We start from the raw sequence: 72,089 nt of genomic DNA, 5'->3' as shown, positions 1-72,089 counted from the left end.
TTTCATTCCGTTTGGACGCCGTTTGATATTCCGTTTCTTCGAAACACTGAAATAGGCAAAAAAACAGCAATTCTGGGCTGGGCCTCCGGTTAATAGGTTAGTCCCAAAAATAATATAAAAGTGGAAAATAAAGCCCAATATAGTCCAAAATAGTAGATAATATAGCATGGAGCAATCAAAAATTATAGATACGTTGGAGACGTATCAGTGGTGGGGGACCCCGTGGAGGGCTGGTTGAACAGTAGTCGGTGGAGGGCTGGATGAACAGTAGTCCGTGGAGGGGTGGTTGAACAGGACCCCGTGGAGAGGGCTGGTTGAGCAGTAGCCGGTGGAGGAGTAGGGGAGGATAGATGAACAGGAGCCCGTGGATGAACAGTCGCAGGTGGAGGCTGGAGGAGGTCGTCGGTGGATGAACAGTAGCCCGTGGAGGCTGGAGGAGGTCGATGGTGGAGATGAACAGTAGCCCGTGGAGTCCCGTTTTGCGGTACGCCACACCCCCTGATGAACAGGACCCCCGTTTCGACCTTAGCACTCCAACACAAGTCTGTTTCCTCCGTTTTGCGGTACGCCACACCACTCCCGATCAACAGGACCCCGTTTAGACCGTAGGCACTCGAACACAAGTCTGTTTCCTCCATTTTGTGGTACGCTGGACCCCTCCCAATGAACAATATCCCGTTTCAACTGTCGCCGGTCGAACAGAGGGCCGTTTCCTCTGTTCTGCGGTACGCCAGGCCTCATTTCGATCGGCTGTTCCGTCCAAGCCGGTTGGCTCCCGATGAACACGACGATGCAATTTCTCCATTCCAACCCAGCCGGTTGGCTGCCGATGAACAGGACGCCATTGCTGCCTCTCCATGTACACGAGCCTTGGCCGTACGTATGCCCAAGTAGGCGTTCGAGACCCCGCCCATATGTACGTATGTGGCTGTATTTACTTTCTCGCACCCTGGTTGTACGTACATGTACACGATATTAACGGGACTACGTGACATGCTACATGCGCGCCTCTACTACGACACATGTGCGCCTATACTACGACATGTGCCCTTCCTTACTCAGCCACGGTTCATCGTTGTAGTCTACATATAGACCGATCGTATGTACGTACACGTTCGCGACCAGAATGACAACACTATGTATGCTTCGACCAGGTGGGTCCAGACTGTCAGGGAGGATAAGGAGGCAGTTCCTTGCGTGCGAAGATGTAGATGGTGCGTCCGAGCAGTTAGGGGGGAAACGTTTTTTTCGCGACATACGATGGCTTGTCCGGTGGGTCCCTGCTGTCAGGTGGATGAATCATTATTTTTCGCGTAATAAGGAGGCACTTCCTTGCTGCAGCCATGGACCCAGCTATCAGCCTCTCCACATACAGTACTCTTCTGATGGAAGTCGTTCCTTGACCACATTGACAACACCGCGCCGAGAGCACCAAGGCGGTGGACGACGGCGAGGCCTAGGAAGGGGACGACGTGGAGCCGGGGAAGACACGACAGTGGATGCCCATGCGGAGAGGAGTACAAGGGTTCTCTGGTTCGACTGTGGTGTGAGGCTGCCGTCGCCGCAGAATAACAGGGGGTGTGGGTGAGTAGAGGGATGGCCTGACCAGCGGTGGGAGTAGTAGGGGGCGGTGAGGCCTCCGCGGTAGCACAGCCGGCCACGGGAGGCAAGAGCACGCGGCACGACCGACGCTGGTTTGGGTGGCTGGAGCAAGAAGACCAGAGGTTGAAGAAGCACTACGGCCGTTGGATGGACATCGTATGGTCACTGGAGCTAGAATTGTTCAAATTGACTAAGTTGACAAAGCCCTCTGTCCTCATCAACTTAGTAGGCCCACAAGTCAGCCTCCCACTATGGTGGGTCCCAGCTAGCAGGGGGAGTATTCATTTTTTGTGCATAATAAGGAGGCACTTCCTTGCGTGCAAAGATATAGCTGGTGGGTCCGAGCTGACAGCAGGGGAAACATTTGTTTCATGAAATACAGAGGCCCTTCCGGTGGGTCCTAGATGTCAGGTGGAGGAATCATTATTTTGCACGTAATAAGGAGGCATTTCCTTGCGTGCGGCTATAGACCCAGCTGTCAGCCTCTCCATGTACAGTCCACTTCCGTTGGATGTCATTCGTTGACCAGGTTGACCACGCCGCGTCGAGAGCACCAGGGCGGTGGATGATGGCGAGGCCTAGAAAGGGAACGACACGGAGCCAGGGAAGACTCGGCAGCTGTTTCCCACTCGGAGGGGAGTACAAGGGTTTACTGGTTTGTCTGTCATTGCCGGAGAATAACAACAGGTGTGGGTGAGTAGAAGGATGGCTAGGCGAGCGATGGGTGTATGGTGGGACGGTGAGGCCTCCGCGGCAGCACAATCGGCCGCGGGAGGAGGGAGCAGGCAGTCCCGCCGGCGCTTGTTTGAGCGGCTGGAGCAGGAAGAGCAGAGATTGAAGAAGCAGGACGGCCGTTGGATGGACATCCAACGGTCACTGCTCTCATGTGTTGACTAAGTTGACACGGCATTGCATGTGTGTCAACCTTTTTTAGGAAAGTGTATGCGTCAACCTATAGTAGGTGCACAAGTCAGCCTCAAATGTGTGGAAAACATCATACAACCCATCTGCCATTATTTCTAATAATTTACAGCCGATTTGCTAATTCTTATGGATTTTTTGGAGCACATCTTCTTTTTGTTAGCATTACATCCCATATTGTGGCCATAGTTAAAAATTATACGAAATTTTGCATATTTCAGTGCGGTCAACTGTTTTTAATCCCGAAATTTTGAGTCACATTCAAAATAATTTGAAAAATAAATTCATATCAATATAAAATCCAAATAATTGTCCACACATAAAAATCAATGGAATTTAAAATCTCGAAATGAAAAATAATAATTTTGAAACTAATTGCCGGTTTGATTTGTTTTAAAAATGTATAGCCCATTTCTCATTACTGATAGCCCATTTTCTCGTCTTGAAAGATTTGCAGCCCAGCAGGGCTGACAAAGCATGTAGGCCTCGGTTGGGTATTCTGCAAAAGAACAAAAAAACTGGGCTAGCCATTTTCAGAAAGAAAAAAAAACTACCGGGTCGGTCTTGTGGTAAACATAAAAGAAAAGGCTGGCTAGACAGACCAGAGTGGCCCGGACAGCCTAGTTGACACCCTGCTTCCGTCTCAAAAACAAAGATAACTGGGCAAGCTACTTCCCTAAAAAAACTGGGCAAGCTACTGGGTCCCTCGTGTCAGCCGCTTGTTGTGCAATTCTCTCGTTTATTGAGTACGTTGACAATGACATGAGACCCAAATGTCAGAAATCCATTAGGAGGAACCATTTTCGGGCTTGAAATAAGGAGGCACTTGCTTGCGTACTGCCATGACCTAGTGGGTCCCTGTTGTCATCCTCTCCATGTACAATCATCTCCTGATTGTGTACGCTTCAACCTAGTAGGCCCAGAAGTCAGCCTCTAAACCCGTGGCGGACAAATACAACCCATTAAAGAAAATAACAACCCATTCCATACGTTCACACGGAAAGTTGAACATATAGAGCAAAGTAACAGGTTTGACCAGATATAGAGTACCGAACTTCCATGTTGACAACCATCATAGCCAAGTTAACTATCTACTCCCAGTAATACTCTAGTGTACAAATACTGACTTACTCCTAGCTAACTACACGATGTCGGCCGCCATCTGCGGTACACGCTAAATGCCAGCACCGACATCCTCCTCCTTGCCTCGAACTTGCGGGAGGTGCGATAGGGCGCATTGCTCACACGCGTTGGCCCTTTCCATGCTGGCGTGGTCCACCAAAGCTTCGGCTTCTAAGCGGGAAACCCACTTGATGAGCTGGTAGTAAAATTTAGTGCCGCGGACGCGTGCATGCCCAACAGCCTCTAGGGCTATTTTCTGAGCGCCGACCTCCACGTAGTCAGCCCAGTCGCGGGCGCTCTGTTCGCGATTCGAAGCGGCGGTGCGCTGCTGCTCCATGCCCCGCTAGCGGCGCAAATCACCAATACACCACTCCTCCGCGAGGCGGTCGTGCTCCAACAAGTCCTCGTACTCGGCATTGCCATCTAAATACTAATAAAATGCCTCCTCCCTTAGTCTTCCTTCCTGTGAATAACCGAACACTAGCTCCGGCAGTGAGCGCCTCTAGTGTCGCCTATTACAGACAGTCGGGGGGCATGATGGACGTGGCGAGAGCGAGGGCAAGTGGCGAGCAATGTCGGGCCGGTGGGGACTGTGAGGGGAGCCGATAGGGCGAGTTGGGTGACGGTGCTACCGGAGAATGCCGTGAACCAGTAATTATAGTCGGAAGGTAGTTAAAGCAGCATGTCGCGGGAAATGTGACGGTCATCAGAATTCAATGCATAAGCAGGCATGGCTTAGCGCGCCAGCTTACCATGGAAAATTGGAAAAACTGATGTGCTGTCCCGTCCTGTCAGTGGTGCGTCCCGTCCGTGCTGGGTCGCACATCGGCATGATGGTCAAACGAGTGCACTCGAATCATCTAGATGAGCTCCTTGTCAAAAATGATTCCACCACTCATCATCTACCTTGGTTGGTGAGAGTTTTGAATTGAGCCCTGCAAACCAGAAAGGAGGTAGTACGTGCGTGATGCGCTATTTATTCATGTAGGATTGAGTAGGTCGGATAGTGTACATGTAGGATTGAGTAGGTCGGATAGTGTACGCGTAGGATTGCATTAGCTGATGAACTTTCGCTGGGAGATAAGGCATTTGCGAACGTTTTTGCTGGCAGTTTCTTCAGATTCGCTTGGCATTTTCTTCAGAATAGCTTGTCAGTTTCTTCAGAGATAGGCATTTTTATTCAGAAAACTGCCACCTTTGGATCTTGCATCACAGCTAAAACTGCTAGGAACGTATTAGTAGGCTAGCTAGTGATCGATAAGTAACTTGTAAACACCGAGCAAACAGAAATAAGGAACTGCTAGTAACTTGTAAACACTGAGAACACATAAATCAGGATCATGCTGTGCACAGTAGTAAGAGCCAATCCGTTCGAAATGTTCACATGAGACTCACAGGCCTGGCATTGTAATATGTTCACATTAGTAGCCCAAATTCACAACCAACTAGTAACATGTTAATGCATCTCAATGATTCACAGATCATATACAAATATGTAGCTCCAAAAGCAAAGATCTAGAAAAAACATTTGTTCTTCCTACTAACATGGATGCTTCTCTGGGCCAACATTCAGTACAGAGTGAAATACAAATTTGTTTGTGAAGTCTACCATTCCTCTTGCAAACGTAAGTGGTTTCACCAACAGCTGGAACCATGAGAATGAACCACACATGATGGAGGAACATCCACTGCAATATCATTTGGTCTTCTCTCGGTCCCACGGCGAGACTATTTTCGGAATACAAACTTTAACTTAGGAAAAATGATGCCCCTTGTATAATCAGACCAAAGCAATTAAGCACCTAGTGTTGGCCAATAAATAATACACTACCACTTTTGTGCAGTCCATGAAGTGACTATCCACTCTTTCTGTCTCTATTTTCAAATGGCACTGCATGGAGTGACTATACTATTCTTTTGTGCAGTTCCACAAAAATTGCGGTCACTTTGTTTGTTCGGGCAGACATCTATCTGCACAAATATCAACCAGCTAGTAAACATATACCCCACCTTGTATTTTCGGTTTAAACACGCCTCTTCCGCTTAGCATCTGTCATGTTTTGCAATGGACAATTTGATATTGTCATGTTTGGCCCTGGACAATTTCGTACTGAATTGATTTGCTGGTTCAGAGCAAAAATATAGTGCCTATTCTTCATTAGACCAAGGATATCCATGTTTGCAGTGAAGGAAGAGGTTAAATTGATACAATCGAAATTGAGCATCCAATCATTGAATCATGTTCTGCACCTCCAATGTAGGTCCACCCTGCCAATAAATTCACATGCAAACCACTAATATTACTATCTAATGACAGTACAAAAAGGGTAGAAAAATAGTAGCAAACCACGTACTTTCATAATGAATAGCTCATAGTGCCACCAATTGGATATAAAGGGTTGGAATAAAACATGCTCCTAATGTTGAACCATTTGGACTTTTTGTGCAGTTCCACTAAAATCGAGCATTCCTGTTTGCCTAGATATTGAAAGTGTGATTACTATAAAAGTGGCACTAGTTGAAGCATAGACTCACAAATATAAGTGTTCCAATTTCTTAATGGGAAAAGGTAGCAAGACTGTTTCTAACCACCTGTTTGAAGGAATATATAAGGCAACAACGGCTGATGTCAGGAAGACATATATAGTTTTTTCTGAAAAAAGTGAACCATTCCCGACCTTTCCTCTTCTTTTAAGCATATTTTGTGCAGTTCAACTACAATAAAATTCCATCACCACCTTGACAATCCAGTGACACTGTACAAAAATAAATGACTTAACATTACATCATGATGTCAGGTATGTAATCTATAAGCATTAACAATACAAAAATCTGAAGGTAGTAACAAGTTTCATCGTTGGTATACTAGCTCTGCAACAGCATTAGAATGCCTTAGCTAAAAAATCTTTAATACATCCACAATCAACAGCTAACCCTAAAATAATCTAGTGAAATTAAATGGCAATGCTTAAATTTATCGGTGGCATTAGACTGAGTTCGACATTAGTTAAATGTGGCATCACTTTAGCAGTAGCATTGCTTGACTTGACCACTGGCATTATACTAACAGCAAAAAAGTGGCAATAAAAGCATGGGATGCCCATTCAGACAGTGGGTGCACCAGTACGATGTACCTCCACAGACGCATAGAGTGGTGCCCGGAGCAACAAATATCCATGCATCATATGTGGATTACGTCCCATTTTTGTTCTCTTTTGCCACTTTTTCCTATGTGAGGACAACAAACCGATCGACCTGGTCATTCTCTATTGCGTTGTCATGCCTTTCTACCCTTTTCAGCCTTTTTCAACCAAGAGACACGAGACTCATTCCTTAGTTACTGATTTTCCCCTTTTCAACTGTAGCGATCCGACCTCAAACGGTCAAATCTCTGTGCATAAGTGTCATCCCTGGATCGGTAATGCTGACACACACATTACTTGAAGGATTTATAACAGAGTTGCAATCACACACTTATTACATTGAATATCTCATAAGAGAGTATTTGTTACAATAATATGGCTTAAGGCCATCTAAATATGATAACAGCGAAAGGCTTTGAAGATAAAGTGAGTCCATCAACTCCAACGGCATAGCTGAGTGCACAACAACGACCTAGCGCACCTTACTCTTCGTTTGAAAAGTCTGCAACATAATACGTTGCAGCCCGAAAATGGGTTAGCACATGGAATATGCTGGCAATATAACACTGTAGAGCGAGGAATGGGTAAAAACTATAACTATATGCATATGTGGCTGGTGGAGGCTCTACGGTTAATATGTTTTTGCGAAAAGCCAATTTTTCCCTACAACAAAGGAATATATTTTTTTAACTATCATGGTAGTTGATAAACATTGAGAAGGTTCCTCCGACTCAATCCCAATTAAGCAGTATTAATAACCCAACAAATTAATTTAGAGTGATGAGATCAACATGATAATCCAAGAACCAGATACTCAAGATGTCCATAACCGGGGACACGGCTAACCATGATTAGTTTGTACACTCTGCAGAGGTTTGCACACTTTTCCCCACAAGACTCGATCTCCCCCGCTGGTTTTCTCGCACTACATGGTGTTTGAGAAACCGATGACCGAGACACAGTCTTTCAGAAGCATTAACTCTTTACTATGGGTAGACAGTTACACCTACTTTCCCCTACATCTGCTAGCCGACCACTGAAAGAGGTCACGCAACATAGTCAACTATGCCAGAGCCCATAATGGCTTGTGGCTGCACATGGAAGTTTCTAGCATGAATAATCTTATGATCCCTTTGAGCCTGGGCGGTGAACCATAGGATGATCACACGGGTACTCCGGGATATCCTAGGACAACACTGGATTCTCCAGGTGCCCGCAACCAATCCACCCAGATGTGTGTTTAAGTAGCCACCTTAAGTTAACCCTTAATTAACAACTCTCACATCTGTCATGGACTCAACCAATCCACGTCTACGAGCATAACATAGCAGTATAAGCATAACGTAGAAGTAACTCCCTGGGTTTGATAATAAAAGGCAATAGGTTCTACCTCATCATCTACTTCCCAATACCCACATGCTAAGAGATCCTACTCATGCAATGTTTGAGGGTTGAAACTAATGCATAAAACCCGGGTGATAAAGAGGTATGATCAAAGTGTTACTTGCCTTGCTGACGACCTACAAACCCTAGAGTCTCGTAGTAGCACACTTTACACTCCGGAAATTCTATTGCAAACAAACAATAGCATACATAAGCACTCAAGCGTAGATTCAAGGGTAAAACTCAGATAAGAAAGTACAAACTGAAAATTAAACTAAAGAGCTTCGCTTTGCAAAAAGAATCAATCGAATCGGAGCTACGAAACTAAAACTATGATCAAAAGAACTTTGAATTCAAATCTGCTAGAAACCCAATTTTAAATTGTCAAAATCATGTTCAAGTTGATTAACTAGAAAGAGGGCTTCAAGACGAAGATTTTGGCGTTGGTTTCACTTGATTTGGACGAACGGTTAAAAAGTTGCGAGGATTTGAATATCAGGGGCTAACCTGCGATAAAAGTATTCATGGATAGGTCCCTTGCGAAAAATAAAATTAAAAGAAAAATCTATAGGACGAATGTCCGCTAACAGAGACGAACGAATGAATTCGTTCTCTATAAGAACTAATCGAACGAATGTTCACGGAATAGATCTAAACCGAGAAAACCGATCTAATTAAAAAAATGAACTAGATCTAGGGTTTTCCTAAATAAACCGACGAGAACCGGAAAAAACCCGGCAGTGGCGGATCCGAACGGCGGCGGTTTCCGGCGAGGCAGAGGCGTCGATGCAGGGCGACCATGCAGCGAGGTGGCAACGGCAGCGGTGTCGAGCGGTGGCGCGGGCTGCAGCGGCAGGCGGCGACGCGGGCTGCAGTGGCGGCGGCGGTGGGCGGCTGCAGCGGCTCGGGGCTCGGGACAGGGTGGAGAGGGCGGCGGCGGGGCAGCTTATAAAGGCCTCGCGGGGGCCTGCGCGAGGGGGCATGGACGCCCAGGCCGACCCGGACTCCAGCGCGAGTACGGCGCTAGCACGGCTGCGGGAGGCGGTAGCGTTGGTTGGGCTTGGCCTGGCTCGGCTGGGCTGTTGGCCTAGTCGGGAGAAACGTTTTTTTAATAATAATTCCGCTGAAGAAAATCCTAAATAAATATAAAAAATCTAAAAATGCCAAAACAATTTTCGCCATCTAAATAAAATATTTAGAACAAAGTGAACATTTTTCTGGCCTAAAAATGCATATTTTTCTAATTCGAGTAAAATAGCAATAAAATTCTAAATAAAATATCTATTTGATTTTAACATTTTTCCTCCAATATTTCTTTTATTTTGGAGAAGTCCTCTTATCTCCTCTCTGTTATTTTTATATTGGAAATATTTCGGAGAGAAAAAAATTAAAACCAAAATGATCCTCTTTTCAAATTTGAGAAAAATTCAAATATGAAAATAGTGAAATCCCCAACTCTCTCCGTGGGTCCTTGAGTTGCTTAGGATTTCTAGGATCGCAACGAGATGCATATAAAATATGATATGCATATGATGACCTATGTATAACATTCCAAATTGAAAATTTGGGATGTTACATCAACCTAGATGCGGGTTCGATGCCTAGTCTCTGGGACAATACTTTCTCCCTTCCTTTCCTTATTCAACCCAGACATGGATTAGTGTGCATGAAGTAGGGGTTCCTTTCATAGTGCAAATTAAGGTCTTCGTTTGCGTGACCAGCGGAGCAGAGGATAGTAAATTGGGAAGATGGTGGAGTGGAAAAAGATCCACATGCAGCGACGTGGAAGATGGGGGCAATAGAACAAGTGTATGGTTCGAAAAGAGGTAGCATACCTAAGGGTCGACGGGAAGTGGCTTCGCTCATGGTCATCGTCCTCTACACACACTATGGAAGCGAGCTAGGGGATGGAGGCCATCCTGCGCGGGCGCTAGGTCTGAGAGGACGGCCATGTCGTCAGTGCGTGACCTCGCTCACCAACGACGAGTGCGTCAACGCTGCACGTCCTTTTCTTCCCTGGCGGATCTGAAATCACCAGTGAGGAGGGAGAGAGAGGCCCTCTTTTTTAGATCTGGAGAGAGGGTGATAGTGTGAGAAGCAAGTGGGCAACCCTTAGAAAGAAAGTGCTAAAGCTCCAACCCATATATCTTTTTTGATACTAGTACTAGAGGTGGAGTAGTGGTAGAGTAGTTTATATTTTCTATGCATACCGTACCAGTTAGTCGTGCTTCAAAACTGAACGGCACGCCATTAAAAAATAAAGGTCGATAGCTAATGCAGCACCTCGGGCCAACACGGCCAGATCACATTTTGCACGAGAAGTTACACACCATGTTTCGTTGACATGTGGTCCCGTTCCAACATGTTAGTGAGACGATAGCAAGTCCTTTTGTACAATTTCCGAACGGACGTCTATGTAGGCCGGGGCGCCTCTTCGTGTACTGTGCAACCGTCCACCACCTCTTCGCCTTTCCCTCTCGATTTGGAACTGCTGTCACACGCTCTTCCTCCCTCCTCCATTTGCCTTCACCCTTCCTTCTACCATTTTTCGATCATCTTCTCCATGGAGGGAACATGCCGGAAATGACCCCGTTATTCTTGCCTCGATCTGAAAGATGACGTGGTGGAGGAACTCATTAATCGGTGCGACGTCATCACCTCGACTAGCATGGCAGGTTCGTTCAAGAACATTCTCGACTCAACTAATAACATCATTACAAAGAACCCAAGGGTCCAGGAGCGGTTTGATCTCCCCTATCTTCTTCGCCGTGACCCTGATCACTAGCACACGGACGACGGAAGCCTCTCCTTGTGCAAGTTGATGCCGCTTGATAATGATACGTGTGATGTTAAGATGCCATCGCTTGAGGGTAAGGCTTGGGTAGGCGCAAATGGAGATTGGGTTGTTTATATTGGGTACAACTACGAGTGGGAACTTGTAAATGTGTACACTCATCACCGGGTCCACTTCCAAAAATCTCAGACTGCCCAGAGGTTGAGCACACCGGTATTCTACATACGTTCAACTATGATCATGGTCACTGTCATCTACAGAAGATAGCAATTTGTCGAGTTCCCGACCGCTCTTGGGGTTATAGGAATGCTTGTGTTGTCGATATCTTCGACAGCTTGTTGCCGTCCTTCATACTTCGACTCAATGGATATTGCTCAAAAATCAGTTTCTATACACGGATGTGCACTATGATGCAATTCAATACAAGGGTCTTGTGTTTGCTGCCACCACTCATGGCACTATTTTTGCATGGAATCCTGGTGCTTTCGGTACGTTTTTCTTCCACCGTAATTATAATTGTTTCATCCACATGCATGCGGGTGAGCTAGTTTCCCTTTACTAATTAACCTTCTTGTTTCCAAAGTCATGTGAACATTCCACCACCTATACTTGAAAAAATTTATAACCAAGGGGGAGATGACGATGGTAATGATCATGAGCATGAGGACGAGCAGGACCCATATACTCAGTGGCGACTGGCAACTTATTCTGATGGATCACCTCTTCTTGTCTGTATACCGGGCACAACTGATGTTACTAAGGAAGCAGGTGTTGTCTCGCATGCTCGAACTCTCCGGACCTATTCCAACATCCGTTGCAGGGTATTCGGGATGGATACTAGTGTGCTAGCGCCAACACCTTCTCCCTGGTTCACTATTCATAGTCTTGGAGGAAAGTCGCTCTTCCTTGGATAAAACTATCCAATGATGGTGAAAGGCGATCCAGCTGCTGTTGACACAACATTACTACCATTTATGAGAAGCAACTGTATCTATACCTAGGACATTGCTATGGTTCCCTACCGTGGCTATCACAATATGGGTCATGAAATAGGCCGCTTCAGCCTGGATGATCAGTCATGTGTTGGTCTCGATTTTGACAATAGCTGGCCCTTCCCAGAGAATCTCTTCTGGTTCAACGCAAGCGTTTCCAACGCCGAGGATTGGTTGAGCTGAAGTTCATTTCATTGCTTGTTATTTGTTATGTGATGAAAACTTTAGTATTTATAATGTATCCTCGTTGTCGTTGTGGGTTGATGACATGTTGTGTGTAATGCTAAATGATATGCATGTGATAAACTTACTAAATTTATGAATGGCTTTCGAGTCGCTTCTCTGAGTGGGTGCTGTGACGAGGCAAAAAAATATTTTCTGAATACATAATTGTACGTGCATTGCAACAGGTTATTGGATGAGTCCAATCAACAATAGTACTACTATTTGTACTAGCTTCACATGCTTCGCGCGTCGGGCGGGTGTTTTTACTGTAGATGCGAAGCCATCATCCTAGGTCCTCGGATGAGTCCAGTAGAAATTGCATTATGATGTTTGGGTTCAAACTTTCAAAACTGCTGCACTATCTCTACGTCTACGTATACGTAATACAACAGGTTTTAAACTTGAGACCAGCCACCCACCCCCACAAAGAACACTTTTTAACCAAGCATAGACTCCAGGAAATTTGGCCATAGTGTGAGGTGGGCCATATGTTAATGTGTTCGTTGCACGTAACCATCACCTCGAATCCTTAGGGTGGCATGGGCCAGAACAAGCATTCACGTCCAGGAGTATGACACACGCCACCAGCACGACTTCCATCTGACACCATATTTCTTGGAGTCCATGCTACAACTATCTCTTCAACCGCCTCATTTCTCTAACTCAGCCATCGCGCGGCGGGCGAGGTGGGGGTTTGCCGATAGTCGGTTTCCTCAACTGCGGTCCCACTTGTAAGGCCAACTACAACACACGACCCCAAACAGAAGTCCATTTTGCCCGGATTTTGTCCGTTGGGGTAGGGCAATGGGGTCGTGTCCAGGCCATTTCTCGGATGCGGTGGCCGTGCGCCCAACGCACAGACGCATCCCGACCGCGTACATTTTTCTTTGCAAACACATATATTTGTTTCATCATTGATTTTGGTACATCGAAATACATCACCAAATTTTGACTAGAAAAGTAAGACCAAATAAAGCAAGAACCACAAGAATACATTTTAGAAGATATCCAACTTCCATAACTGCTCCTGTAAGTTGGATTAGTGCCTTCTCGATGCATTCATTGTTGATGTGCGAACTGCTCCTGTAAGTGGGATTAGTGCCTTCTCGATGCATTCATTGTTGATCTGCGGAGGCTCGATCTTGCGTGCTTGTTTCTTCTTAGAGTGTAAAGAAGTAGACTTTGCTTCCTCGCATCTAGTCTCATGTCTAGCCTCTATTCTAATAACAAGTGCACTAGTCTCATCTCTAGCCTCTATGCTAGCTAAAATTGCTAGAACATCTACTAAATTGCGCTCTATCAATATATCGATGTACTCTTCTTCCCAATACCAAAACTTGCATCCATTCTACACAATAAAATTTTAAATTAGCACAACTAGTCAAATCCGAGAGCACAACCGAAGCTAAAGTAGCACATACCCCATCGGTTGAGCACTTGATGAACACCCATCCAGGATGTTCCAGCATTCTAGACACGTGGCGCAAGACCTTCTTTGGGTAGTCATCGCACGTAATGAGTGGCAACGGTGCGCCGACAAGCTTTTGGGCCAGCACCGAGCCTGGCTGACCGCCATTCATGTATCTGCTGTGAACCACCGACGGTGTAGATCCGAGCGGCTAGAGGAGTCAGTACCTTCATCAGTCCTTGCGGCCTTGCCGGGGCCCGGCCAGTCCATGGCGTGGAGCAGCCTCCCACAACCGGGCGAGCTCAAGCCCGACAGGATCCGCTCCAAATCCGGCCACTGGGTGCGCAAACCATGTAGCCATGGTTGGGTAGCTCAGGGGCGTCGAGGGAAAGGGGGCTGGGCGAGCACGCGTTCGAGCTACACACACTGGAGTTGGCCTAAGTGAAGATGCAAGACAACACACATTTCCCTAGCGGCGTGGCAGACCAACCATCTGGGGGTGCGAAGTGGCTTCACTCATGTGGGGGATGGAAGCCATCCCGTGCGGTTGCGAGGTCTGACAAGACGGCCTTGTCATCAGTGTGTGACCTCTATGGCAACCGTCTGCTCCCCACTAGCCTCTTCGTTGACATGTGGTCCAGTTCCAACATGTAAGTGAGACGACGGCGAGTCATTTTGTACAATTTCCGAATGAACTTGTTTGTAGGCGGGGGTGCCTCTCCGTGTACCGTGGCAACCGTCCACCGCCTCTTCGCTTTTCCCTCTCGATTTGGAACTGATGTCACACGCTCTTCCTCCCTCCTCCATTTTCCTTCACCCTTCCTTCTACCATTGTTCGATCGTCTTCTCCATCGAGGGAACAGGCCAGAAACAACCCCGTTACTCTTGCCCTGATCTGAAAGATGACGTGGTGGAGGAACTCATTGATCGGTGCGAGGTCATCACCTCGGCTAGCATGGCAGGTTCGTTCAAGAACATCCCCGACTCAACTAATAATATCATTACAAAGAACCCAAGGGTCAGGGAGCGGTTTGATCTCCCCTATCTTCTTTGCCATGACCCTGCTCGCTGGCGCCCGGACGACGAAAGACTCGCCTTGTGCAAGTTGATGCTGCTTGATAATGATACGTGTGATGTTAAGATGCCATCGCTTAAGGATAAGGCCTGGGCAGGTGCAAATGGAGATTGGGTTGTTTATATTGGGCACAACTGCGAGTGGGAACTTGTGAATGTGTACACTCGTCACCGGGTTCCACTTCCAAAAATCTCAGACTGCTCAGAGGTTGAGCACACCGGTATTCTATGTAGGTTCAAATACGATCATGGTGACTGTCATCTACGGAAGATAGCAATTTGTCGAGTTCCCAACAGCTCTCGGGATTACACGAACTATGAAGTTGTTGTTGTCTTCGACAAGCTTGTTGCCGTCCTTACTTCCACGCCTCGATGGATATTGCTCAAAAATCAATTTATGTACACGGATGAGTATTGTGATGCAATTCAATACGAGGGTCTTGTGTTTGCCGCCACCACTTGTGGAACTGTTTTCGCATGGAATTCTGATGCTTTCGGTATGTTTATCTTCCACCATAATATAATTTTTTTCATCCACATGCATGTGGGTTTGCTAGTTTCCTTTTACTAATTAACCTTCTTGTGTTTCCAAGGTCCCGTGAACATTCCACCACGTATACTTGAAAAAATTTATAACCAAGGGGGAGATGACGATGATGATGATCACGAGCATGAGGACCCATATACTCTGTGGCGCCTGGCAAATTATTCAAGTGGATTACCTCTTCTTGTATGTACACAGGGCACTGCTGATGTTACTAAGGAAGCAGGTGTTGTCTCCCATGGTCGCACTCTCGGGACCTATTCCAACATCCGTTGCAGGGTATTCATGATGGATACTACTGTGCTAGCGCCAACACCTACTCCCTGGTTTAGTATTGATACTCTTGGAGGAAACTCGCTCTTCCTTGGACAAATATATCCAATGATGGTGAAAGGCGATCCAGCTGCTGTTGACACAACGTTACTACCATTTATGAGAAGCAACTGTATCTATACCTTGGACATTGCTATGGTTCCCTACCGTTGCTATCACAATATGCATCCTGATGTAGGCCGCTTCAGCCTGGATGATCAGTCCTGCGTTTGTCTCGAGATTGACAATAGCTGGCCCTTCCCATAGGCTTACCCATGGTTCAAAGCAAGCATTTCCAACGCGGAGGATTGGTTGAGCTGAAGTTCATTTCATTGCTTGTTATTTGTTGTGTGATCAAAACTTCAGAATTTACTAGAATGTTTTGTTGGAACTAATCTATAATCGAACATGTATCCTCGTTGTCGTTGTGTGTTGATGACTTGTTGTATGGAATGAATGGTCCATTTTTATATGCATGTCATAAACTCAATTTATGAATGGTTTTTGACTCACTTCTTGGAGTGTTAGTACCGTAGTAGTATGGCGAGCATCCGGTTATATGAAGTTGCCACATCACATAGAGCCAACCAACATTGGAGTATGCTAGAACAATAGTTAGTTCTAGTTAGATCAACTAGAGCTAGGTGTCACACGGAGGCTGAGAAATATGGTGATAGCGTGACTGCGTGAGGTGGGCGTGTATGTAGTATGATGTAGGCACAGGGCTTGTCGTGTTTCCTAGTCCTTTGGTCTAAATGTGGAGAAGATTTGGTCGAGTTCTTCCTCCTTTTGCCAACACGTGGGACATCCAGCATCCAGGTCATGTCATGCAAGAAAATGGAGTGCTAGTTGAAGCCACGTGATGTGTATCATGGGTTAAACTGTAAATAGAATCTTACTCTTGAGTAACTCCAAAAGAGGCCACTGAAGATCTTTATTGGATTTGTTTTTCATCACCAGCACGCCGTGGTGAAAGATGTGCAGGTTCAGTGGGTCCTCTTGCGTTTTCACTGACATGTGGGACTGCATGTGAGCAAACAGACGATGGGCTCTGTGCATCTGCTGGCTGGCCGAGAAGAGAGATAGAGGAGGGCTGAGCACAGACTCTAGGAAATTTGTTCTACATAACCAGCGCCTCGATATAGGCTCGATATAGTGGGGTATAGCATGGCCATAACTAGCATTCACATCTAGCAGGACGACACACTCCACCCACACGAGTCCCATCTGACACCAATTTTCTTGGAGTCTGTGCTACAGCCATATCTTCTCCCTCCTGTTTTCTCAGCCATCGTGCGGTGGGCGGGGTGGGGGTTTGCTGATAGTCAGTTTGCTCAACTGCAGTCCCACCTGTAAGTGAACATGCAACATAACACGCATTCCCCGTTGAGCGGCATACCGGCCCAACCGTTTGGGGGTGCGACATGGACATGGCAGGCTTTTCCTTTTGAACTTGTAACTTGTAAAATTTGGTTCTACTCCATGTCGCGACCGATAGATAGAAATAACAATTTTCCCTAGAGTAATGAGAAGTTTGGTTCTGGCGCGGTTCATGCATGCAGGACTTATGAAAATTATGATGTTGATGCGAAAGGTAAGATAATTACTAGTAGTACCATATACTACTACATGGATTTGATGGAAAGATAAATATACATACGGATCCATCAATGACATCCTCACGCCCTAGTGCGTCGGGTCACCAACCGACATGTGAGGAGCAGCGGCATTGGCGGCGATCTCAACATGCTTCTGAACAATGCCATCCACGGTTTCACTGTGGTCCAAGAAGGCCGGCGACCTATCGTCCTCCTCTGGCACGTAGTAGTCCTTGTGGACGATTTGCGCGTATATGTGGGTGATTATGTCGATGGTGTCTTTCTTCGCCAGGCGCTACGCGGCGAGCGGGAGCTCGAGGTGGACATTCTCCGGCGCGACGGTGTGCAGCTGCAGGGCCACCAGTGCATCGAAGAGGTTGTCACCATAGAGGCCGTTGAGGGTGGCAGGCATCGCAGAGCCTGGGCGCGTGGGCTGGAGGCATATGTCAAGGTCATCCATGAGCTTATTGATGACGGCAAACTTGTCGAGGAAGCGGACGAGGACCTCGTCGAACAAGGATATGAAGCCGTCGTCCAAGCGGCCTCTCGCGCTGGCAACCTCAAGCACGACCTGGAGATGTTCCTCCGTGCCGGGCCGCAGGCCGGCGTCATGGACCATCTGGCATAGCCGGCTGATGCTCGCGCTCATCCTCTCCATGGGTCTATCTTCTAGTCAATTGATCTTGCGATTGGAGTGTTCACTCTTGTCCTTGGTTAGGGTGTGTAGGTGCGTAGGATTTCGTAGACTGGACTGGCGGGGAGCCTTTATATGAGAAGTGCAGATTGCATTGCATTCATGTGTGTGTTGGCCATCTACTCCTCGGCCCTCCCTCTGTGGGACTGAGCTCCGGTGCCTTAACTGCACCTACCTTTGGCTGTATGACAGGTGGGCCAGCCACCTGTTAGGCCCACTTGTCATACACCCAAAGGCAGGTGCAGTAAGTCAATGAAGCTGCGCCCCCTCCGCGCCGGTGCAGTATAGTCATCTCACCGGACCTCTAGTTGGGGCAAAACGAGAGAACTTTGATGTTTACTGGTTTATTGGTCCCCTTTGCATTTTGCGCCAAGTATTGACCTTTGATTTAACTAATAACATGTTAATGCATGTAACCAAACATGTGGTGCTAAGTAGTCCCAAGTCATTGAATGCATACGCACCCCACGTCTCCTATTTTGTGATTTCTTTTATCGTAGCAAAAAACAGGGAACGAGGTGGGTAGTTAATATGCACCGCGCCTAAGAGTTTTAGGATTATTTGGTTTTCGTAACGTGACTAATGCACCAGTGCGGAGGGGGTACAATAGTAGTCTTACCAATTTTTATTGGTAGCTTACCAAGCTGAGCGCTCGGTGAGTACAATAGTAGTCTGATTGACGAGACTTCAGATTTGAGCCATCTATCAGAAGGGAGAGTGTATAATATCATCGGGAACTACATTAAAAACGAATTAAACAATACACCATGTATTAATTTACAGAGGGAGTAGAATATTTTTGTGACATGCATTACTAGATATTGCTAGTCAAATACTAAATCTAGACGGACATGGTAGTACTACTAAATCTAGATGGTGGTGCTAGTACTAGAAGTAGTACTACCAATGTAGTAGTACGTAGTACTGTACTACCTGTTGGTCAAATTATTACCTGTTGCTGCTCACAGTGAAGTGACAAGACCCTACGCCGGAGATGACACCTGAGTGTAGACACCGTGTTCGGCATACCAAAGTTAGCCTCACCATCTGCAGTCACTATCATCATGGCTGTAGAGCTAGCCTGCTTACAACTAGCCATGTTTGACATTATTTCCCATGCATTCCCACGAGTATCAATACTCTTTTCTTACACGGAGTACGAGTAAGATGCTTGTGCATTGCACGGAACACCAAGATTGGGTGTGGATGGCGTCGGCAGCGGCCATCGCGCTAGATTTTTCCACAGCCTTCTAGATGTGGTGGGGAGGAGATAAGGCTGATTGTGAGAGACAAGGAGTTGTTTGTAAATAGGGAACAAGTGCGGGCATCTTTTTGCAAAACTGTAGAAGTTTGCTTTGTATGCGTCAGATCAAGATCCGACGGCTATGGGTGAAAGATGGCAGGCACACCATCATCACCAACTCAGGACCTCTTTGATTCGCGGGATTTTGAAAATGCAGGAATAGGACACAGCAATATTACAAGTTTCAAACTGATATTACAAATGTTAGGAGTAATGCTGCACCTACGAAGAGGGAATTACTAGGAAGTTTACGTAAGAACTTTTGTTACTTTAGGTGGATGCGGCATTATCGTACAAACTAAAATCCACCGCCCTGACAAGTCACTAATGGGCAAATAAATTTTCGAGTCTTTGGGCACTTGATGTTTCAAAAACAAATTCAGCTTCTGCGGAGACTTTGTCATTTAGGCTTATACGCTTACGGTGATCAGCACGCCATTCATTGTTGCGCCAAAGAATGCCAAACCTCATTAACTTGAGCACACTTGACTCCAGAACAAACAACCTGGCCAATTTAGTCTCAGATGTGCTGCCTCAGTAGTCGGCCAGATCAATTTCTGTAAGATGGATATCAAGGCATTCGATGAGATTGTTATAGTGCAACACATTTTTCACTTTAGGGTTTTTTATCTGCAAAAGAAGAGAACACATTAGAGCAGCTGGCTGTATAAGATTTCCGTGTCATCAAGAGGTACCAATATCATTCGCTCATACAATAGGGTTGGCTGGCTAGTGATATTTTTTCACTCACACTCTCTCTTTCTCTTTCCTCTCATTTACCTAGGAGCACGTGAAGAGCTTGGGCATTTTTTGCCTTCCACTATGTGGCCGATGCCATACTTCTCAAAAGTATGCCACATAATATGCATCGATGTCAAATAAAAAGATTTTGGCACCGCTCTCGCGATGTGAGAGAGTTGGCACCGCTGTGCACACAGACCCACATGTATAAACAAATCAATCAAACCAACTACACCAGCCTCTAACTCCCCCAAACAAGTGTTTTTTGTTGCCTCGGTCCTCTCTCTCTCCCAAGCAAGTGTTTTTCATTGCATGAGTTAATTTGGCACCGGAGCAAAGTAGGTGATCCAGATTGGGGCACCAGGTGAGCAATGGAGGGGCATCAATGCCAAATGCATCACAAGTGAATTTGGCATGTGTTTTGGCCTACATAGTGGAGGGCCGTTATAGCCCACTTTTGTACTACCTCGTATTTAGTGTAAAATTTTGACCATAGATTTACCTAAGAAAATGCAATGCATGTCACCAAAAATTATACCATTTGAAATTATGTTCAAATACTAATCCAACAATATAATTTTTAGTAACATGCATTAACATTTTGTCACTTAAATCTATGGTCAAATTTTAATACTACGGAATAGGAAGAGTAAACTAGGACGGAGGTAGTACCTGCTCTTAGGGTAGCCATAGTGTTACTAGTCTAAGTTACTTGCCACTATGACTAGCCTAGGCTACTAGTAGTACAATAAAAAATGATGCAGGTGATCACGTGAGAAAAAAAAATACTAAAAACATTTCTTTCAGTGCAGTGCATAGATGCAGTTCTAAACACTACACTTGTCATCGTAATTTGGGAAAATTACGAAAAAATTGAGCTACATTGTGATTACCGTTTACTAATAGGAAAGATGTTTCACCTCTATGAGTATATTCTCCATGCATGGAAAGCATGTAAGGAATCCAACAACTTGATCCAGATTGGGGCTAATAGATTTTATTGCCAAGATCTTGACTATGCGCATAGACTGGGTCAAGCTTGTGGGAATCATTTTCTGGATGACAGTCGTAAGTACATCAAGAAGAAATTTAAAAATGTGAATTTCAAGAAGACGGAGAAGAAGATGAGTGTTGTACCTGAACGAGTATGGATCCAATAAAGAGTTCGGAGAATTTGGCAGACGAGTACACCAACGTTCTCAATTTTGGTGCACCAATGACCCTGATTTTTGTTGGACTTTCTAGATCAGATACAAGCAATCTCTCAAGGAAAGGTGCATTGACCATAACGTGGAATAGCTGGAGTGATCTCTTCCCAATTGATGTCTTGTTGCGGGGCCAGCAGGACACATAAATCCGTCGGAGATTCGTCGAGGCGATGTGGAGGCCAATGAACCCGTGGATCTGCTGAAGACGAAGGTACTCGAGCACAGTACAACTACGGAGCAGGTGCTCCATAGCCTTCTTCGAGATGCCAACGTTGAAGAGGTCGAGCTTCTTGAGTTGAGGGAGAAGAAGGGCGGGTGTGGCATTAATTTGGGGAAGATAGCAGGAGCTGAAGCTGGCACGGCACGGCGTTGGCGTGAGGCGGAGCACGGACGGCGACAGAGAGCGACATCGTCTAGCTTCAAAGCTGAGCTCCTCAAGCTGATCTAGGGTGGGGGATAAGAACCACTCGTCGAACTTGGCTTGGAGCTTGCAATTGGTACTGAACATGCGGATGTCAAGGCGTCTGGCTGGCGCAGGGTGCGATGAAAGGATCTTGGAGACTGCGGCCATGCGTTTGCAATCCCCGTCGCAGATGCAGCTATCAATGGTGAGGTTGAGAGGGATGCGGCGCCAGAGGGGGCGCCACCACCGGGAGAGTAGGGTGGTCCGCACGGCAGATTTGGTGGGGAGGAGGCCAATGATGGCGAGCAGCATGTCATCGGGGAGGCTGCTGAGGAAGTCCAGGCTCGCGGAATGCGGTTTTGGCTCGAGCCACCTCCGCTTGTTGGCTGCCTCACCGTCCATCTTAGCCGGTGGTGATGCCGATGTACACGTGTGCTAGTGTGTGTTGTGTGTTGGGTGTGTGTGAGTGCGTACTTCTATGCATGCCGCCATGCAGTGGTGAAGTGTGTGAGCGCGTCCTTCACGCGGAAGAAGTGTGCCCTCAATTTACTAGCGTGTGGGGTGCTACCCCGAGTGGTTTCAACTTTGTTTACTTCACCGCGTGTCAGATGGGCCTCTAGTTTACTTATTTTCACCCACTGCCACATGGGCTAGCACACGAAGATAGAGAACACGAGCTGACAAGGCAACATGTGGATTGGTTGACCGGTCAACTGAACAAAATATACGGAGCTATACTTTGACACAATGACTGTATAATCCCTTGGTATAGAGAGTTCGAGTGAGAGGGGAGGCCCGTGAGAGATAGCAGAGAGAGAGAAAGAGCTACTCCCTCCATTCGACTTTTTTCAAAAGTCAAACTTTTGAAACTTTGACCAAGTTTATAAAGAAATTACTTAGATCTACAATACCAAAGATAAATGATAGTATGAAGTAAGTACATGTTGTGATGAATCTAATGATCGTTCCAGATGTAAATGTTTTTCTCCACATATACCTGGTCAAACTTTTCTGAGGTTTGACTTTTCAAAACATCCATATGCTTATGGACATGAGAGAGTACCTAACTAGAGAGAGAGTGTGTGTGTGAAATAGAAAGAGTGATTGAAAAAAGTGTGTGTGTGTGTGTGTGAAAGAGACATGGACAACACACGATAAAAGTAGAGAAAAAGCATGTGTGTCTTATGCAAACATATCACACATGCATCTTCGACAACGGAAGCAAGGTGAGGAGATAGTGTGTGGTTGTTTGCAACCAAGAGAGAAAGACCCCTAGCACATGGCCAAGAGGGGTCTGACAAACAAGGGAGAGAGGTCGAGAGAGATGTACGAAGAAAATGCAGACATGGGGAGGAGAGAGTGTATGTTTGTCATAGAGAGATCCCCTGGAGATCGTGATGGGACTACATGGGTGGGAGATCGAGTGACAAGGTGTGTGCGCGATAGAAGATACCCCGAGAGATATCGAGATAGACGTATGGATGGAAGGAGACAATACGTGTGTTCCTGATGGCTAGTGAGAGATAGTCATACTTAGGGGGGAGTGCGTGCGCCTATGATGGAGTAGGGATTATGGTACTTAGGGGGGTGCGTGTCACATAGAGAGAGAACAAGGGCGGAGAGTGTTAGATGGGTCTATGTAGCGCGAGCGAGACATGTGTATGTGTGAACCAGGGAGATATAAAGTTTGAGAGAGATAGAGGAGCCCGGGTAAGGCTGAGTGGTGCGTCAGATAGCTGAGAGGGGGAAACAGATATTCCACCCGCTCGATAATGCAGTCCATATAATTTTTTTAGAAGTCAAACTTTCGAAACTTTGACCAGGTTTACACAAATATTATTTATATCTACAATACCAAAGATACATCATACAAAACTACATCTCATGATGAATCTAATGGTATATGTTTGCCGTTCTAGATGTAAATGTTTTTCTCCACGTACATGGTCAAACTTTGAGATGTTTGACTTTTCAATAAATATGTATGCTATGGACCGAAGAGAGTGCCTAAGTTGAGAGAGATCTAGTGCGTGTGAAGGAGAATGAGTGAGTGTGCAAAAATAGTATGTGTGTGAAAGAGAAAGGGACAACAAACGATAAATTAGAGAGAGAGAGAGAGAGAGAGAGTTCATTTCTTATGCAAACATATCATGCATGCATCTCCAAGATAGAAAAGCGAGGTGAGGAGATACACGAAGATAGCTAGTGCGTGATTGTTTGCAATGGAGAGAGACACCCCTATAGCACATGTCCAATAGAGGTCTGGCCAACAAGGAACAAAGGTTGAGAGGGATGCATGGAGAAGATGGACACATGGGGAGGGAGAGAGGGTGTGTTTGTGAAGAGAGATCCCCTCGAGATTGTGAGGGGACTATATGGGTGGGAGATCGAGGGACGAGGTGCGTGTGCGATAGAAAGATGCCCCGAGAGAAATCGAGATAGACCATGCACATGTTTGTGATGGAGACTAAGAATTAGCTAGTCATATACATATAGGGGGGACTGCATGTGCCTACATTGAGTGAGAGACCATCATACTTGGCTAGGCATGAGATTGTGCATGTGTGCGTGTGAGATTGAGAGAGAACGAGGGAGAGATAGATTTTTAGATGGGTCTATCGAGTGTGAGTGAGATATGAATGTGTATGTGTGACCCAGGGAGACGGAGAGTTTGAGAGAGAGAGGGAAGAGCTCCGAGACGGCAGAGTGGTGCATGAGAGAGTTACGGGCAACGAGTCAGGAATTTTTGTGCGTACGATGAGTGCACCCAAGATATTTAGCTTGGACTAGAGAATCATACATAGTATGCAAGTGAGACCTATACATGGAGTACATATGCATGCGAACTAGAAAGACCCCCCCCCCACACACACACAAAGAGAGAGAGAGAGAGAGAGAGAGAGAGAGAGAGAGAGAGAGAGAGGGAGAGGGACAAACAAGGTTTGTGTGTTGGATGCGCGCGATAGAATTGAAGATAGTTGGTGAGAGAGAGAGAGAGAGAGCAGGAGTTTCTCCATTTATACCTCGTGGGTGACAACTCACCTTCTCCTCGAAAGCTCCCTTCTCCCCAGCCACGAAATCTCAGCCCCTCCTCCATGGCGCCCCCACCGCACCAAATTCACAGCCGCCTTCCTCCCCAATGCCGGAGACGTTGTCTGTTTGCCGTCATGCACTAGGCCGTGTGCCTCTTACTCCGTGCTGCCGGAGCTACCTCGACGATGGCCATGTGATCTGTACCAGAGCTGATTCACCCCTGCTGTTGTGCACGGCGCCGGAGGGGCTCCAACTTCGGATCCGTCCATGTCCCCAACGCTGCTTCCCCGTAGCCGTTGACCGTCGCAACATCTCTGCTTCCCTGCTGCCGGTAGCCACTGCAACCATGTCGGCCTCACCGACTCAGTAGCTGGAGCTGCCTACTTCACTGGGCCGCAAGATTGGTTGTACTCTCATCTCAAATCACTTTATTTAGGCGTCAGTTGACTGAATTTTTATTCTGGGCCAATCGATTCCCAATGGGAAGCAGCACCCCTCGAGGTGGCGGAGCTCCTAGGCTGACGGTTGGCTGGTGTCTAACATAAGGGTGCGGGGGCGCAAGTTCACCGCGGAAGCAACACTTAGATGGCTATCTTAGAGTTATGTGGGCTGAAGGTACTGCCGCCACCGGATCTGGATGACGGCGAGTCTTTGTGGATTGGCGGAGGGCGCGCAACCACGGCAGTGCAGTGGGGTGGGGAACGGGGTTTTGGTCGGAGCCCTCGCAGCCATGGACGGCAGAGGCAGGCTACTATGCCGGTGTTCGCTAGCTATTCGGGGAAGATTCCGAACAGTGTCAGTCGGGAGGCACATGATGGCCATGAAGCCATCCGGCATAGATCGGACAGTACCAAAAATAAAATAAAATCACGTGACCCCAATTTAGTCTTCAGTCAACAGAAGTGTGACCACTCTCGTACCTTGCTGTTGATCTCTTAGGGTATTTCTTCATATCAGAGATATGTGTCATTCTTAACATTATGTGTTTTCTGCATCTTCAGCCACACCGTCTTCCGAGTCACCACAGCTCCTCCAACACGGGAAGCATACACGAGAAGGGAGCTATAGTCCCCACTCAACAGTTCCCTGCATCGAATGTGCATGCCCGACATGGACAGCCACAACAACTACATGGCCATCGACAAGTCAGCACATGATGCTCACTCCTATGGATGGCGGCCAGATAGGTTGTACCCTCATCTTAATTGTGTGCAACATTTATGGCTTTGTTATTCATGTAAGCATGGAAAATAGATTATCACATTTCACTGTATATTAATGCTGATCTCTTACTGGTCTTGTTCAGGAGTTAACGTTGTTCCATTGTTCAGCTAAGAGACTTGCTCTTTAGGTAACGTTGTTCCATAGTTATCATCCATCAACCAATACTATCCCACAGGATGGTGATTATAGTATTATACCACTTCTAGTATTACCTATGTTGTTCTTTAATACTTTTGTGTGCCGTCTAGTTAATCTCGAGTACAAACAATACATATTATGTAGCTTTCATCTGTGTTCTCCCTTTAGTTTTTGAGACCTATTACAGCTAGTTAACCCGAGTCCTACTATTTATGTCATCTCCTACAGGCACTCATTACATAAATCTTACTACTAGTTGTCTTCCATGCATGTTAGATATAATTGCACACACTGATTTATCCACAAGAACCTCACAGAGCAATGTAATGGCCAACAAACTTGACATCAATGATACCCAATATGATGGAACATGTAAAGGCAGTTCTTCAGAAGACTTGCAGAAAGATGATGAATCCTATTTACCCCACAAGGTCCTTGCTCTAACTTGTCCCGTGATATGGGTACATCATGCATATAATGTCCTGGAGTGCATCTACTCTGTTGCAATGCCTTGTGCTTAGCCTACTTGTCATGCATGTAAATATGTCACGCCTTCTTGTTTTTCAGTACCTATTCCATTCATGATAACATGTGTCAAATTCAGGTACTGTCATTCTACTCTATCGCAATGCCATCTGCTTAGTTTGGACATGATGCTTCTGAATATCTTATGCATTGTTATTCATCAGTATGTACTTCATCTGTCTACCATACCATGTTCTTTTTTTACATTGAAGTGCTGTTCTAGTGGTCTGTTGCAATGCCATCTTAGTTTCCCAATCATACACACATATGTTGCCTTAGTATTTTTCTATATGTATTCCATCTCTGCTGTAGCATGTTTTATAATTGAAGCATCATTCTTCTATATAAGGCATGCAAGGGGAAGACGACTATGTTAGAATCTGAAGGGTTACAAACCAGGTCTTTGCAAAAGATCCAAACGCCAGGAGATAGTAAACCAACTCCAATTTTCATAGATACTGCTCTAGTACAAAGAAACCCAACACCTAATGATATTAAGCAGATTCCACTGGCCAAAGAACTAGTCCGCTCCAGTCTAGCAAAAATATGTCAACTCCATTCTAAGAAGCATGTGCGTATCCTCGCATCATGAAATTTTATAGCATTTTAATCATATTTTCTACATGTTTCTTACCCATCTCTCTTTTAGAAAATAAGGTTAAATGATAGAAGACTTTCTGCACTAGGATCGTATTCAAGGAAAGTATCTTGCGGGAATTCTCTGTGCTCCAATGCTGATGTAAGTTCCTGTTGTATATCACTATATTTTTACAGCAGCATGTATTTTGTTAATCGGTGTGAATCCAACCTTTATCCGATCTAAATTTAGTTGTATCAAAATGTTGATTTTTGTAAGGAAAAATGCCTAGTAGTTTTGCATACTGAACTGCATGAGTGTACTATCTCATATCATGCACATTACTGAATTGTAGTGCTGCTCTGGTTGCCCATTCATTCATTGTGTCAATGTTGCTTTCGTATTACCTTACCCGGCTGATGATAGATGTGCCATATTGTGTTAATTTGGTGTAGGCTGGTGTGGTCTAGTTTCCCAAACATTTGTTGTGTCAATGTTGCTTTCCTATTACCTGACCTGGCTAATGCTAGAAATGCTAGTGTGTTAATTTGGTGCAGGTAATATGGCAATAACTCTTGATTAATATGTTTCGGTGCCCTCCTAATTTATGTTATGATGCAGTGGTCGAGACACTCTCCTCTATCAATAATACAAGCCTGCCAAAATGGCCATATGAATCTATTCAGTTTCCTATCTCAAATGCAACGGAAAAATGTATGTTTGTGAACCAATTAATGGCTGAAGCAATGATGGAAATGGTGGAGGAATCAGAGGTGCACATTCATGCGCAGCAACAACTGATCAATGTTTTCAAAGACAGTGTAGCAAAGCAACAAGAACTTGCCCACATGCTTACGACGTCATTCGTGCTGAGGTTGCAGATTGTGATGTTGTAGATCGTTAGGTTCTGTTCATTTATTTGCACTGGCATCGATCTTTGATTGCCCAGTGGATGTAATTTCCTATAATATATGCTGGATGTGCAACGTTTTTCCCTGTATGCCATACTTTGCTTAGCGCGCCACGCATTCTAGCTAAATGGTTGCTAGGAAGCTAAAAAAGGAGTGAAATTATTAGTTAGCAGGAATAGTCATGGGCCCTATATGAAGGAAGCAACCCACTGGCCTTAATGAGATTCCCTAATGGGCTCGCACGGGCCAAAATTCTCATAGGCCTTTGATTGATTGGTTTTGGTCCTGTGCATAATTGATCGTCATAATGGGCTCAACTTAACTAATTGGGCCTATAGACATGTTCGAATTTTAGTGGGCCCATTAAGTTAATGGGCCATTACTAGGCCAAAAGTTAATGGTCGGCCCTGTTACCTCCCGGGTCGTTAACAGGCCGACATTGAAGCGGGCAACATGTGGGCCCATTTGATTTCATGGGCCGTTAACAGGATGATACTAAGGTCGGGCTACATTTGGCCCAACTATACTATGGGCCTTTAGCAGGCCGAAAGACACATCGGGCTTGTACTGGACCATGAAAAGCATGGGCCGCTAAGAGGCCGAAATTCAGGTCGTACTGTATATGGCCCAACTGTGTTGTGGGCCTTTAGCAGGCCGAAAGAGAAACCGGGTTAGCATTGGACCATGAAGAGCATGGGCCATTAAGAAGCCAAAAATCAGGTCCGACTGCAAATGGCCCAACTCATTTATGGGCCGTCAACAGGTTGAAAGACACACTGGGCCAAAAATTGGCCCAACACTTAAATGGGTTGCTAAAAGGCTGAAAGAAGTACATCCTGAAAATTGGCCCATCCCTTGAATGGGCCATTAACAGGCCGAAACCACATCGGGCCGATATTGAGCCCAAATATATAGCGGGCTGTTAACGGGGCCGAACTAACGATGGGCTGCAATGGTGTAAAATCATTAACGAGCCGTTGATGGGCCGAATTGGCATATCTCATATGGGCCGTGGGCTTAAATGGACCTAACACAAGTAGGCCTTATATGGGCCGGCCTGCTAATTTTTACTGGGCCAGCCTTTTTCACTGGAATGGGCCACTGTTGGGCCATGACATGTGTCGACCTATCATAGGCGCGTCCTGTCCAATGAGTGGATGACATCTGTCCCAACGGTGAGCCAACACGTGTTTCCTCCGACCAATGAGAATTTTACATGTGGAAAGTCCCCATTGGTCCGGGCTATTAACGGGTTATCGGATCTGAAACCGGACCCGAGAGCTTAACAGCGAACCGTTATGGTGGATGCTACGTGTCGGTTACCCTTGACGAAAGCACTTCCGTGACGCACCATTTATCGTCATGGAAGTGGACACTTCCGTGATGATAATTTTGGTAATGTCATGGAACACTTCTACGACAGCACATGTATGACTATCATGATTCTATCATAAAATCGTCATGGATGTACATGCATGACAGAAAATGTGACCTATTGTGACAAACACATCTCATCACGGAAGTGTATTTTTTTGTAGTGTTATTTGGAAAACTTGATTTCTTGAACTCCACATGCATATCTCCTGGTTGAGATAGAGGAGTTTCCTTTTCTTCTTCACTCGAGGATTCCATCCTTTTCAGACCGGCATCTTCTTCGTCATCCATAGTCCATCCATAAGGGTGAACCTCCCCGGAGATCCTATGGTCGACGGTGATGTGTGAAACGTAGCTCTCCCCGTTTGATTCTTGGGACATATTGATCTTGTTCTGCCAGAAAAACACCCAAAACAATAACAGAGGAGAAACTTGCGATATGGTGGTCAAAACATCCAGGAGTATATATAAAGATTTTTTATCTTGCAAATCAAGTATATGAGAAGAAAACGGAGTTGAGAAGGCACACGAGGGACCCACAAGGCAACCGGCACACCCAGGGGGTACGCGCCCTGTTGCCTTGTGACATCCTCGTGTGAACCCTCGGTTGTTTCTTATTTATGTATTTTTCAAATATTCCAAAACGGGCAGAAATATTTTTATGGATTTTTTGGAGTCGATTTACTTACTGTATCACATACCTACTCTTTTCAGGGTTCTGAGCGTTCCAGAAGGTCTCTCTTATGTGCTCTTCCGGTGTCATAGTTTGAATAATATTTGTTTCAACATTAATAGGTGTACCTGAGATATAATGCTTAATTCTTTGTCCATTAACCACTCTTGGATTAGTGCACTTGGCATTATTGATCTTGATAGATCCGGAGCAATAAACTTCTTCGATGATATAGGGTCCTTACCATTTAGAGAGGAGTTTTCCTGTAAAAAATCTGAAATGAGAATTGTATAATAGAACATGCTAGCCAACTTTGAATTCTTGTTTTTGATTCTTTTATCATGCCATATCTTAATTTGTCTTTAAATAACTTAGAATTTTCATAAGCTTGTGTCCTCCATTCATCTAGGGAACTAATATCAAATAACCACTTTTCACCAGCAAGTTTAAAATCATAATTAAGTTCCTTAATTTCCCAATAAGCTTTATATTCTAATTCTAGAGGCAAATGTCATGCTTTTCCATAGACCATTTTATATAGAGACATCCCCATGGGATTTTTTATAACCAGTTCTATAGGCCCATAATGCAGCATCAAGTTTCTTAGACCAATTCTTCCCTGATCTATTAACGGTATTTTCAAAAATTAACTTTATTTCCCTATTACTTAATTCAACTTGACCACTAGACTGAGGATGATAAGGCGATGCAATTCTATGGTTGACATCATATTTACTAAGAAGTTTATGGAAAGCTTCATGAATAAAATGTGAAGCACCATCAGTCATCAAATATCTAGGGACTCCAAACTTCGGGAAAATAACTTCTTTAAGCATTGATAGAAGTGTTGTGATTAGCATTACTAGTTGGGATAGCTTCTACCCACTTAGTAACATAAAATCAATAGCAACTAGAATATGTGTATACCCATTAGAGGAAGGTAATGGTCCCATATAATCAAAGCCCCAAACATCAAATGGTTAAATAACAAGTGAATAATTCACAGGCATTTCCTGACGTTTACCAATATTAACTATTCTTTGACATTCATCACAAGAAAGGACAAACTTACATGCATCTTTGAAGAGAGTAGGCCAATAAAAACCATACTGTAATACCTTATGTGCAGTTCTGTCTCCAGCATGGTGCCTTCCGTGCCTCAGAATGACACTTCTATAGGATTTGTTCCTGCTCATGCTCAGGTACACAACGTCTAATAACACCATCTACCCCTTCTTTATATAGATGTGGGTCATCCCAGAAGTAATGTCTTAAATCAAAGAAGAACTTTTTCTTTTGCTGGTATGTATAACTAGGTGGTATATATTTAGCAATAATGTAATTAGCATAGTCTGCATACCAAGGATTATTGCGAGAAGTAGAAGCAATTATAACAGCTAGTTGTTCATCAAGAAAACTATCATCAATAGGCAGTGGGTCATCAAGAACATTTTCTATCCTAGACAAGTTATCCGCTACGGGGTTCTCAACTCCTTTTCTATTAATAATATGCAAATAAAATTCTTGTAGTAAAAGAACCCACCTAATCAGTCTAGGTTTATCGTCTTTCGTTTCCATAAGGCATTTAATAGCAGCATGATCGGTGTGAACAGTTACTTTAGAGTCAATAATATAAGATCTGAATTTATCACATGCAACACACAACTACTAAAAATTCTTTCTTAGTAGTAGCATAATTTGTTTGAGCACTATCTAGAGTCTTACTAGCACAATGAATAACATTTAATTTCTTATCAACTCTTTGACCCAGAACAGCACCAACAACATAGTCACTAGCCTCACACATTATTTCAAAAGACAGGTTCCAATCAGGTGGTTGAACAATGGGTGCATAAATTAAGGCTTTCTTAAGTATTTCAAAGGCTTCTACACAATCATCACAAAAAACAAATGGAACATCTTTTTGCAAAAGATTAGTAAGAGGCCTAGAAATTTTAGAGAATCTTTAATGAACCTCCTATAAAAACCAACATGACCAAGGAAACTTCTTATAAATTTAATATCTTTAGGGCATGGTATTTTCTCAATTGCATCAACTTTAGCTTTGTCTACTTCAATACCTCTTTCAGAAATTTTATGCCCAAGTACTATACCTTCATTCACCATAAAGTGGCACTTCTCCCAATTCAAGACAAGATTAGTTTCTTCACATCTCTGCAAAACTCAATCAAGGTTGCTTAAGAAATCATCAAAAGAAGTTCAATAAATGGAAAAATAATCCACGAATACCTCAACAATTTTTTCACAAAAATCAGAGAATATAGCAATCATAAATCTTTGAAAGGTAGCAGGTGCATTGCATAAACCGAAAGTCATACGTCTATAAGCATAAATTCCAAAAGGACAAGTAAAGGTAGTTTTCTCTTGATCTTCTTGGGATACAGGTATTTGAGAAAAACCAGAATATCCATCTAAAAAGCAAAAGTGTGTATACTTAGACAATCTTTCTACATTTGATCAATGAAACTCAAAGGGTAATGATGTTTTCTAGTGGCTTTATTTAATTTCCTGAAATCAATTACCATCCTATAACCGGTTATAATTCTTTGCGAAATAAGTTCATTTTTATCATTAGGAACAACAATAATGCCTGCTTTCTTAGGGACACAATGAGCATGACTTACGCACCTACTATCAGCTATAAGATAAATTATACTTGCCTCCAGAAGCTTTAATATTTCAGTTCTTACCACATCCTTTAGCTTAGGTGTGGCACCCCGACTCAGAGCAACTGGTTTATCTTGCATTGCCAGCCCAGAGATCAAGTCTTCTGGCAACACACAACAACTTGGTATAGAAAAGAACTGCTTTATTGATCTCTTGCGGATACAATGGTTCAAATATTGCATAACAAGCGATGCCAAGCGGCACACATGGTGCAGCTGCACTTATGTACATTATTTAGTAGACATCTCAGGGGCCTCGACGATGAGAGAAACTTCTACTCGGTAGTGAAAGAACAAGGTAGTAGAACTCCACTCCACAAGGACATTGCTGGGAGACGGCCTAGAACGCGACGTAATGATCAACATCAACTCCTTGCATGGCTTCTCCTACATCTGGCATGAAATGCCGGGTGAGTACTTTGAATGTACTCACAAGCTCACAGCAAACAAAGCAAACAGGACAAACAATAACAAGGCATCTAACAGATTAATGCATGAGCATGAACATTAAGCTATCATACATGATGTGTACATGGATTATTTTCGTGGTCCCTTGGACCAACTTACCATCTTGGGGTTACCTCGTAACCACCATCGATATCTTACCATCATGATCCTCACTCGATCACAACAATACCAACCATAGCAATGCCATCTTAGTGTTATTAAGTGTGCAGGTTAATTTTTTCTATTGACCCATAGTGTGACCTACTATGAACCGTGTGCATGACCGAGGATGCGGCTATCGATAGAGTATACACTCTGCCGAGTTTAGTACACTATACCCACACTATGGAACTCATGGCCTCATGCTCCCATCCGGGTCGGCCAATGACGTTCTAACAAAACCAATCTATTGAATGACGCTCTCCCAGCCACTCCGACAAACTCCCCTTTGGGCTATCTCATGGGTGGCCCCTATGTCAACTCGTGACATCCGCCACCTGTGTGGCAATCATAGTCGTGGCAAAACTGAAACAAACTCTTCCCAAACGAGGACATCGGTACCATACAAATCGGGCTCACAAGGTTATGACTTCCTGCCGGGCTAGGGTAGAGTGAGCTCATAACCTTTCCTAGTTGGAGGCACTGGAGAGAGGCATGACAATAGATCGAATTAGGGCCTCCCCATCCAGGCATGTGTGGTTGCACTTGTGAGCTTGATTCTATGGCACCATGACTTGATCAACAGTTTGTTCAAGTTTAATTATAGTCAAGTTTAACTTGAATAAAAATGATTCGAGTCATAGTATGCGATATGGTGCACGGGGTCATGATACATGAACATAAGTAAAGAATGCGTCATACTAAATCATAGCATATATCATGAGCTCTACTACCTACAATAGTAATATGAAATGAAATGAATCTAATGCCACAAGTTTATGAAGTAGATCATTTAAAAGTGAAGCATATAATGAATTAAATTCAAGTGAAACCATTGCCATTGCAATGCCATCCTTGCAAATTAATGATGTCGCTTGCCTTAGTTCAGAGGAGTGTCACAATACTCCTGGTCTTCTCCAACACAACTAGGTTCTTCTGAAAATAATTTAAATGCAAAAAGAAAATGTCACATAAAGAATTTTATTTACCAAGAAATTCTGAAAGCAAGGAAAATACTAAAATTGCACCAACAGAAACTTTAGCTCAATACAAAACTATTGCAAAAAGTTTCAACTCATTTGGACTTATAGTTTAGGATTTATAGCTGGTCAAAGTTCTGGTAAATATGAATTTAAATGAAATATACAGAAATTCCATAGGAGGCCATGTCGAAGGCGTATTTTCCAGGGGAGCCTCACTTAGAAAACGCTTCGTGGACGACAGAGAGGCTGGACGGTGGGGCCCCCTATCAGGGTTAAAAGAGAGAGAGAGGGAACATGGCGCAGCGAATCTGTCGCTGGCGGTTCTCCAGTGAGGAGGCCTTGGCGGTCATCGGCGAGGGTTGGGATAGACTCGGGTGACATGGGGAGCACACACGTACCCGAAACGATGATGGATGTGTACGAACGGCGAGGTGAGGGTCTTCTCCAGAGACGGCGAGCGGGAGAGCTCAACGGAGTTGTCGATTCCGGGGATGATTCGAATCGCTGGCTGCACCCACACACTCAGGAGGTCACCACCCTGAAGTAATGGACAAAGAAGTGGATAGCCAGAGCGAATGGACATCCGAGGGGGATCCGCGACCAACTCCGGCAAGGATTAGAGGTAGGAGGCACTCCTGGCCTTCCCCGCTTGCTGGTGGTCAATTTGTGGCTAGTGGAAGCGATTGGGATGGCTACAATGGCTCGGGAGGGGTCTATTTATAGGCGGAGGGGCAATCGAGCTCTGAGCTCCGCCATGGCGTAGCTGCCGGCATTCTGGTGAGGAGAGGGGCTCGGGCACGGCTTGGGAGAGAAGTAAAGGAGCGAGGAGAAGCTTGTAGATGCACGCGGGCACAGTGCAGTGCACTAGGTGGGGCAGGACGTGCACATGCACTCGCTATTCCGCCCAGTTGTGCCATCTCCGTGTCTGGCGTGGCACCTGCTAGCGTCAAAGTGGAATATGGAATGAATAGGTGGACGTAGAGGAGATAGCTTTGAATAGCGAGGACATCTTGTGGTGGCGCGAGGAGGAAGAATGGACGGCGGCCGAGGGCCCCGGTGCCTAGAGCTCTGATACGTCTCCAACGTATCTATAATTTATGAAGTATTCATGCTAATATATTATCATTCTTGGATGTTTTACAATCATTTTATAGCAACTTTATATCACTTTTTGGGACTAACCTATTACCCAGTACCCAGTGCCAGTTGCTGTTTTTTGCTTGTTTTTTACATCGCAGAAAATCAATATCAAACGGAGTCCAAACACCGCGAAACTTTTTGGAGTATTTTTATGCACCAGAACACCCAGGATGGGCCAGAGCAGCACCTGGGGGGTGCCCCGAGGGGGGCACAACCCACCAGGGCATGCCTAGGCCCCCAGGCGCACCCAGGTGGGTTGTGCTCCCACTGTCGGTGTCAAAACCGGCGGATCTCGGGTAGGGGGTCCCGAACTGTGCGTCTAAGGCGGATGGTAACAGGAGGCCGGGGACACAATGTTTACCCAGGTTCGGGCCCTCTCGATGGAGGTAATACCCTATGTCCTGCTTGATTGATCTTGATGATATGAGTATTACAGGAGTTGATCTACCACGAGATCGTAGAGGCCAAACCCTAGAAGCTAGCCTATGATTATGATTGTTGTTGTCCTATGGACTAAACCCTCCGGTTTATATAGACACCAGAGGGGGCTAGGGTTACACAGAGTCGGTTACAAGGGAGGAGATCTACACATCCGAATTGCCAAGCTTGCCTTCCACGCAAAGGAGAGTCCCACCCGGACACGGGACGAAGTCTTCAATCTTGTATCTTCATAATCCCACATTCCGGCCGAAGGATATAGTCCGGCTGTCCGAGGACCCCCTAATCCAGGACTCCCTCAGTAGACCCTGAACCAGGCTTCAATGACGATGAGTCCGGCGCGCAGATTATCTTCGGCATATCCATAGAAAATTTCGAACACCAGGATAGTGTCCGGCTCTGCAAAACAAGTTCCACATACCACCGTACAGAGTATAATATTTCCATAAATATAATCTGCTGAAAACTTTTCATATCGTCACGCCATGGCCCGGTCATTATTCGAACCGTTTTTCTCAACCAGCGACTACACATATTGCGAGGCAGTTTTCTTGGCACGTCTTGTTGAAGCAGAGACCGTGTCCCCTTATCACGGGATTCTCATCAATACGGGTGTGGGTAACCCAACAACGCCATCAATTACGGCGCTTGGGGAATAAGCAAGTTTACCAGGCAAGTGGGGAGGCGCAGAATCCCTGCTGCCTTTATAAGGGGATAAGGACTCCCGTTTGCACCCACGCTTTCTTCTTCCCGATCCATTCCCTTTCGCCCGAGCTCCAGCGCCCGAGCGTTCGTCATTTCCCCCCACAAAGGCCTTCCAAAAATGTTCGGATCTGGAGCAGGAGGCAAGTGGATGGCCTCTACTATCCAGGAGAAGCATATCAAAAAGCTTCGGGAGGCCGGGTATCTGGCCAAAAAAATCGGCCAGACAGATCGTTCCTACTCTAGAACCCCAAGAGAGGGTTGTATTCCTCCCTCATTTTGTCCGCGGTCTAGGGTTTCCCCTCCACCAATTCGTTCGCGGAATCATGTATTATTACGGGATCGATTTTCACGATCTATCCCCCAATTCCTTCCTCAACATCTCGACATTCATCATTGTGTGCGAGGATTTTCTCTGCATCTCGCCACACTTCGGCTTATGGCTGAAGATCTTTAATGTGAAGCCCAAGGTGGTGAGCAGCGAGCACGCCGAGTGCGGGGGCGCCATGGTGAGCAAGATGCCCAACGTCACATGGCCAATAGGTACTTTTAATGATTCTGTCAAAGAGTGGCAACAGCAATGGTTTTACATTACTGAGCCGCGCGACACGGAATGGGCTGCTGCTCCAGAGTTCCGATCCGGAGCACCTCTGCGGCTTACGTCCTGGCCCAAGAAGGGCCTGAACTGGTCTTCGTTCGATGAACTGTCTATGCTCCAGACACACGTTAAATATATGGGAGACAAGAACATCGAACTCGTCAATATAGTCCAGGTGATGTTAGTTCGCCGGATCCTGCCTTGTCATCACCAGACTTGCAATCTATGGGAATTCGATCCGGCCAAGCACCAGACCCCGTGAAAGCTCTATGGCTCCTCGCACGAAGACATCTGGAAGGTGCTTTTCAGGTACGGAAAATCATGGCCAGACTCAGCCGAGGACCGCGGGTATCAACTGTCCCGCCCTGCAAGCTCGGAAAGTTTTTATGCGTTTTACCCGCATAACCCAAGGGAAATGCTTAATGTGTTTTCCTCAACTCCCCTAGGACTGGACGAAGAAGGTGGGGCGGATCCACTGTTCGGCCCCATTGCCTGAAGAACCGGCCGGACCACTTCTGACGAAGATGCTGGCCCCGACGCCGTACAAGGCGCCGAAGAAGAAGACCGAGAGGGAGGCCAAAAAGACCCGGGGCGGTCTTCGTCGCCGCGGCACTTAGGGCACAATATCCGAAGGCTCCAACGTCCGTTCTGCCTCCGAAGAGGACGAGGAGGAGGAGGAAGACGAATCCCCAGCGAGGGGGGAGAAGAGGGCGGCCTCCATACACTTGGAGGTCGAGTCGCCTAAAAGGGGGAAAACTCCTCTTCCGGAAGATTCCACTGCCGCCGCCGATAGCAGCCTGGCGTGGGATCCCAGGGCCCAACCCCTGGTGAACTCGTGAGTATAAAATCCGAACACGTTTATGCGTCTAGACTCATCATGGCATAATATTTTAACCTGAGCTATATTTGTTTTAGTCCGGCGAGGTACCGCATCGAACGATACACATCAGCGGATTCGCTGAGCTCGGACGCTATAGAGAGTGGGATGCCCCGAAGGCCCCTTCCCCCAAATATGTGCATAACACCGAGGCTTCGTCCCAGAAGGACCCCGTCCAAGGAAGGGGGGAAGAGATCATGAAAGCGGCGCCTGGAGGTCAAACTTCGGGGGCCGAAGACATGGGGGAGAAGATTCCCATGGGAGTCGATGGCGGGAGCCATCTCAAATTCGGCTCCCAGCCAGACGCAATTCCGGAGACCAATACGGCTCCAGAATCAAGCAGGCGGCCTCCCTCGGCTGGAGGGGGCGTGCCTATTCCACCGGCGGTCTCTGTCCAGCCAGAGGTGCCGGATGTTTTGTTGGCGGCGCTGAAGAGCGCCTCCATCGTCAATGAACACCGTGCCCTGATGGGTGCGGTGATTAAGGAGATTCAGTCTGCTGAGAGTGGACTGAATGAAGCCTGTATCAGCCTTATAAGAGGCTTTGAGGTATGTTTTATGAGGTTTCGAAGAGTGTCATAGTATGGATAGTAGCCCTTGATACACTGTTCGGTGCAAGAAAGGACTGGACAGAGGATCAATTTTGTGTTCATAGGAAGACTCACTTGATGACATGTATCTCTCTTCTTTTATAAGTAGGCGTCTGCAGCGGCTGCTGCCTCTCATGCTGCGGAGGTCTCCGGACTGAATCAAAGTCGGGAGCGGGCTGAAGAAGAACTTAGCCAGTTGAAAAGGCAGCTGGAAGATAAACAAGGTATGCGCAAGCCTTGTTCGCGTTCAGTGCGAACAAATTCTCAGTATGATAAAATATGTTTCATTATTTGCGCCAGGGGCGATGAACCAAGTCGAGGCTCTGAGGAAGGCTATTGCCGAGGCCGAAGAAAAGGCAGTCGCGGAGCAGGCTCTTTGTGAGAAGCACGAGGCCAGGGTTATTGAAGCTGAGCAGGAGCTTCAAGAGTCCATAAAGAAATGTGAGACCTTGGAGCAGAGTTTAACGGAGAAAAAATCCGAACCCGCCAGGGCTCATCAGGCCGCGCGCGATGCCCAGGAGGAAACCCAAGGCGCCCTGCAGGAGATCCAAGATGCGAGGACGATCACGACGGGTAAGGCTTTTTCCATGTAAAGCAAGTATTTGAGGAGAAAATCATGTTTCTGATTTTGAGTTCGGATTTCTCCAGGGGTATTTGCAGAACTGCCCCGCAGCATATCGGATGCCGGCCAATAATACCGAGCCGAAGAAGGGAACACTGCGGGTAAGCTCTTCTGGTCGCAGTATCTAGCACCGAATTATCCAGTGCCTTTTGCCGACCAACTGAAACAACTGATTGAACTGCATAGGGCGGTCGAACTAGCCATGAAGGATTTGATTATCCGACTGTGGCTTGCTGAGCCGATTCCAGGCAGCTACTTCGGGCTCGTGAAGTAGCTTGTGAGTGCCTGCCCTCGACTTGATGTCATCAAGTGGTCGGTCTGTGTAGAGGGTACATGAATGGCCTTCGCCCGCGCAAAGGTGCACTGGGGGAAGATGGATGCTGAAAAGCTGATGACCGAGGGGCCGCCAGAGGGGAAGGAGCACCGCAAGCCCCAATTATATTATGAAAGTTTCCTGAAAGGATCCCGCCTAATGGCGGAGCAATGCACCATGGACATTATATTTCCATGAATACAATCATGTTGTCCTTTGTAATGTTGAACAAGGTCATTTCTATTATTTATTGCCTGTTATATAAAAGTTTATCCTCCTGCGCGACCGTTTTATATATTAATCCTGAGAGTTGGCCAGTCGTCGGCTTCTCCCCCCACGTAGGAAGTACGGGGGTGTTCGGGATAAACTTGATCACTCTTTATCCCAGTTTTGGGTCCTTCGAAGGAGGTGTTCAGCACAACGACCCAGTCAATCGGACTATAGGGCTTTATCACTCTCACTTAGTCATATGAGCTTTATAAAAGGAAGGTAGGCGCATCCCCTGGTGTTTGGAAGACCGCACGAGGGGCTATATAAGCACCTGATCGGAAGAAAACTGATCCATCACACGCTGCATTGGTTATGGAATTATGCGGGAGAAATCCTTAAAGATTTTACAACCTCTCGAATAGCTGAGCAGCTCTCGCCATATCATACAGTCAGTTTTCGGCTTTCTGTACTAAGGTGCTTGTCCATAAGAACCGGGACACAATCACAGTAGTTCTCCCTGTGCCGCCTTAGCCGATATAGCGGAACGTAAGGCAGCAAATCGTGGGAGCCAGGCAAACCCAACATTTGACCCAAGACATGATTCGGAGTTGATGCATATAATGCTATAAGTTCGGGGTGCTGAACTTCCATGAAGGTGTTTAGACTTTATTGTCGTATTATGGGTAAGACGAAGCCCCTGGCATATTTAAAGCATATCACGGTGTACGGATGCCACTTGACAAAAGAATTTCAATAAGAAATAACAGCAGATAAGCGTTATATAAATCCACATGTTGTATTTGAATAGTACGTCGATGCATGTGAGTACAGGTAATGTGATAAAAAAGGAATATGACTGTGGAACCTGCTGAGACCAGGGGGAAGAAGCTTTGTGCGGATTCGGAGTATAGTCGGATGGTCGTCGCGGGGAATATCTAAGGATTCCCTTGCGCGTTCGAGCTGCTTCCATATCACCAGTCCTGGTCTGCGCACAGTTGAACCTGCAAACAAAATGTAAGAAATGCTTGTATGCCGCAGAGCGGTTGAGCCGTGGTATGTGGCATGTCCTGGCTTTCACCAGAGTGTTTAATTGAGCTCTGGACGAGCCGGACTATCCTGCCGCAAAGTAGTTCGAAGTCCTTTGGCGATGTCCGGAAGTCGGGCCGTCGACTCAAGGTTCAGTTGGAAGGTGCCACTTGTAGCTGCTGCTGTTAAAGCAGCGGTATATCCTTGGTGCCGGGGGAAAGTCCAGCCTTGCCATTAACCATGATGATGTCACGCGGACCGGGCATCTTGAGCTTACGGTAGGCATAATGTGGCACCGTGTTGAATCAAGCGAACGCGGTTCGTCCGAGGTGTGCCTGATAATTACTGCGAAAGGGGATGATATCAAAGATTAACTCCTCGGCACGGTAATTGTCTGGTGATCCAAAGACTACCTCAAGGGCGATGGAGCCTGTACAGCTGGCCTCCACACCTAGTATAATGCCTCTGAAGGTGGTTTTAGTGGGCTTGATCACCGAGTGATCGATGCCCATCAAGCGCACTGTGTCCTGGTAAAGCAGGTTTAGACTGCTACCTCCATCCATAAGGACTTGCGTGAGGTGGAACCCGTCAATTATTGGGTCGAGGACTAGTGCGGCTGGATTTACCTGATAGGTATTGACCGGATGATCCATGCAGTTGAACATGATTGGCCCTAGTTTATATTGTGGGACGACTGGTTCCTTTAGGTCTTCATCCCTAAGGGTGTGCATCCGGTCCGGGTAGGGAGTGTAGGAGCCGCTTACCACGTTCACCATTTGGATTTGCGGGGGAAATTTCTTTTGCCCTCCTGTACTTGGTGATCTGGGCTCCTTTTCACCATCGTCGCTTTGAGACCCCTTATCTTTGTTTTTGGCATGTGACCTGCCGACTTGTTTGAAGACCCATCATTCTCTGTTGGTATGATTGGCTGGTGTTCCTGGGGTGCCATGAATTTGGCATGGGCGGTCGAGTATGCGGTCTAGACTGGATGGACCCGAATTGTCATTTTTGAGTGGCCCATTCCACTTACTGGACTTGGAGCCCCTGAATCCGGCATTGACTGTCGTATCTTCGGTGTTTTCAACGTTTTTGCGGCGCTTGTGTTTGTTGCGTCGGGGTTTGCCATTGCTATCTCTGGCTTCTGATGTGCCCGGGTTGCTTGCTGTGTTGTAGCTACGGGCCAACCAACTATCTTCGTCCGTGCAAAAGCGGGTCATGAGTGTCGTGAGGGCTGCCATGGATTTTGGCTTCTCTTGGTCGAGATGTCGGGCGAGCCACTCGTCATGGATGTTATGTTTAAAGGCCTCTAGGGCTTCGGCATCCGGGCAGTCGACAATTTGGTTCTTTTTAATTAGGAACCGAGTCCAGAATTTCCTGGCTGACTCTCCGGGCTGCTGTGTTATGTGACTTAAATCGTCAGCATCCAGTGTCCGCACATAAGTGCCCTAGAAGTTGTCCAGGAATGCATCTGTGAGGTTCTCCCAGCTTCCGATGGAGTTTGCCGGCAAGCTATTCAGCCAATGCCGAGCCGGCCCCTTGAGTTTTAGCGGGAGATACTTGATGGCGTGTAGATCATCCCCGTGGGCCATGTGAATGTGGAGGAAGAAATCCTCTATCCATACCGTGGGGTCTGTAGTGCCATCATATGATTCAATGTTCACGGGTTTAAACCCTTCTGGGAATTCATGATCCATTATTTCCTCAGTGAAGCATAGGGGGTGTGCGGTGCCTCTGTGCCGGGCTATATCATGACGCAGTTCATACGAGTCTTGTCTGTTGTGTTCGGCCCGGCCGGATTTGCTTTTAGTATATTCGGCGTGATGGTTCTCGTCACGCATTGGGGCGCGCCCCCGTGATCCGTAGACCGATCTTTTATTTCCCGATTTGTACTCTGATACTTCTCGCAGGTCCTGTGTGTTACCCCGGGCCTTGGTGTTTTTGTTTGACTGGCGATGGGGTGCGGGCTGGACTTCGGGCTGATACGCCGCTTTGTTTCGGCCACGAGGTGGCCGGTCAGCCGCATCATACGCTGGTAGTGTAGGCTTTAATGCTTCCTCCTTGAGTTGGGGTAGCAACCTGCGCTTTGGGTAACTTTTGGTTGGGCGCTCGAGTTCGTTTTCCTCGGCTGCAAGTACCTCGGTCCATCTATCTGCTAGCAGATCTTGATCAGCTTGAAGCTGTTGTTGCTTTTTCTTTAGGCTTTTTTGCTGTGCCTATAAGCCGGCGCTTGAAGCGCTCCTGCTCGACGGGATACCCAAGCACGATAAATTCTTCGTCGCCGAGGCTCACCTCGTCATCGGAGAGAGGCATGTAATTGTCATCGCCTGATTCTCCGTCTGCCGCCTGTTCCTTAGGGCTAGATTGCCCATCCTCCCGCTCGAAGCCTGGCTGGAGGGGATTGTCTTCGACACTGTCCGCGATGTTATTGTCTCTTGTGCCGGTATCGCTGCTTTTGCTATGGCGGGGCTTAGAGCGACGCCGATGACGTCGGAGCTTAGATTGCTTCTCGAGGGGATTATCCTCCATTGCCTTATTGCCATCGCTTTCTTTGGGGGTGTCCACCATGTATATATCATATGATGAGGTGGCTGTCCAGCGCCCTGTGGGCGGTGGTTCCTGTTCTTCTCCTGCATCGTTGTCCATACCGTCGATGTCTTCGGAGCTAAAATCAAGCATGTCGGTTAAGTCGTCGACAGTGGCTATTAAGTGGGTGGTGGGTGGGGGACCAATTTCTTCGTTGCCGCTTCCCACTTGAGCCGGACACAGTTCCGGCAAGGGCCTCCTGACAAGGAGAGAGACCTTAATGAATTTAACACATCGCCCAAGGGCGAGTGCTGAAAGATATCCGCAGAGGAAAACTCCATGATCGGCGCCCAATCAGATTCGATAGGCACAGACACAGGCGGTTCGGAGCCCGTGGCCGGGGACGAATCCAAGGATCGGGCGACACAGGTCTCGTAGGAGGCGAAGTCGGTATTCGGCTCTATCGCCACTGAGTGTGCGGCATCCGTGGCGGGGTCCATTCACCGTCCTCGGATGACGCGGTCCGCTCCGGATCAAGGGAGGGAGTTGCCACAGGTGTGATCTCCCGAACACTATACGGTGGCAGAGCTAGGTCATGCTCGTCGTGGCTGTGCGGCGCACCCGACTCGGACTCGAATCCGTCGAATATCAAGTCTCTGGGGATGTCAGCGGTATAGTTTAAGTTTCTAAACCTGACCTGACGGCCAGGGGCGTAGCTCTCGATCTGCTCTAGATGGCCAAGCGAGTTGGCCCGTAGTACGAAGCCGCTGAATACGAAGATCTATCCAGGGAGAAAAACCTCACCCTGGATCGCATCGTTGTTGATGATCGAAGGAGCCATCAAGCCTTATGGTGACGGCATAGTCGAACTCTAAATGAAAGCACCAATATCGGTGTCAAAACTGACACATCTCGGGTAGAGGGTCCCGAACTGTGTGTCTAAGGCGGATGGTAATAGGAGGCAGGGGACACAATGTTTACCCAGGTTCGGGCCCTCTCTATGGAGGTAATACCCTACGTCCTGCTTGATTGATCTTGATGATATGAGTATTACAAGAGTTGATCTACCACGAGATCGTAGAGGCTAAACCCTAGAAGCTAGCCTATGATTATAATTGTTGTTGTCCTACGGATTAAACCCTCCGATTTATATAGACACTGGAGGGGGCTAGGATTACACAGAGTCGGTTACAAGGGAGGAGATCTACACATCCGAATTGCCAAGCTTGCCTTCCACGCAAAGGAGAGTCCCACCCGGACACGGAACGAAGTCTTCAATCTTCTATCTTCATAATCCAACCGTTCGGCCGAAGGATATAGTCCGGCTGTCCGAGGACCCCCTAATCCAGGACTCCCTCACCCACCTCGGTGGCCTCCCGCACCCCCTCTTTACCCTATAAATTCACAAATATTCCAAAAACCCTCGGGGTTAACCTAGATCAGAAGTTCCGCAGCCGTAGGCCTCTGTAGCCACCGAAAACAAATCTAGACCCCATTCCGGCACCCTGCCGGAGGGGGGATCATCTCCGGTGGCCATCTTCATCATCCTGGCGGCCACCACGATGAGGAGAGAGTAGTCCACCCTCGGGGATGAGGGTTTCTACCAGTAGCTATGTATTTACTCTCTCTCTCTCTCTCGTGTTCTTGAGATGTCACGATCTTGATGTATCGCGGGCTTGGTTAATATAGTCGGATCATATGGTGTTTTCCCCTCTCTATCTTGTTGTGAAGAATTGAGTTTCTCCCTTTGAGATTTCGTTGTTATCAGATTGAATACTTTTATGGATTTGAGAACACTTGATATATGTCTTGCAATTGAATACTCGTGGTGACAATGGGGTATCGTATTGATTCACTTTATATATGTTTTGGCACTCACCTCACGGATTCCCGAGGTGACATTGGGGTAATCTATGCATAGGGGTTGATGCACGTTCTTGTCTTGTTTCTCCGGTAGAAATCTCGGGGCACTCTTTGAAGTTCTTTATGTTGGATTGAATATTATGAATCTAAATTTGCTTTGGTGTTATTTTAGTACGAACTCATGGTTAGATCGATAGGAAAGAATAGCTTCGTGTTATTTTAGTATGAACTCTATGATAGATTGATCAGAAAGAATAGCTTTGAGGTGGTTTCATACCCTACAAAAAATTCTGTCTTACGTTCTCCGCTAGATAGGAACTTTGGAGTGATTCTTTGTTGCACGTTGAGGGACAGTTATATGATCCAATTATATTAGCATTGTTGAGAGATTGCACTAGCGAAAGTACAGACCCTAGGCCTCATTTTCAAGCATTGCAATACCGTTTTTGTGCCCGTGTACTATTTGCTACCTTGCTGTTTTTATTTATTCAGATTATAAAAATATATTTCTACCATCCATATTACACTTTTATCACCATCTCTTCACCGAACTAGTGCACCTATAAAATATTCCATTGTATTGGGTGTGTTGGGGACATAAGAGATTTCTTGTATTTGGTTGCAGGGTCATTTGAGAGAGACCATCTTAATCCTACACATCTCGTGGATTGATAAACCTTAGGTCAACCACTTGAGGGAAAATTGCTACTGTCCTACAAAACTCTGTGCTTGGAGGCCCAACACGTGTCTACAAGAATAAAGTTGCGTAGAAGACATCAAGCTCTTTTCTGGAGCTGTTGCCGAGGAGGTGAGTGCTTGAAGGTATATCTTTAGATCTTGCAATTGAATCTTTTAATTTCTTATTTTATCACTAGTTTGGTTTATAAAAGAAATCTACATAAAAAATGGAATTGAGGTTGCATCATGTTATTGATCATCTTTATAATATCTTTCTTGAAAATGATGGTTCGGAAAATTGTGCTCAATTGTTAGAAGAAGAAGTCAATAAAATGTTTGGCACACAATATTTGAATGATGAGCATGATTGCAATGTTGTTAGTATTAATCCTTTGAATATCCATGATGCTAATGATATGCAAAGCTACAAGCTTGGGGATGTTATATTTTATGAAGATGATATTTTTACTCCCCCAAGTTTTATTGAGAAAATTTATTATGATGAAATCATGCCTCCTATTTATGATGATTATATTGATGAAAGTGGGTTTGGAAGAGTGTCAACTCTAGGTACTAATGATCCCACTATTTTGGAGGGTGTTGAATCTTATTGCAATAATTATGAAACTGGATTTGGAGAGGTCATGACTTTATTTAGTGATAAATCCACTATTTTGGAAGAGGTTTCAATTGACTATGACAACAAAGTTGCTATCTATGATGACTATGGTGATGACATGTATGCTATAAAGAACAATTATAACCATAAAACTTGTCATCATGATTTTAATTTTCAATCTCATGATAGTTATTTTTGTTGAGTTTGCTCTCACTATTATGAATGAGAATAAATTTGCTTGTGTGGAGAGTAATAAAATTTCTATGCTTATGCATCATGAAAAGAATGCTTTATGTGATAGTTATATTGTTGAATTCATTCATGATGCTACTGAAAATTATTATGAGAGAGGAAAATTTTCTTGTAGGTATTGCAATAATATCAAGTTTCCCCTCTATGTGTTGAAAATCTTGAAGTTATGCTTGTTTTCCCTTCCTATGATAGTTGATTCTTGTTCTCACAATTTTTTTGCTCACAAAATCCCTATGCATAAGAAGTGGGTTAGACTTAAATGTGATGTTCATGTGCTTCATGATGCTCTCTTTACGTTTCAATTCTTATCTTTTATGCGGGCATCATTGAAATCATCATGCCTAGCTAAAAGGCATTAAAGAAAAGCGCTTGTTGGGAGACAACCCAACACTTTTACCTACTGTTTTTGTGTGTTTACATGATTAGGCTACTGTAGTAATCATGTTTTATTGCTTTGGTTTCAATAAAGTGCCAAGTAAGACCTTTGGGATGGTCTATGGTGATAGTTGATTTGATCTTGCTGAAAAACAGAAACTTTTGCGCTAAGGAGAACAATTCTCATTTTTAACAGAGGCATGATAAAATGCTGATTCTTTTTGTAGAAGATTAACAGACAAATTTGACAGGTTTTCCTATTTTTTTTAGGATTTTTGAGTAGCAAAAGTATGGTTGGAGTACAGATTCTACAGACTGTTCTGTTTTTGATAGATTCTGTTTTCAATGCATAGTTTGCTTGTTTTCTAGTTTCCATGGCTTATATTGCTCAATATAAATTGTGGAAATGATATGCTACAGTAGGCATTGTGTGATAAAAATTATGAATCTTGTCTTTGACAGTACCAAAAGTGAAATGGTTTGCTCTTTATCGTACTAACCTATCTCAGAAAGTTCCGTTCAGTTTTGTGTGATTGAAGTTTTCAAGTTTTGGGTGAGATGTTGATATGAGGAGAATAAGGGGTGACAAGACCCTAAGCTTGGGGATGCCCAAGGTACCCCAAGGTAATATTCAAGTAAGATCCAAGCAACTAAGCTTGGGGATGCCCAAGGCACCCCAAGGTAATATTCAAGGAAGATCCAAGCAACTAAGCTTGGGGATGCCTCGTAAGGCATCCCCTCTTTCGTCTCCAACATTATCGGTAACCTCACTTAGAGCTATGTTTTCATTTGTCACATGATATGTTTTTTGCTTGGAGCATCATGTTATTTTGTTAGGATTTGCTTGATGTTATTTAGAATAATGGTTTGCATCTTTTATTTCAATAAAAATATCAAGTATAGCCTTTATCATGCTTATTTTACAAGTATACATGTTGCTATTTCAAATCAGAAAGTTTACCTCTGTTGAAAAAATTCCCTAGAAAATTCAGAATGTGATAAAATGTTGAAATTTTTCGTAAAATAAGCTCTGATAAATTTTCCACAGTGTGGTAAACTTTCATAATTTTTTGAGTTAAATAAGTATTGATACTCTTGCATTCTTTACAGACTGTACTGTTTTGGTAGATTGCTGTTATGTTTGAATTGTTTGCATATGTTTGCTTGTTTAATGATTCTATTTGAGGATATGAGTATTAAATATGAAGAGGCATTTAGTATGCAATGTTGAATAATAATTTTAGTGATTTTCTATAGTAGATAATGATACGGTTTTTGCATTGGTTTATACTAACTTATCTCTCGAGTTCTTATTGAGTTTTGTGTGGATGAAGCTTTTGAGATTTAGGAAAACCATGATATGAGAAGAATTAAGGAGACACAAAATCTCAAGCTTTGGGATGTGCAAGGCACCCCAAGATAATATTTCAAGAAGTCTCAAGAATCTAAGCTTGGGGATGGCCCGGTAGGCATCCCACCTTTCTTCTTCAACAATTATCGGTTAGTATCGGTCGAGCCTAAGTTTTTGCTTCTTAACATGATGTGTGCTATCCTTGAAATGTCATTTTATTTTCATTTTGCTTGGTATTTTAATAAAATACTTAGATCTGAAAGTTTTTAAATAAAATAGAGTCCTCAAATAGTTACCGGGGAGGCTAGGTAGGCGGCATTCACATCCCGTCAATGAAGCTCTTTTTTATGTCATTTACTCTTGTGCTTCACTTTTATCCTATGAGTAAATTGTTGAATAAATTGAATGTCATGAAGTTGAAATCTTATCATGCCTAGTGGTAGCTTCACATTGGGTTTATAAAGTGAAATCTTTTGAGGCTTGACAATCACAATATTGGTCATACAAGAAATTCACGAATAATTAGTATAAGGAAGAGAACTTTCACATGCAAATACACTATCATGGAAATATTTTGTCATTGTGAGCCCCCATCAAAATATTATATGCCAAAATTGTTGACGTTGGAAAAGGAAGACAACATAATGGTTTATGTTTGTTCATATTCACATAGAAGTTATATTGTCAAAGATCCTTCAACATGTGGTGCTTGCCCCCCATCTTTGCTAGCCAAAAATTCCGCACCAAGTAGAGATACTACCTGTGCATCCAAAAACCCTTAAACCCAAATCTTATTTTCAAGAGTCCACCATACCTACTACTGACCCACAAGTATAGGGGATCTATCGTAGTCCTTTCGATAAGTAAGAGTGTCGAACCCAACGAGGGGCAGAAGGAAATGATAAGCGGTTTCCAGCAAGGTATTCTCTGCAAGTACTGAAATAAGTGGTAACAGATAGTTTTGTGATAAGATAATTGTAATGAGCAACAAGTAACAAAAGTAAATAAGGTGCAGCAAGGTGGACCAATCCTTTCTGTAGCAAAGGACAAGCCTGGACAAACTCTTATATGGTGTAAAGCGCTCCCGAGGACACATGGGAATATCGTCAAGCTAGTTTTCATCACGCTCATATGATTCGCGTTCGGTACTTTGATAATTTGGTATGTGGGTGGACTGGTGCTTGGGTGCTGCCCTTACTTGGACAAACATCCCACTTATGATTAACCTCTATTTCAAGCATCCGCAAATACAACAAAAGTATTAAGGCAAACCTAACCATAGCATGAAACATATGGATCCAAATGAGCCCCTTACGAAGCAACACATAAACTAGGGTTTAAGCTTCTGTCACTCTAGCAACCCATCATCTACTTATTACTTCCCAATGCCTTCCTTAGGCCCAAACAATGGTGAAGTTTCATGTAGTCGACGTTCACATAACACCACTAGAGGAGAGACAACATACATCTCATCAAAATATCGAACGAATACCAAATTCACATGACTACTAATAGCAAGACTTCTCCCATGTCCTCAGGAGCAAAAGTAACTACTCCCAAAGCATAAACATGTTCATAATAAGAGGGGTATTAATGTGCATATAGGATCTGAACATATGATCTTCCACCAATTAAACCAACTAGCATCAACTACAAGGAGTAATTAACACTACTAGCACCAATCCCGGACTTGGAGACAAGAATTGAATACAAGAGATGAACTAGGGTTTTGAGATGAGATGGTGCTGATGAAGATGTCAATGGAGATTGCCCTCTCCCGATGAGAGGAGTGTTGGTGATGACGATGGCTATGATTTCCCCCTCCGGGAGGGAAGTTCCCCCGGCAGAACAGCCCTGCCAGAACCCTAGATTGGCTCCGCCAAGGTTCTGCCTCGTGGTGGCTGAGTTTTGTCCGAGAAGATGGCTTATGATTATTTTCCCATCGAAAGAGTCCATATAGCAGAAGATGGTCACCGGCGGGCCACCAGGGGGTCCACGAGGTAGGGGGCGCGCCCAGGGGGGTAGGGCGCGCCCCCACCCTCGTGGGCAGGGTGTGGCCCCCCTGGTGAAGTTCTTGCGCTCAATGTTTTTTATATATTTGGAAAATATCATCCTGAAGTTTTAGGACTTTCGAAGCTGTGCAGAATAGGTCTCTAATATTTGCTCCTTTTCCAGCCAGAATCCCAGCTCCCGGCATTTTGCTTCTTTATGTAAACCTTGTAAAATAAGAGAGAATGGGCATAAGTATTGTGACATACTGTGTAATAACAGCCCATAATGCAATAAATATTGATATAAAAGCATGATGCAAAATGGACGTATCAACTCCTGCAAGCTTAGACCTCACTTGTCCTCAAGAAAAAATCCGAAATAAAAAAATATATCCACATGTTTAGAGATGAAGGTGTCGATAAAAATAAAATACGGACATGAGGGCATCATGATAATTCTTAGAACAACAACTTATATAATTCTTGTCATATGATATCTTATGCTAGAGTAATAATTCAATCACAATATCAAGTATGAATCGTAAACTTCATTGAAAACTAACAAACTATAATCTCAGTCATTGAGGCAATTGCAATTTATCATAACATAGGACAGAGTCAATGTATAAGAGCTTTTCAGCAAGTCCTCATACTCAACTATCATATAGTCTTTCACAATTGCTGACACTCACGCAATACTTATGGGTATGGAGTTTTAATCGGACACAGAGAAAGATAGGGGCTTATAGTTTTGCCTCCCAATGTTTTACCTCAAGGGTAATGTCAACAGCAATAGTTCATGAAAACCCACATCCAATTATCCATATATACCGGGATCTTTCCAACATATTGTGCTTGCTAAAGGGTAAAATGTAAAAAGGAAGGGTGAAGATCACCATGACTATTTTGTAGTAAAGGAGATAAAAGTAAAAGATAGGCCCTTCACAGAGGGAAGCAGAGGTTGTCATGCGCTTTTATGGTTGGATGCACAAAATCCTAATGTGAAAGAACATCACTTTATATTGCCACTTGTGATATGGACCTTTATTATGCAGTCTGTCTGTTTTATTACTTCCATCTCAAACGATCGTATAAAGCTCATTTCCTCCACACCAGTCAATCATACATATTTAGAGAGCAATATTTTTATTGCTTGCACTGATGACAACTTACTTGATGGATATTACTCAATCCATAGGTAGGTATGGTGGACTCTCATGGCAAAACTGGTTTAAAGGTATTTGGAAGCACAAGTAGTATCTCTACTTGGTGCAATGAATTTGGCTAGCATGAGGGATAAAGGCAAGCTCAACATGTTGGAGGATCCAAGACGATATAATTTATCTCAGATGTAAGAAAACATGACCCATTATGTTGTCTTCCTTGTCCAATGTCAACTCTTTAGCATGTCACATTTTAATGAGTGCTCACAATCATAAAAATGTCCAAGATAGTATATTTATATGTGAAGACCTCTCCTTCTTTATTACTTCCTATTAATTGCAACGATGACCAAAACTATGTTTGTCAACCCTCAATAACTTTTATTCATCATACTCTTTCTATGTGAGCTCATTACTCTCCATAAGACTCACATGATCTCTTTGTTTCTTTTTATTTCTTTCTCTTTTCTTTTATTTTATTTGGGATCATGGCAAAAATAAGCAAGCCCTTGACTCAACACTAATCTTTATTATATAGCTCACAGACTCAATTACATAGAAGAATCATAAAGCAAAACTCACAACTAGATCATACTAAGAACTTTTATTCTACTAGATCAAGATATTACCAAAAGGATCAAACTAAGAAAAATGGTAAAGATAAAGGTGATGATGATACGATACCGGGGCACTCCCCCAAGCTTAGCAGTCGCCAAGTGGAGTGCCCATACCAGATACTCAATTCTTCTTTGTTGGAGGAGACGGTGGTGATGTTGTTGATGGCGTAGGCTTGTCATCCTTCTTCCAAGGTATAGGCTCACCATCATAGAAGGATGACCGAGTCTCCGGGATCCTCAAATCTGCAGCCAAACTCATCCTTTTGAATATATATTCACACTCACAATTTTGGTTTTCCAGGTCATAGATTTGAGCTTGGAGGTGCTCAATTTTCTCGTGAAGCTTGAAGATGGTCTCCCCGATGTTGTTGGCATCCATCTTGTGTTTGTTGGTGAACCCTACGATCATTATGTAGTTGGAGTTGAGTCGACGCTCCACCGTCCCCTGACACTTGAAAACTTGTTGCTCCATTGCTTCAAGCCTCGTCTCCACGCTTCCGGTCCCCTTCGGTCCCTTAGCATCACGGATGTGCAGCAACCCATCACGCATCTCAATGGTTTGAGGGTGTTGCTGCACCTCCGCTAGGTAAGGGTTGATGACCTTCTCGAAGAACTTGTTCTTGGGTGCACTTGGAGACGTCATGATAATCTAGATCTGTCAGAAAAACAACTCGAAACAAAGACAAGAGATTTTTGCGTGATACGGGAGTCAAAACTCCCGGGAGGTTATATAATGAATTTTTACCGACCAAAATACGTGTCATGTAAGAAAACGGAGTCCGGAGAGCACACGAGGTGCCCACGAGGTAGGAGGCGCGCCCAGGGGGTAGGGCGTGCCCTCCACCCTCATGGGGCCCTCGTGTCCTTTCCGGACTGCTGCTTATTTTTCTATTTTTCTAAATATTCCAAAATGGAGAAATATTGCCTTCAAAACTGTTTTGGAGTCGGTTTACTTACCATACCACATACCTATTCCTTTTCGGAGTCTGAAACGTTTCGGAAAGTGTCCTTTATGTACTCCTCCGGGGTTATGGTTTCAATAAAATTGGTTTCAACATTTATGGGATTACCTGAGATATAATGTTTGATTCTTTGACCATTTACCACCTTCGGATTTGTGCCTTCGAAGTTGTTGATTTTTATGGCACCGGAACGGTAGACCTCCTTAATGACGTAGGGACCTTCCCATTTAGAGAGAAATTTTCCTGCAAAAAATCTTAAACAAGAGTTGTATAGCAATACATAATCACCTACATTAAACTCACGCTTTTGTATTCCTTTATCATGCCACCTTTTAACCTTTTCTTTAAACAACTTGGCATTTTCGTAGGCTTGGGTTCTCCATTCATCAAGTGAATTAATATCAAAGAACCTCTTCTCACCATCAAGCTTAAAATCATAATTTAATTCTTTAATAGCCCAATAAGCCTTGTGTTCTAGTTCGAGAGGTAAGTGACATGCTTTTCCATAGACCATTTTATACGGAGACATACCCATAGGATTTTTATATGCAGTTCTATAGGCCCATAATGCATCATCAAGTTTCTTGGACCAATTCTTTCTGGACCTATTAACAGTCTTTTGCAAAATTAATTTGAGTTCTCTATTACTGAATTCTACTTGACCACTAGACTGAGGGTGATAAGTGGATGCAATTCTATGATTAACATCATATTTAGCAAGCATTTTACGGAAAGCACCATGAATAAAATGTGAACCACCGTCAGTCATTAAATATCTAGGGACTCCAAACCTTGGAAAGATAACTTCTTTAAGCATTTTAATAGAAGTGTTATGACCAGCACTACTAGTTGGAATAGCTTCTACCCACTTAGTAACGTAATTAACAACAACTAAAATATGTGTATAACCATTAGAGGAAGGAAAAGGTCCCATATAGTCAAAGCCCCAAACATCAAATGGTTCAATAACAAGTGAATAATTCATAGGCATTTCTTGACGTCTACTAATATTACCAATTCTTTGACATTCATCACAAGATAAGACAAACTTACGGGCATCCTTGAAGAGAGTAGGCCAATAAAAACCAGATTGTAGTACCTTATGTGCAGTTCTATCTCCAGCATGGTGCCCTCCATAAGCTTCGGAGTGATACTTGCGTAGGATCTGTTCCTGTTCATGCTTAGGTACACAACGTCTAATAACACCATCTACTCCTTCTTTATAAAGATGTGGGTCATCCCAAAAGTAATGCCTCAAATCATAGAAGAACTTTTTCTTTTGCTGGTATGTGAAACTAGGTGGTATAAACTTAGCAACAATGTAATTAGCATAATCAGCATACCATGGAGCAGTATGAGAAGCATTTATGACATTTAGTTGCTCATCAGGAAGCTATCATCAATAGGTAGTGGGTCATCAAGCACATTTTCTAACCAAGACAAGTTGTCCGCAACGGGGTTCTCAGCTCCTTTTCTATCAACAATATGTAAATCAAATTCTTGAAGCAAGAGAACCCTTCTAATAAGTCTAGGTTTAGCATCTTTCTTTTCCACAAGATATTTAATAGCAGCATGGTCAGTGTGAATAGTTACTTTAGAATCAACAATATAGGGTCTAAACTTATCACAAGCAAATACAACTGCTAAAAATTCTTTTTCAGTAGTAGCATAATTTCTTTGAGCATTGTCTAGAGTTTTACTAGCATATTGAATAACATTTAGTTTCTTATCAACTCTTTGTCCTAGAACAACACCTACAACATAATCACTAGCATCACACATAATTTCAAAGGGTAAATTCCAATCAGGTGGCTGAACAATAGGTGCAGAGATTAATGCTTTCTTAAGTATTTCAAATGCTTCTACACAATCATCATAAAAACAAATGGTGTATCTTTTTGTAATAAATTAGTCAGAGGCCGAGAAATTTTTGAGAAGTCCTTAATGAATCTCCTATAAAAACCGGCATGACCAAGGAAACTTCTTATACCTTTGATGTCCTTGGGACATGGCATCTTTTCAATAGCATCAACCTTGGCTTTATCAACTTCAATACCTCTTTCAGAAACTTTGTGCCCTAAGAAAATACCTTCATTAACCATAAAGTGGCACTTTTCCCAATTCAGGACAAGATTAGTTTCTTCACATCTCTGCAAAACTCGATCAAGGTTGCTCAAACAATCATCAAAAGAAGATGCATAAACGGAAAAGTCATCCGTGGAAACCTCACAAATCTTTTCACAAAAGTCAGAGAATATAGCCATCATGCATCTTTGAAAGGTAGCAGGTGCATTACATAAACCAAAAGGCATACGTCTATAAGCAAAAGTACCAAAAGGGCATGTAAAAGTAGTCTTTGATTGATCTTTGGCTGACACATGTATTTGAGAGAAACCAGAATAACCATCTAGAAAGCAAAAATGTGTATGTTTGGATAATCTTTCTAGCATTTGATCGATAAAAGGTAAAGGGTAATGATCTTTTTTAGTAGCCTTATTTAATTTGCGGAAATCAATTACCATCCTATAACCAGTAATAATTCTTTGAGGAATCAATTCATCTTTATCATTAGGAACAATAGTAATGCCTCCCTTCTTAGGGACACAATGGACAGGGCTTACCCACTGACTATCAGCAACGGGGTAAATTATACCTGCCTCAAGGAGCTTTAGTATCTCCTTTCTTACCACTTCTTTCATTTTAGGATTCAGTCGGATTTGATGATCATGAACTGGCTTAGCATCTTCTTCCAAATTAATTTTATGTTAACATAGAGTGGGACTAATGCCCTTAAGATCATCAAGAGTATACCTAATAGCAGCACGGTGCTTCTTCAGAATTTTCAATAATCTCTCTTCTTCATGTTCTGAAAGGTTAGCACTAATAATAACATGATATATCTTTTTCTCATCAAGATAAGATATTTAAGAGTATTCGGTAATGGTTTAAGCTCAAACACGGGATCACCCTTGGGTGGAGGAGGATCTCCTAGGATTTCAACAGGTAAATTATGTTTCAGAATAGGTTCCTGTTTAAAGAATACTTCATCTAATTCCTTTTTTCATTCATAAACATATCATTTTCATGGCCTAGTAAATATTGTTCTAAAGGATCACTAGGAGGTACGACAATAGAGGAACGACCAATAATTTCATCTTTACTAGGTAATTCTTCTTCACGATGTTGTCTACTAAATTTAGAAAAATTAAATTCGCGAGTCATATGATCTAAACTGACAGTAACAACATCTCTTTTGCAATCTATGGTAGCATTAACAGTATTTAAGAAGGGTCTACCAAATATAATGGGACATAAGCTATCTTGTGGGGAACCAAGAACAAGAAAATCAGCAGGATATTTAGTTTTCCCACACAAGACTTCAACATCTCTAACAATTCCCATTGGTGAAATAGTATCTCTATTAGCAAGTTTAATTGTGACATCAATATCTTCTAACTCAATAGGTGCAATGTCATGCATAATTTCGTTGTATAAGTCAATAGGTATTGCACTAGCACTAGCACCCATATCACATAATCCATGATAACAATGATCTCCTATTTTAACAGAAATAACAGGCATACCTGCCACATGTCTAGGTTTATCTGTATCACGGGGTTTAGCAATTCTAGCAGTTTCATCATAGAAATAAATAACATGCCCATCTATATTATCAGACAAGAGATCTTTAACAATAGCAATATTAGGTTCAACTTTAACTTGCTCAGGATGTGTATATGTTTTAATATTGCTTTTACGAACCACAGTGGAAGCTTTAGCATGATCCTTTATCCTAACAGGGAAAGGTGGTTTCTCAACATAAGAAGTAGGAACAATAGGATCATTATAAGTAATAGTCTTTTCTTCAACTTTAATAGGTGCAGCTACTTTTACTTCTATGGGAGGATGATATTTAAACCACTTTTCCTTGGGGATATCAACATAAGCAGCAAAAGATTCACAGAAAGAAGCTACTATCTCAGAGTCAAGTCCATATTTAGTGCTAAATTTACGAAAAATATCGGTATCCATAAAAGATTTAACACAATCAAAACTAGGTGTCATACCTGACTCCTTACCATTGTCGAGGTCCCAATCTTTGGAGTCGCGTTTAATTCTTTCCAATAAATCCCATTTGAATTCAATAGTCTTCATCATAAAAGAGCCAGCACAAGAAGTATCAAGCATGGTGCGATTGTTATCAGAAAGCCGAGCATAAATTTTTTGAATAATCATTTCTCTTGAGAGCTCATGATTGGGGCATGAATATAACATTGATTTAAGCCTCCCCCAAGGTTGAGCGATGCTTTCTCCTTCGCGAGGCCAAAAATTATATATATATAATTGCGATCACGATGAACAAGATGCATAGGATAAAACTTTTGATGAAATTCCAATTTCAATCGTTTGTAGTTCCAAGACTCCATATCATCACATAGCATATACCATGTCGATGCATATTCCCTCAAAGATAAAGGGAAGACCTTCTTCTTAACAACATCTCCGCGTACACCTGCAATCTTAAATAATCCACAAACTTCATCCACATATATTAGATGTTCATTAGGATGTTTTGTTCCATCTCCTATAAAAGGATTTGCTAGCAGTTTTTCTACCATACCCAAAGGAATTTCAAAGAAAGCATTTTCATTTTCAGTAGGTTCAGTAGGTTGAGGAGCAACTCTTTGCTCTACTGGTCGGGGTGAAGATACCCCGAACAAGCCCCTCAGAGGATTACTTTCCATAGTAACAAGTGACAGTAAATTTCAGCACACTATATAAATTTTTCCTTACCAAATTCCACCTACCAAAGGCGCTTCACTCCCCGGCAACGGCGCCAGAAAAGAGTCTTGATGACCCACAAGTATAGGGGATCTATCGTAGTCCTTTCGATAAGTAAGTGTCGAATCCAACGAGGAGCAGAAGGAAATGATAAGCAGTTTCCAGCAAGGTATTCTCTGCAAGTACTGAAATAAGTGGTAACAGATAGTTTTGTGATAAGATAATTGTAGCGAGCAACAAGTAACAAAAGTAAATAAGGTGCACCAAAGTGGCCCAATCCTTTTTGTAGCAAAGGACAAGCCTGGACAAACTCTTATATGGTGTAAAGCGCTCCCGAGGACACATGGGAATATCGTCAAGCTAGTTTTCATCACGCTCATATGATTCGTGTTCGGTACTTTGATAATTTGGTATGTGGGTGGACCGGTGCTTGGGTACTGCCCTTACTTGGATAAACATCCCACTTATGATTAACCTCTATTGCAAGCATTCGCAAATACAACAAAAGTATTAAGACAAACCTAACCATAGCATGAAACATATGGATCCAAATCAGCCCCTTACGAAGCAACGCATAAACTAGGGTTTAAGCTTCTGTCACTCTAGCAACCCATCATCTACTTATTACTTCCCAATGCCTTCCTCTAGGCCCAAACAATGGTGAAGTGTCATGTAGTCAATGTTCACATAACACCACTAGAGGAGAGACAACATACATCTCATCAAAATATCGAATGAATACCAAATTCACATGACTACTAATAGCAAGGCTTCTCCCATGTCCTCAGGAACAAAAGTAACTACTCACAAAGCATAAACATGTTCATAATCAGAGGGGTATTAATGTGCATATAGGATCTGAACATATGATCTTCCACCAATTAAACCAACTAGCATCAACTACAAGGAGTAATTAACACTACTAGCAACCTACTAGCACCAATCCCGGACTTGGAGACAAGAATTGGATACAAGAGATGAACTAGGGTTTTGAGATGAGATGGTGCTGATGAAGATGTTGATGGAGATTATCCTCTCCCAATGAGAGGAGTGTTGGTGGTGACGATGGCGATGATTCCCACCTCCGGGAGGGAAGTTCCCCCGGCAGAACAGCCCCGTCAGAACCCTAGATTGGCTCCGCCAAGGTTCCGCCTCGTGGCGGTGGAGTTTCGTCCGAGAAGATGGCTTATGATTATTTTCCCATCGAAAGAGTCCATATAGCAGAAGATGGTCACCGGAGGGCCACCAGGGGGCCCACGAGGTAGGGGGGCGCGCCTAGGGGGGTAGGGCGCGCCCCCACCCTCGTGGGCAGGGTGTGGCCCCCTGGTGAAGTTCTTGTGCTCAATGTTTTTTTATATATTTGGAAAACATCATCCGTGAAGTTTCAGGACTTTTGTAGATGTGCAGAATAGGTCTCTAATATTTTCTACTTTTCCAGCCAGAATCCCAGCTGCCGGCATTCTCCCTCTTTATGTAAACCTTGTAAAATAAGAGAGAATAGGCATAAGTATTGTGACATAATGTGTAATAACAGCCCATAATGGAATAAATATTGATATAAAAGAATGATGCAAAATGGACGTATCACCTACCTAAGGATTGAGCAAGATCCTTCAAGTAAGTTGTCATCGGTACAATAAGGCAATAAAAATTGCTTCTAAAAGTGTTAGATCATTTAGTGTAAGAGAAAATTGAGCGTTGTACGAACTTGTGATGGAAAAGAATAAAAGCGACAAACTCCATAATAAAGGTTGCTATCATAAGGGGCAAGACAACGTGATGTTCTTTTGCACTAAGGGGTTGAGCATACAAACAAATAAGCGCATGGCAACCTCTGCTTCCCTCTGCGAAAGGCCTATCTTTTACTTTTATGTATTTACTTTCATGCAAGAGTCAAAGTTTTTCTCTCTGTTCCTTTTTTTCTCTTTTGGCAAGCATCATGTGGTGAGGAAAGATCTAGGCACATATGTCCAGTTGGATATGGGCAACATGAGTTATTATTGTTGACATCACCCTTGAGGTGAATACGTTGGGAGGCGAAATTATAAGCCCCTATCTTTCTATGTGTCCGGTTGAAACGTTTTGCTCATGTGCATGCAGTGAGTGTTAGAAATCATAGAAGACTATATGATGGTTGAGTATGTGGAGCTCTTACTTAGACTCTGTTGAATAAGTTGAATTACAATTGCTAGGTGACTGAGAACATAGGTTGTTGAGTTTCAAGAGAATTCATTGTTTGAACCTTAACATGTGAATTTGTTGCTACTATAACATGAGAAGTTTTATAAGAAAGAATTGCGGTCATGATGCTAGGACAAGTGATTGAAATGATCATTGATCAAACTTATGCACTTTGCTAGCATTCACACTTCATAAATTATTTCTTTTATCATTTACCTACTCAAGGACGAGTAGGAATTAAGCTTGGGGATGCTAATACGTCTCCAACATATCTATAATTTATGAAGTATTCATGATAATATATTATCATTATTGGATGTTTTACAGTCATTTTATAGCAACTTTATATCATTTTTTGGGACTAACCTATTGACCCAGTGCCCAGTGCCAGTTGCTATTTCTTGCTTGTTTTTTACATCTTAGAAAATGAATATCAAATGGAGTCCAAGCACCGCGAAACTTTTTGGAGAATTTTGATGGACCAGAACACCTGGGATGGGCCAGAGCAGCAGTTGGGGGGTGCCCCGAGGAGGGCACATCCCACCAGGGCGCGCCTAGTAGCCCAGGTGGGTTGTGCCCACCTCGGTGGCCTCCCGCACCCCCTCTTTACCCTATAAATTCACAAATATTCCGAAAACCCTTGGGGTTAACTTAGATTAGAAGTTTCGCCGCCAGAGGCCTCTGTAGCCACCAAAAACCAATCTAGACCCCGTTCCGGCACCCTGCCGGAGGGGGGAATCATCTCCGGTGGCCATCTTCATCATCCCGTCGGCCACCATGATGAGGAGGGAGTAGTCCACCCTTGGGGATGAGGGTTTGACCAGTAGCTATGTGTTTAAGCTCTCTCTCTCTCTCTCTCGTGTTCTTGAGATGTCACAATCTTGATGTATCGCGGGCTTTGTTAATATAGTGAGATCATATGGTGTTTTCCCCTCTCTATCTTGTTGTGATGAATTGAGTTTTTCCCTTTGAGATTTCATTGTTATCGGATTGAATACTTTTATGGATTTGAGAACACTTGATATCTGTCTTGCAATTGAATACTCATGGTGACAATGGGGTATCGTATTCATTCACTTGATATATTGGCACTCAACTCGCGGGTTCCCGAGGTGACATTGGGGTAATCTATGCATAGGGGTTGATGCACGTTCTTGTCTTTGTTTCTCCGGTAGAAATCTTGGGGCACTCTTTGAAGTTCTTTGTGTTGGATTGAATATTATGAATCTAAATTTGCTTTCGTGTTATTTTAGTACAAACTCATGGTTAGATCGATCGGAAAGAATAGCTTCGTGTTATTTTAGTACGAACTCTATGATATATTGATCGGAAAGAATAGCTTTGAGGTGGTTTTGTACCCTACAAACAATTCCGTCTTATGTTCTCCGCTAGATAGGAACTTTGGAGTGATTCTTCGTTGCACGTTGAGGGACGGTTATACGATCCAATTATATTAGCATTGTTGAGAGATTGCACTAGCGAAAGTATGGACCCTAGGCCTCATTTTCAAGCATTGCAATACCGTTTTTGTGCCCGTTTACTATTTGCTACCTTGCTGTTTTTATTTATTCAGATTATAAAAATATATTTCTACCATCCATATTACACTTTTATCACCATCTCTTCGCCGAACTAGTGCACCTATACAATTTTCCATTGTATTGTGTGTGTTGGGGACACAAGAGATTTCTTGTATTTGGTTGCAGGGTCGTTTGAGAGAGACCATCTTCATCCTACACCTCTCACGGATTGATAAACCTTAGGTCATCCACTTGAGGGAAAACTGTTACTATCCTACAAAACTCTGCGCTTGGAGGCCCAACACGTGTCTATAAGAATAAAGTTTTGTAGTACACATCAAGCGCGAGCAACGCATGTCGAACACCTAGGTTCCACGTGGTCACCGCGTGCACCGGCATACACGGTGCTTTAGGAGGGTGCAGACTGTGTCTAGGGTGTCGTCTCTTCAACGCGGTACTGCAGAATGCCCTTGGCTTGCCACCTAGCCCAAGGGATGTGACTGAAGCTTGCTGTAAAGTTTCTGTACAAAAACTTGCACAGGAAGTTGAGCTTGAATGGCTTTGAGTATAAGGCTGAAATTTGGTTGTTAAAATTTACAAAGGACCAAGGAAGGTATTCATGTGGTAAAAATTTCAGCTCAAATGAATAACGGAAAATATACTTGCTTCACAGAGTACCATTTCTGACTAGAAGCAAAAATATTTTCCCTAGCTGAAAATTTACAAAGGACCAAGGAATATTTTTGCATGGGGAGGTGAGGCATGATTCAAAGAATATTAGGGAATTTTTTGAGCAAGAAAAATGATGGTTGCTTCATAGCATAGAGAGAGAAAGATCATTTTCTAACAGAAAATGAATAAATGCCATAAAGTAAATTTATGGCATGGCAACAAGGTGAGAGGTATAAGATTTTGGGAGGGATTTAGGATGATAGGCTTTACTTGGAAGAAAACAAAAAATATTTCCAAGTGTTATGTCCAAATGAATTGACAAAAAATCTCATATGCAATATAAATATTCAATAAAACCAAATAAAAAGGGAAGGAAAAAACCAGGGTGTCACAAGCTCCGCCCCCTTAGGATGAATCTCTTCATCGAGATTTGGTTGCTCGGGAAACAAGTATGGATATGCAGTCCTCAAGAAATCTTCTCTTTCCTAGGTGGCCTCATCCTCGATATGATGCTTGATAGGTCTCTGTAGTATCTACTTTTCCAAACGATTTTGCTATTGTTTTGGACTCTAATTTGCATGATTTGAATGAAACTAACCCGGACTGACGCTATTTTCAGCAAAACTACCATGGTGTTGTTTTTGTGCAGAAATAAAAGTTCGCGGATTTAGAGAAAACTTTTTAGAGAATTAGTTCAGAATGAATAAAAAATACTGGAACCAAGAGCCGTCGGAGGGGGTGCCCTGGCTGGCCACAATACACCAGGGTGCGCCACCCCTCCAAGTGCGCCCTGGTGGTTGTGGGGCCCTCATGGCCCCTGGCCCTAATTCCAACTCCATAAATACCTATTTTCGGAGAAAACATCAGACAGGAAGTTTCATCATGTTTTACGATACGGAGCCGCCGCCACCTCTGTTCTTCATCGAGAGGCCAGATCTGGAGCCCTTTCGAGGCTCCGGAGAGAGGAATCTCCGGTCTTCATCAACACCATCCCTCCTTCATCACCAATTCCATGATGCTCTCGATCGGGAGTGAATAATTCCTTCGTAGGCTCACTGGTCGGTGATGAGTTGGATGAGATTCATCATGTAATCGTGTTAGTTTTGTTAGGGCTTGATCCCTAGTATCCACTATGTTCTGAGATTGATGTTGCTATGACTTTGCTATGCTTAATGCTTGTCACTAGGGCCCGAGTGCCATGATTTCAGATCTGAACCGTTTATGTTTTAAGAATTATATCTATGTTCTAGATCCGATCTTGCAAGTCATATTCACCTATTACGTGTTATGATCCATAGTTTGAGGAGTTCATTTATTCACTATGTGTTAATGCTTTGTTCCGGTTCTGTATTAAAAGGAGGCCTTAATATCCCTTAGTTTCCTTATGGACCCTGCTGCCACGGGAGGGTAGGACAAAAGATGTCATGCAAGTTCTTTTCCTTAATCACGTATGACTATTTACGGAATGCATGCCTACATTATATTTATGGACTTGAGCTAGTTCTGTGTCACCCTAGGTTATGCCTGTTATATGATGAATATCATCCAACAATTGCACCGATCCAATGCCTACGAGTTTTCCACATATTGTTCTTGCTAAGTTACGATCATTCTTGGATGTTTTACAATCATTTTATAGCAACTATTGTTACCACTGCTATCAAAATTGTTACTATTATTACCGTCACCACCACTATTGTTACCACTGCTATCAAAATTATCATAATATTGTGCTACTGATCACTTTACTGTAGATATTTAATCTCCATGTGTGGTTGAATTTACAACTCAACTACTAATACTTACAAATATTCTTTGGCTCCCCTTGTTTCTAATCTATAAATTTGGGTTGAATACTCTACCCTCGGAAACTATTGCCATCCCCTATACTTGTGGGTTATCAATGCTCCCATTGAACCTTATAGAACCTTATAGATTTGTTGTTGGTGACCCTGTCTATCTCATCCAAAATTATCAAAGGTTTTTCCTCATAGGTTAAATCCTTAGCGAGCTCTACTTCTGCCATATACGTATGTTTCGTTGGCGGTGCGATGCACTTATCTAGCTGAGACACATGGAGTACATCGTGAACCTCGGATAACTCTGGAGGTAACTCTAACTGATAAGCCACTTTGCCAACTCTGGTCATGACTGGGAACAGACCGTTGTATAGGTTTTCCTCGAGTGTGAAAACCTCTTAATTCCTTTTATTGGGGTAATGATACATCTCCAACGTATCTATTATGAAGTATTCATGCTATTATATTATCATTCTTGGATGTTTTACAATCATTTTATAGCAACTTTATATCATTTCTTGGGACTAACCTATTGACATAGTGCCTAGTGCCATTTGTTGTTTTTTGCTTGTTATTTTACTTTGTAGAATATCAGTACCAAATGGAGTCCAAACAGAGCAAAACTTTTTGGAGAATTTTTCTAGACCAGAAGACACCCAATGGGCCAAAGAAGTACCAAAGGGGAGGCCCAGGCATGCCCAGGGGGTTGTGCCCCCCTCAGTGACCTCCCGCACCGCCTCTTCATCCAATAAATTCCCAAATATTCCAAAAACCCTATGGGAGTCGGTAGATCAGAAGTTCCGCTGCCGCAAGCCTCTATAGCCACGAAAAACTAATCTACACCCTGTTTTGGCACTCCGCTGGAGGGGGAAATCATCACTGGTGGCCATCTTCATCATCCCGGCAGCCACCATGATGAGGAGGGAGTAGTCCACCCTCGGGGCTGAGGGTTTGTACCAGTAGCTATGTGTTTAATCTCTCTCTCTCTCTATCTCTCTCTCTCTCTCTCGTGTTCTTGAGTTGGAACAATCTTGATGTATCGTAGGCTTTGTTAATATCATTGGATCATATGGTGTTTCCCCCTCTCTATCTTGTTGTGATGAATTGAGTTTTCCCTTTGAGATTTCATTCTTATCGGATTGAATACTTTTATGGATTTGAGAACACTTGATGTATGTCTTGCTATGAATACTTGTGGTGACAATGGGGTATCATATTGATTCACTTGATATGTGTTTTTGCACTCAACTCGCGGATTCCTGAGGTGACATTGGAGTAATATATGCATAGGGGTTGATGCACGTTCTCGTATTTGTTTCTTTGGTAGAAATCTTGGGGCACTCTTTGAAGTTATTTGTGTTGGATTGAGTATTATGAATCTGAAATTGTTTGATGCATTTCGTATAATCAACCCATTTATTTCACTACCCGTTTGAACTTCACTTATATCTTTTTGGAGTAGTTTGCCTTTTACTCTTGTGCTCCACTTATATCCTATGAGTAAATTGTTGAATGAATTGAATATCACGAAACTACTACAGGATGCTACTAACGCGACACTACGATCAGAGACCCTTCAACCAAACTATGTGTGATGCCATAATCGCAGATGGTGGTGTAAAAAACCCATCAAAAAAGGTGCAAAATGTTTGCGATGGATGATGCATCAAACACGGTTTAGATTTTAGTTGCGTGTGCGATGCAGGGCATACGGTCCAGTTCAATTAACTGTTTGCCAGGAGGAGGAACAAAAGAAACAGGCAGCCAGATGGAGGTGTGTGCGATATACAACATATGGTTCACTCGGATGAATTGTTTGTGATTAGGCAACACAAAAGAAATGGGCAGCCAGATGAAGGTGTGTGCGATATACGTCATGTGGTTCACTTGGATGAACTGTTTGCATTGAGACAGGAGAACAAAAATGGTTCAATATAACAAGATGTGTGTGATACGCGGCAAACATGTCTGTAATCAGAAATGTGTGTGAATACCGGAAAATAACAAAAACGGTTCCCTAGTGTGGTTTCGTGTTCATCTGATCATCATCTCCTTCTTGTGCTAGATCGATGTTCCTATGCTAAGTTTCCATTAATAGATGGCATTTTATGAACACGCCACTGTTTCTTGCCATTTCCTCACCTGTTTCCTACCACCCAGCGATATTGCGCATAGGCGGCGCATGACGCATGAAGGTGACAAGCGCAACCTGTAGCACATCCACTTTTTTCAAGCATGCCAACCCACCAAAGCGCCGCCACTGCCATCAACCTCATCGACGAGGAAAACGAGCAGGCACTACGGCCCGTTGAGGTCGAGGCACTCCCTGGCAACGCGATGGACGACGTCGTGATGCGCATCATCGCCAGGGTTGAGCAGACCTTCAGTGCATGGCGCTTGAGTGTAGCGACCAGACCTCAAACAGTCCGATCTCTATGCATCAGTGTCATCCCTGGATCGGTAATGCTGACATGCATAGTACTTGAGGATTTATAACAGAGTAGCAATCACACACTTATTACATTGAATCCCTCAAAAGAGAACTTAAAAAATAAATATGTCTTAAGGCCATCTAAATCGATAACAGCAGAAGGCTTGGAAGATAAAGTGAGTCCATCAACTCCAACGACATCACTGAGTGAAAGACAACGACCTATGGCTCCTTACTCGTCATCTGAAAAGTCTGCAACATGAACGTTGCAGCCCGAAATAGGTCGGCACATGGAATATGCTGGCAAAGTAACACAAGAGAAATATGAACAAAATAATTGCTATCACTACATGCATATATGGTTGGTGAAGGCTATAAGGTTAATATGTTTTTGCGAAAAGCCAATTTTTCCCTACAACAAAGGAATAAATTTATTTAACTATCCTGGTAGTTGTTAAACATTGAGAAGGTTCCTCCAACTCGATCCCAATTAAACATCATCATTAAACTCAATCAATTTAAATTAAGAGTGATGAGATCAATCATGATAATCCAAGAACCAGATACTCAAGATGTCCATAACCGGGGACACGGCTAACCATGATTAGTTTATACACTCTATAGAGGTTTGTGCACTTTTCCCCACAAGACTCGAATACATCCATGGTCGAAGATTCGAGACACAGTCTCTCTGAAGCATTAACTCTCTACTCTGGGTACACTATACCACCTACAACCCACTACATCTGCTAGTCTACCTCTTCAAGAGCTTCACGCAACTTACTCAACTATGCTAGAGCCCATAATAGCTTGTGGCTGCACACGGAAGTTTCTAGCATGAATAATCTTATGACCCCTTTGAGCCTGGGTGGCGGGCCGTAGGATGATCACACGGGTCCTCCGGGATATCCTAGGACAACACTGGGTACTCCAGGTGTCCACAAGCAATCCAGCCAGATGTGTATTTAAGTTGCCACCTTAAGTTGAACCATTAGTTAACAAACTCACATCTGTCGTGAATACTCTCAAACCCAATCCACGTCTACAAGCATAGGATAGCATAGCAATATAAGCAACGTAGAAGTAACTCCCAAGGTTTGAAAATAAACAGGTTCATAGGTACTACCTCAACTACTTCCCAAAACCCACAATTTAATCAGATCCTAATCATGCAAGTGTTTGAGGATTGAATCTAATGCAATAAAACTGGGTAGTAAAGAGGTATGATCAAAGTGTTACTTGCCTTGTTGATGATCCGCAAAACCTAGAGACTCGTAGTAGCACGCTTCGCACTCCGGGTACTCTATCGGAAACAAACAAGCATACAATAAGCACTCAACTAGAAGCATAGGTAAAACTCAAAGAAAAGATCTAACCAGAAAGTTAAACTTAAGAACTACGGTTTGCAAAAAGAATCAAACCAAACGAAGCAACGAAACTCAAACTACGAAAAAACAAGATTCGTTTACTAATCTGGACTAAAGTCAAATTTTATAGTAGCAAAATCTTGTTTAAGTTGATTAAACAGAAAGAGGGCTTTGAGACAAAGATCTAGGCGCTTGAATCGCCTGATTCCGATAAACGAGCAAAAAGATAAACTAAAACGAAAATCGGATCAGAAATCGCGATAAAAAATAATCGCGAAAAACCCAAGAAAAAGAAAAGCTGACGAACGGGCTAACGAACGAACGTTCGCGTCTGTGACTAACGGGTGAACGGCGTTCATTTAAATGAACGAACGGACGAACCGATCTAACGAGTTAAACCAGAAAAATAAGAAACCCGGGATTTTAACCGAAGAAAACCGACCGGTCAATGCCGACGAGATCCGGTAGGCGGCGGCGGCTTATAAGGAGGGGCCTGGGGAGGAGTCCGGGCCGGATACGGCCCGTAGGTCGGTTTCCCTTTTTTGAAAAAAATAATTCCACTTAGAAAAACGAATAAAAGAAATACTAAACAGACTCCAAAAATCTGAAATAAATTTTCCCCGCCATCTAAAAATCTACCGAACAAGGTGAACATTTATTTGGGCCTCTAATGCAATTTTGAAAAACGCATATTTCTCCTAATTCAAATAAAATAGCGATAAAAACTTCGAATAAAATCTTATTTGATTTTAATATTAAATCTCCAATATTTCTTTATTTTGGGGAAGTCATTTTATCCCCTCTCTTTTTATTTTCATAAAAGAAATATTTGAAGAGAAAATAATTAAAATCAAACGATCCTCTTTCCAAAATTTGAGAAAACTCAAATATGAAAATAACGAAATCCCCAACTCTCTCCGTGGGTCCTTGAGTTGCGTGGAATTTCTAGGATCAAACCAAAATGCAATAAAATATGATATGCAATGATGATCTAATGTATAACATTCCAAATTGGAAATTTGGGATGTTACAAACCTACCCCCCTTAAGATGAACCTCGCCCTCAAGATTCAGGTTGGCTAGAAAATAGGTGAGGGTGATCCTTCCGTAGGTCTTCCTCTCGTTCCCAGGTGGCTTCATCCTCAGTATGGTGGCTCCACTGAACTTTACAGAACTTGATAACCTTGTTGCGTGTGACTCGGCTGGCAAAATCAAGAATCTTGACTTGATTCTCCTCGTAGGTCAAGTCATTATCCAACTGAATCGCTTCCAGTGGCACTGTATCTCTTAGAGGAATACCGGCCATCTCTGCGTGGCACTTCTTCAACTGAGAAACGTGGAACACATCGTGAACTCCTAACAATCCTTCGGGCAATTCCAACTTGTAAGCAACTTCTCCCATATGTTCAAAAACACGGTATGGTCCCACAAAACATGGTGCTAACTTTCCCTTAACTCCAAAGCGCTTCACTCCTCGGAGTGGTCATACACGAAGATACACTCTGTCTCCAACTTCGTGAACTGTCTCCTTTCGTTTAGAATCGGCATAACTCCTCTGCCTAGACTGGGCTACCTTGAGTCTATCACGAATCAGCTTAACCTTCTCTTCAGACTCTTTAATCAAATCTGGTCCAAATAACTGACGGTCTCCAACTTCATCCCACAACAATGGTGTCCTTCACCTCCTTCCATACAATGCTTCGAAAGGGGCCATCTTCAGACTGGCTTGATAGCTGTTGTTGTAAGAGAACTCCGCGTAAGGAAAATTGTCGTCCCAACTAGATCCATAGTCTAGCGCACAAGCTCTCAACATGTCCACAAAAATTTGATTGACTCTCTCAGTCTGTCCATCTGTCTGCGGGGTGAAAGGCTGTACTAAACTCTAGCCTGGTTCCTAGAGTCTCATGCAACTGATTCCAAAACTTTGAGGTAAACTTGGTTCCTCTATCTGATACAATGGTCCTCAGAACTCCATGCAGACATACGATCCTGGTCATGTATATCTTTGCCAACTTAGCACTGGTGTAGGTGGTCTTGACTGGAATGAAATGAGCTATCTTCGTCAAATGATCGACTACAACCCATATCGAGTCATAGCCTGAACGGGTCCTGGGCAATCCCGTGATAAAGTCCATGACTAGTTTATCCCACTTCCATTCGGGTATCGGCAATGGCTGTAGCAATCCAGCTGGCTTCTGATGTTCCGCCTTCACTCTCTGACATACATCACAAACTGCTACATACTCCGCAATATCCTTCTTCATTCTAGTCCACCAGAAACTATCCTTCAAATCCAGATACATCTTGGTATTTCCTGGGTGAATCAAATACGGCGTATCATGGGCCTCTTGCAAAATTAACTTCCTGATCTCCGGATCATTAGGCACATAAATGTGATCCTCAAACCATAGGGTATCGTGCTCATCCTCACGAAATCCCTTAGCTTTTCCTTTACGCATCCTCTCTTTTATCTCAGCAATCTCCTTGTCCGTATTCTGAGCTTCTCTGATCTTATCCATCAAAGTAGACTGAATCTCCAATGTTGTTACATAACCTCTCGGAACTATTTCCAAACATAGCTCACGAAGATCCTCTGCTAACTCCTTGGGTAACTCTCCGGTCATGAGTGTATTGACATGGCTCTTGTGGCTCAACGCATCGGCTACTACGTTAGCCTTTCCGGGATGATAATGCAACTTCATATCATAATCCTTAATGAGCTCCAACCATCTCCTCTATCTGAGATTCAACTCCTTCTGCGTGAAGATATACTTCAAACTGTTTTGATTCGTGTACACCTCACAATGGTTTCCGATGAGAAAATGCCTCCATGTCTTCAATGCATGCACTACGGACGCTAACTCCAAATCATGGGTAGCATAATTCAACTCATGGGGTTTAAGCTGTCGTGAGGCATAAGATACAACTCTTCCTTCCTGCATAAGCACCGCTCCAAGTCCTCGACAAGAAGCGTCGCAATACACCTGGTAATCCTTGCGTTGATCTGAAAGAATCAACACTGGAGCTGTAACCAAGCGTCTCTTCAACTCCTGGAAACTGACCTCACATTCCTCAGTCCATTTGAACTTGGTGTCCTTCTTCAATAACTCTGTCATGGGCTTTGCAATCTTCGAGAAATTCTCAATAAACCCCCGGTAGTATCCTGCGAGTCCAAGAAAACTCCGGATCTCTCCAACCGATGTGGGTGCTTCCCAATTTGTCACAGTGACAACCTTGGTAGGGTCTACTACTATTCCTTCTCCGGATATAACATGTCCGAGGAATCCAAATTCCTTCAACCAAAACTCACACTTGCTGAACTTGGCATATAGCTGGTGTTTTCTGAGCTTTCCAAGTACCAAATGCAAATGCTCCTTATGCTCCTCTTCATTCTTCGAATAAACCAAAATATCATCAATGAACACCATGATGAACTTACCTAAAAACTCCATAAACACCTTGTTCATCATGTTCATGAAATAGGTAGGTGCGTTAGTCAGACCAAATGACATAACGATATACTCATATAGCCCGTACCTTGTGGTAAAAGCTATCTTAGGTATATCCTGCTCTCGAATCTTCAGCTAGTGGTACCCTGATCGCAGATCGATCTTGGGAAACACCTTAGCTCCTTGCAGCTGGTCAAACAAATCATTTATCATCGGTAGTGGGTACTTGTTCTTGATCGTCACCTCATTCAATCCACGATAGTCAACAACCATCCTCAACAATCCATCCTTCTTCTCCACTAGAAGCACTGGTGATCCCCAAGGTGACGAGATTGGGCGAATATATCCTTTATCCAGTAACTCCTTAATCTGTTTCTTAATTTCCTCCAAATCCTTAGCGGGCATCCTATATGGTCTCTTAGATATTGGCCCTGTGCCTGGCAAAAGCTCAATCAAAAACTCAATGTCTCTATCTGGTGGCATGTTGGCCAACTCTTCTGGAAATACATCCGGGAAATCCTTCACCACTGGTACTTCCTCTTGTACAACTCTTGATAACGAATTTACTTGAGTCCTATTCGGCACATGCCGGGATACATACTTGATCCTTCTTCCTTCTGGGGTGGTAAGCAAAATCGACTTACTAGCGCAGTCAATGTTCCCTTCATACTTCCATAACCAATCCATGCCTAATATCACATCCAGTCCTTGTGACTCCAATACTATTAGGTCTAAGGGAAACAGCTAGTTGCCAATATTTAATGGTAACCGATCACACCAAA

This window comes from Triticum dicoccoides, chromosome 2A, assembly GCF_002162155.2.
Source record: "Triticum dicoccoides isolate Atlit2015 ecotype Zavitan chromosome 2A, WEW_v2.0, whole genome shotgun sequence".
NCBI classification, from domain to species: Eukaryota; Viridiplantae; Streptophyta; class Magnoliopsida; order Poales; family Poaceae; genus Triticum; species Triticum dicoccoides.
This window is presented reverse-complemented; position numbering follows the sequence as displayed.